At 38.4% G+C, this 72,089-nt stretch overlaps 3 protein-coding genes and 1 long non-coding RNA gene across 5 annotated transcripts; all 4 read left to right on the top strand.

The window, feature by feature from the left end:
* The first annotated feature begins 5,663 nt into the window (after positions 1-5,663).
* LOC118808137 lies at positions 5,664-8,257 on the top strand. Its single transcript, XR_005007264.1, has 3 exons — positions 5,664-6,463; positions 7,750-7,840; positions 7,971-8,257. It is a non-coding gene; the product is annotated as an uncharacterized LOC118808137 (long non-coding RNA).
* Positions 8,258-23,257: 15,000 nt separating this feature from the next.
* On the top strand, positions 23,258-45,474 carry LOC118810820 (nectin-3-like). Its single transcript, XM_036574896.1, is given in 10 exon segments — positions 23,258-23,378; positions 27,147-27,488; positions 29,834-29,983; positions 29,986-30,138; positions 30,441-30,549; positions 32,618-32,694; positions 40,258-40,413; positions 40,722-40,830; positions 43,032-43,183; positions 45,467-45,474. Coding segments are annotated over 10 exon segments (1,377 nt in total).
* Positions 45,475-53,255: 7,781 nt separating this feature from the next.
* Positions 53,256-63,297, top strand: LOC118808123 (nectin-3-like). Its single transcript, XM_036570574.1, has 7 exons — positions 53,256-53,630; positions 54,387-54,728; positions 59,745-60,050; positions 60,436-60,544; positions 61,072-61,214; positions 61,623-61,755; positions 62,007-63,297. The coding sequence occupies exons 1-7, from the start codon at positions 53,561-53,563 to the stop codon at positions 62,098-62,100; spliced, it is 1,197 nt and encodes a 398-aa protein (XP_036426467.1). The 5' UTR covers positions 53,256-53,560; the 3' UTR covers positions 62,101-63,297.
* Positions 63,298-68,944: 5,647 nt separating this feature from the next.
* Positions 68,945-71,668, top strand: LOC118808114 (nectin-3-like). 2 transcript variants are annotated; one of them, XM_036570562.1, is made up of 5 exons: positions 68,945-69,564; positions 69,707-69,815; positions 70,281-70,423; positions 71,161-71,293; positions 71,567-71,668. In XM_036570562.1, the coding sequence occupies exons 1-5, from the start codon at positions 69,288-69,290 to the stop codon at positions 71,571-71,573; spliced, it is 669 nt and encodes a 222-aa protein (XP_036426455.1). In that variant the 5' UTR covers positions 68,945-69,287; the 3' UTR covers positions 71,574-71,668. The 2 variants fall into 2 exon arrangements, with proteins under 2 accessions (XP_036426455.1, XP_036426446.1); XM_036570553.1 differs by having other exon boundaries at positions 71,547-71,647.
* Positions 71,669-72,089: the final 421 nt, after the last annotated feature.

Below are 72,089 nucleotides of genomic sequence, written 5' to 3'. Positions count from 1 at the left end.
AATAAACAATATGCAGTGTATGTGACGCTTGATTATTTAATTCTGTAAATGTGAAATTGTTCCTGGTGCTTATTTTCATGGCTTACCTCTGGAAAAGCACATATAACTGTTTGCCAGAGTACAGCAAGTGGGAAGTATGTATTGTTTGTGAACATTTGTTTTAGGAAGCTGATGGAAGAGACTTTTTTGTCCATTTAGCTCTTCTGGCCTTCTCGCTGAAAAAGTATCATTTTCTGTAGACCTAATGCTGTTTTTCATGAGATCCCCCTTTTGAGGTTTATTTGTACTATTTTGTACTGTTTTCAATGAAATATAGGGTTTAAACGATTTGCACATCATTGCATTTTGTTTCTATTTACATTTTGTACAGCATCGCCACTTTTGTGGAAATGGGGTTATTTTAAAGCAAAAACCAAGATCATTAAGATAATGCTGAGTCCTAGCAGAAGAGCAGCTGTGCAGCTTGTGCTCACAGCACCATTACTTTTTTTCCCCACATTTCAACCGTCAGCAGAAAGATCAGACTTTGACTGACTGCTTTCGATTGCTGTATCCTAAGTCTGCTGTCTTTACGAAAACACAAGCAACAATGATAATGGAGTTCTTTAATGTCTTAGATTTTCTCCTGACTAATGAACGAGTCAGTGTCTGTGCATCCACTGCATTAAAGTGGCGAGACTTCCAGCCAGTCTCTTAATTGGATGTAGGATGCAAATGCTGTTTACTGTTGATGATAACAGTACAAACAAGCAAACGCAAATGATGGTAACTAACAAACTACATGAACAGAATGAGTACAGTAACTGGAGAACTAACTGAAAATTGGAACAGGAACCACCTGCTAGCGCTAAAAAAAATGCAAAAACTAGGCTGCACATGCCAACAGCAAAAAGGGGCCAAACCGAATTAAGTAAAATATATCGCTGCAAAATTGCTTCTATATTTGAATGGATTTATCTCATGCTGATAACTCTACTGAGGAAGTGCCTGGTTTATAATTGTGTCATATGTACTTTTCACTGACCTTAATTTGCAGAGTCCCAGAATCCCTTGAAGTATGTTATTCTGTTACATACAGTCTGAAAGCCTTCCAACGTAAAAGACTGAAGACAGAGGAATACCTCAACATACACTATACAGATACGGTCTTTCCTAAACTGGTCCATCACCACTACCACTTCATTATGAGTGCCTTTGCTACACTCCAGTGGGCACAGGAAGCTACTGTCAACATTTGTATATAAAACAAGGAAAAACCTATTTTACTTTCAAGGTAAATCAGTGGAACCAGACTTTTTTTATTATTATTATGTTTTTTAGTATTATTTTTAAGTATCGTCAAGTCTGTTATGACTCCCGGCGATCATATGACTACTGTTTCTCTAGAATATCTTGTTTTCTGTTTGGGTCTTCATGACATCTCTTATTGTGTTTGTCCATCTTGTTGCCAGTCAACCTCTTCCTCTTTTACTTTCAGCTGTCCCAAGCATTATTGTCTTTTCCTATGAATTGGTCTTCTCATATGTCTAAAATAAGATCTTTAGTTATCTGAGCTTTGAGTGAGAGGAGAGGGTTGATTTGATTGAGAATCAGTTTGTTTTCTTTGCTGTCCAAGTTACTCAAACGCCTTTTACCAGCAAAAAAGTTCAAAGACATCAATATTTTTCCTGTTCTTTGTTTATAGTCCAGCTTGCACTTCCATAAACAACCAAAGACAAGACCACAGCCTGGACAATTCTGATCTTTGTATGTAGAGAAACATCACTACTTTTGGCACATTTCTTGGCAACTGGATCCTTTGTTGTCAATAAATGATCCAAGTAGGCAAAGGCTATCACAATTCCACACCTGCTTCAACAATGGTAAAGTACGTGCTCTTTCTCATTGTCAAAACCTTTGTTTTCTTCATTTTAGCTGAAGTCTCATCTTCTTACTCTGTTCTTGAACTTTCCTTGTAAGGGCCTTCAGATCATCCAGATTTTGCACAATGTGTGCTTCATCCATTATCTTTGGAATGAGTTAGAGTGGCATTTGTGATCCAAAACATCAGTACCTGACCTCAGTAATGCTCTTGTGACATTTTATAAACTTTTAATTTTGAATCTGTCCAGTCCAGACCGGCCTCATTGGCTCAGTAATGGGGCTTAAGTGTTCCACATCACTGGAGTATGCAGAAATACATTTTTGTGTAGATCTTCTTTTGCATGTTTGTCACACTTAGACACACTTTAGATCACTAAACAAATTTAAATATTAGACAAAGATAAAACAAGTAAACAGAAAATGCAGTTTATAAATGAAGGTGTTTATTATTAAGGCAAAAAGAAATTCGAACCTACAGGGCCCTGTGTGAAAAAGATTGCCCCCCCCCCTTAAAACATTAATTAGCTGTGGTTTATCACATTTTTGGAAAGCTAAGTTCAATTTCCCTAGCCACGCCCCGGCCTGATTACTGCCACACCTGTTCTCAATCAAGAAATTACTTAAATAGGACCTGCCTGACAAAGTGAAGTAAACCAAAAGATCCTCAAAAGCTAGACATCATGCTGCAATCCAAAGAAATTCAGGAACAAATGAGAAACAAAGTAATTGAGATCTATCAGTCTGGAAAAGGTTATAAAGCCATTTCTAAAGCTTTGGGACTCCAAAACACACTCTACTGTGGCAGAGTTCCAAGACGAAAACCACTGCTGAGCAAAAAGAAGATGATCCCCAAGACTTTTGGGAGAATATTCTGTGGACTGACGAGACAAAAGTTGAAATTTTTGGAAGGTGTATGTCCCATTACATCTGGCGTAGAAGTAACACAGCATTTCAGAAAAGGAACATCATACCAACAGTAAAATATGGTGGTGGTAGTGTGATGGTCTGGGATCCATGGAACCATGAATTCTCCTGTCTACCAAAAAATCCTGAAGGAGAATGTCCGGCCATTTGTTCCTGACCTCAAGCTGAAGCGCACTTGGGTTCTGCAGCAGGACAATGATCCAAAATACACCAGCAAGTCCACCTCTGAATGGCTTAAGAAAAACAAAATTAAGACTTTGGAGTGGCCTAGTCAAAGTCCTGACCTGAATCCGATTGAGATGCTGTGGCATGACCTTAAAAAGGCGGTTCATGCTCGGAAACCCTCCAATGTGGCTGAATTACAGCATTTCTACAAATATGAGTGGGCCAAAATTCCTCCACAGCGCTGTAAAAGACTGCTGCTAAGGGTGGCCCAACCAGTTATTAGGTTTAGGGGGCAATCACTTTTTCACACAGGGCCCTGTAGGTTTGGATTTCTTTTTCCCTTAATAAAAAAGATCTTCATTTATAAACTGCATTTTGTGTTTACTTGTGTTATCTTTGTCTAATATTTAAATTTGTTTGGTGATCTGAAACATTTAAGTGTGACAAACATGCAAAAGAAGAATAAATCAGGAAGGGGCAAACACTTTTTCACACCACTGTATATCATTATACTATGTCAACTGACATTAACCACAATGCTGGATTAACATTAACCCGACCAACATTTTCCTTCACTAACCAACAGCACCCTTTAGTATAAAGCATGAGCTCACCACAGGCACAGCTATTGCTCAAGGAAGACTACACAAGTTAAAATCAGCCAGCTGAGAAAAAAACACAGCACACTTAAAAATCTGATCATTCTAGACTAAAGCATACTGCCATGGCAGGCGTGATAAATGTTTATGGAGCGTTTATGTCTTTTTTATTTATTTTTGGTTAAATTTTACTCGTGAAAATTAAATTCTAATTGGAAAAATAACATTTTTACTACTGAAAATAAAATCTTCACATGTGTAAACTGATTTCCAGATATCAAGAAAAATAGGAATAAAAGCTAAAATGGCTTGCCATAATGATTAGAGAAAAGCATACATTTAAAGTATGTTACAATATGTTATAATAGGCTGTCTCTCCCAAACCCAGCTAACAGGAAGCAGTAGGCTACTCATACAGTTAACGAAAACCTAACGAAACCTAAAGTATCTGCTGTATCTTTTCATAATTATGTTACATGATACTTTGCCATCAACATGCTAGTTAACAGTGAACTGTCTCATGCTCAGTGTAGTTTATTACGAGTAGGTAACACAATACAACAGCTTTGAATTACCATTCATTTCTCATTTAATTGCTTGTTTAGCCAGCTTGTCACATCAGCCTAAACCGAGCAGCTACTGAACTAAAGAATGCTGACTTAGCTAGCAACATTACAAGTGATCCAAATAAAAAACAAATTAAGGTTTGCTTTTTACAAATATAATCTATCAAAAACCCCCATAAACTCTCACATTTCTATCATAGCTATGTTATATGTTAGCCCACAGTATGTATGCTGCATACCTGAACTGATCTCAAGAAGTCAAAGTTACTCCAGGTAGTGTTAGCAGCTTTACATTGTGGGATAAAAAAACTATATGATTTATAAAAATAAAACATCTCCATCAGAACCACTTGTTTCATATAACATATGCTTTTGAAACATCTATGAATGAGCGATTGTGCCAGAGCTGAAAAGCACAATTTTTTTTCATGCCAATTGCAAATATTCTAAACAGTCACAAATAATCAAACTACTGCAAACTGATTGGCAAAACTGTACTTTTAAGAGTGTCTGTCTATATTTTGTGAATTTGGGCTGCACAACGAAGCATCAAATGAGTATATTTAACTGCTAGTAAGCTAGCTTAAGATGCTGTAGGCTAAAACACAACTAAAGCAAACCTTATCTAACGAAATAGTTCTTACATGGCTGACCTGTCTCTACTTTGCTGAACAAATCAGTAATTTTTAACACCTAGCAGCTTCTTCTTTGAGTGTTTCTCTTTTTTTTATCCTTTCCCTCTCCGCACCACCTTTTCTCTTCTTCTCTATTTCTCGGTCAAATGCAATAAGCACAAACTCGCTAGCTTTATTGTATGCGTGAGAGCAGGTAATGAGTGTTTTTTACATGCTGCATCACAGCAGAAAGACGTTCGCGAAACAGGACTGCAGAGACAGTTTGTGTTCACAAGCTGTACTGTGTTGTTAAGTTCATTATACGATGTAACGTCATCTAACCAGGCCGTCCAGGCCAGCTGACAGGCCAGGCCGCCGGGGAATCTCCCTTTTCTCCCGAAGGCCAGTCTGGGCCTGCCAGCAGTGCCCATTAGTCACCACTCTCACAAACTACCTGCTGCGGGAATATTTGATATTTGTTTATGGCTGCTTGCCTTGCAAACTAGCTCGTCATACAGAGTCAGCTTCACCTCAAGATGGAAATTGGACAAGAGATAATGCTGTGCAGTGGAAAGGTTCGGACAATACGTATGCAAAATTTATCTTACATGTACGGCATTTGGCAGATGCTCTTAACCAGAGCAACTTACAATTTAATCATTTTACAAAGGAAAAGGTAGTGTTAGGAGTCTTGCCCAAGGACTCTTATTGGTATAGTGTAGGGTGCTTGCCCAGGTGGGGGATTGAAACTTAGTCTACAGCATAGAGGTCAGCGGTGTCACCCACTACACTATACCAATGTGTTGAAAAGACAGTGAGATGCTGATCTAGATTACTTACAGTGTGATCAGCTCCTGTCTAGAATAAAGTTACTTTAATATAAAAAAAAAACCTTTTCCTGACTTTTCATTTATTATTTTTAATTATTTACTTATTCATGTTTTATGTATTTGTTTTATTTGTTTTTTTTATTGTAATTATGTTTATACATTTTGGTTATACATTTGAGTACATAAGTGTTCATACATGTAAATAGGTTTGAGCTGCACTCAAGTACAAAAAATAAAAAATGTATTTGTATAGCATTTTTACTGACTTTGACAGCTTTACTGAAATTCGGTTTCACACCCCAAGTGAGGAAACCAAGGGCGACAGCAGGAAGAAAACTGCCTGAGAGCAAGAGGAACACACCTTAAGTTCCCACATTTTGACAAATATACTTTTTTAATAGCAAAACATTTTAAATTCTTATTGATCTGGAATTTTATACAGGGAGACAGCACTGTGGAACGGCTCCTCTTGGTTTAAATGATATTGTACTTTCATTGGCTAGAAATACAGCTTTATCCTGTTACCCTGCATCTATATATTTTTATTTTAGTTTAGTTTTTACTTTTATTGCTAGCAGGGCCCTGTTAGAGATGAGAAACTGAATGAAAAGCACTTTAAGGGTAGAAGTCACAAAGCCAACAGACTCACAGGTGTTTGCTTATATTTTCATTTTCTGCTTATATTTTCATTTCCTCTCATTTTCATTTTTCTTTTCACACTAGATGTTCTTCCATTTGACCTATTTTGCTTTCGCAAACAGTACAGTGCAGTCATCCTTACACATGAGTTCTCTCTCTCTCCTTTAACAAACAGTTGTCTGTGTGCAGTCTCCAGGGCAGCACAGATCATTAATCATTGTTGCTGAACTTACAGCGGTTAAACCGGCATTCCCACCACACTGGTAAGACTGGACATGTGTTTCCTGCGGAAATGTGCAACTCATTGTTAAAAGCGTAGAGTGCCTTTTTTTAGGAATTCAAGATTGGTATGATGTAACATTGCTTTTCTGTAAATGCATGAATTTCTACCTTGAAAATTAGTCATTTATTAAAGTTTACTCAAACCTCTTAATTTGTAATATTTTACTTTTTTTTTTTTAGATTTCTTAGCAGTATGTTTACCCCCACTTTTATCTGTTCTTATGCTTTAAATATGTATATATATATAATGTGTGTGTGTGTGTACAAAAAAATGAACGTTAACACTGTGAATGTTAACACTGTGAAAGTTTCAGAATGCTCCATTTATGGAAACTAAGCAAAAATACAGCAGTAGATTGACTGAATGTCTGTCTTCATAAAGGCACAATGTATCAAAGAAGGTACACCATCCACTTCTTGTCTGCAAAGTTAATTATTGCCTAAGCAGTTAAATAGATACTGGATACATTAGTGTCTCAGGAATTTGTGACACTTCAATTCACCAGTGTTCACTGCTGCTCACTATACATTATAGTGAATATCCAGAAATAGGACTTGTATAAGCGTCTCTTATATAGCTTAATCTTCATATTGTGAATGTGAATGTACCAGTAGAGCAGGGTGTAACATGCTGTGTGTGTGGTACATCATGTCTAATCAATAATTAAGGACAGACCCTGTAATGAGAGTTAATTAGGTTACTGAGGCAACAATGCATCAGTGTGAGTAATCCGGTTAAACAGTAGACAATCCAGTTGTTTTTCATGGTTGTGAGACGCTTTGTTTTTGAAGCAAAAACTCAATGTATAGAATTTCCAGCTGCACTGTTCTCTAGCCTCTATTGCTCTAATTCTGTTGCCAGTTACAATCAGCTTCATATAAGAACAGCAGAGAGGTCATTTCAGGGAAACAGGAAGTGTTCAAAACCTCTAACCGTTTTAGTCTTTGGTTTGTCACTTAACTTCTCCCATAGTTTGTTCTGTAAATAGTGTGAAAAGAACACACTACATGGATTACATACTATTACTAAAAAATCTAGAATCTGTCTGTTCAAATAAACAGTAACTAACAACATAGACATTCATGAGTTCTACAACACTTATACAGTAACACAGACATCCATACCTGAGTTCTACCGCACTAATACAGTAACACAGACATCCATACCTGAGTTCTACCGCACTAATACAGTAACACAGACATCCATACCTGAGTTCTACCACACTTGTACAGTAACAGACATCCATACCTGAGTTCTACCACACAGGGATTCCAGGCCTGGAGAAGTGCTCACCTCAGGTGGCATGGAGAGGATCCACATCAGCTCCATGCAGACAGTCCACCAGTGTCCCACAAAGGTTAGTGCCTGGTCCTTATCTTGCTTCTCTCTATACTCACTGATTTGGCAATGTAATATCTTCATGGCTTTACTTACCATACACATGCTGATGATGCTCATCCAGTCTTCTACTTCCCACCTTTTACCAGAACCTGTATTCCATCAAGGCAGAGGTGTCAGATCAACCCTTTTTCTCCAGGAAGACGGCCCATCTGCTTGTTAAGTTCTTTGTTGTCTCAGGACTAGACCACTGCAGTTCGTGCTTGATTGGACATCCTGTGCTTGCCATCAGGGCTTTGTGGCTGACTCAGAATGCAGTAGCATGTCTTGACATCAATCTTCTGAAGTTTACCCATGTTACTTTTCTGCTCCTCCCTTCCTGTCTTCCTTCCTGGCCTACAACAGATTCAAAACCTTGACACTTGTCAACAAAGCCAAAAATAAACCAGTGCCTCCCTACCTGACAGTTGTGACAATATTCAAGTCCTGCTGTGTGCAGCAAACAATTAAAACATGTGAATCTAAGAAAAGTAGCAATTATAAGAAAATATAGGTCTGTATACTCTCAAAAAAAAACATATGAAACTGTTACTGGGGCAGTGCCCCTCTTGTCACTGCAGTGGTACCCTCAAGGGAACATCTCAGTACCTTTAGTCAGGGAACATAATTGTAGCATAATCCATTGAAATATGTTCTAAGTTGTATTGACTCCACACATCCCGTCTCGTCTCCAGGCTTTTTATTTTATTGTTCTGTTTTAAAACATTAGGTTATGAAAAAAGATATAAATATGTACTTTTCCACTGGAAAAAAACTTATTTAGGATACCATTAATCACTGATATACCTTTGAGGGAACATTTACTATTTCGTGCATTTTATCTGTTTTGTCACTCAAGCTGGAAAAGGCACTTTTGCATTGCCACTTTTTATACTTTTACACATTTAATCTGGACACATGAATCTTTGAGGGAATTTGCATTTTGAAGAAGAATAAAGGAACACTAGGATCACATTTTGTACTAAACAATTAGATAAAAACAAACATTGCAACACTGAGTGTAGAGCAAATTTTCAAATCAGTTTTGCGCTGCCAATTCATTAAGGAAATATCATACTATTATACTATACTAAATCTATGTATAGTATATTTTTCATTTGGATTTTTTAAGATTTAGATAAATCATAATGAGATAAGAGATTAACAAAATCAGGCATTTTTATATGACAAAAAGTATATAAGAAATCAAAAAAGAAAAACTATGAAAAGCCTGGACTGAGCTACTTTGGCACAACATTAGCACATTTTGCTACTTTTTCACCTGACCAGGGTTCAGTTTTATGTACTAGGTAAGTATTTAGCAGTTTGATATAACTCCTTGAACACCTGTCTCCTGTTTGCAATATTGAAGACAACATCCTATAGTGTTACCACTACATCCATTATTTCCATAAACAATCTGAAAGGTTGGACTTATCAAATCACAAAATGTTTCCACTGTGCATCAGTCCATTTTAGTTTCTGTTTTTATTTTTACCTACTTTCCCAACTTTCTTGTACTTGAATTCACACACAATATTAAACAGCATTCAATGATTTGTGCTCTGGGTTGAAAGAAGAAGAGAAAAGTCCACCACTAAGGATGAAGACAAAGGACTGAAAGACATGGATGAGATTTTCTACAGAGAATCATTTTTCAATTAATTTGAATTCTGGGTGTCACTATAACCCTTTATTAGCCGTCTCCATGTTAAAATAAATTCTATCACTTTTTAATTTAACATTTGCTTAGAATTTTCAGTATTTACCATAGACACTGTATGGAGAGTAAGTATTGGGACACACCTCCTAATAATTGAGTTCAGGTGATTCACCCACACCCATTGATAACACGTGGAAAAAATTAAGCACATAGCCTTGCAGTCTTAAAAGATACACACTGTCAGTAGAATGGGTCGTAATGATGAGCTCAGTGACTTTAAACATGGCACTGTCATAGGATGCCACCTCTGCCACATGTCCGTTTGAGAAATTTCTGTAAAGATGTAAAGATATGGATGGTAGTGGAGAAAATATAATAAATGCTGTAAAATAACTATCCCTAAACTAAGAGGAAAAACATGTTACAATATAAGGTAAACCATAATGGAGCATTTAAGAAATGAAACATTACATTTTATTGCCTGTGACGCTACTCAGCCCCCCATGAATGAAAAGGGTCTCATTCGTTTGTGCTGCATTTGTGCTGGTTTGTGCTGTTTTAATTATCCAGTCAAAAAGCCATAAAGGTTGGATGAGTGACATCACACAGACCCCCATCAACATCCAAATCGCACCAAAAGGGTCTTATTCATTTGTACTGGTTTGTGCCGTTAAAAGAAATGGTTCTGCTGTTGTATTTATCAAGTAACAGGCAAAAATTATTGTTAAATATGTGATGTTACTCCGCCCTCCCCCCCAACGTCCTTTACGTCATTTACCACAGGATTAACACTAGTTGATGATGAAGAGAATGAGTAGAAGTCCAGACCTGAGTAAAAGCGATGATTTGAAATGACTACTTTTCTCTTTAAAAAACATTTTCAAAACGAATCAAGGGTTTTGTGTGATTACACTTAGTTTAAGGAATAAAAACATTCATGTTGGTCTTTCAGTGTATCATGTGTGCTCATGTTAATGTGTCACTTGTTAAAATGCTCATCAAATATCAACGAAAATTTACTGGGACCACCAAGAACACAACAGATCTTAATAGTGACCAATGTGGGCTTTATCACACTCTGGAATTTTTGTGGATATTTCCTCAAACGGGTTTAGTGATGGCATCACTTATTTAATGATAATATTTTGCCTATTACTTAATAAAGTGTGTGTGTGTGTGTGTGTGTGTGTGTGTGTGTGTGTGTGTGTGTATGCCTGTGTAATTATAGTTTTAGCTCTGTACGTGTGTGTGGTTTACATAATAAAATTATAAATAATAATCATTTTCATGTATATACATATATTACTTATAACAGTGAACTTCTATTCATACCATAAAATTGGAATATTCAAGAAAATGATGTTAATTAAGCCCTAAAACTGACCAAAAGTAATGGCAAAAACACAGTCGGTAACAAGTCATTTGCCAAGTCCCGGCCAAGTCTGCTGGCCCAACTTTGGGCCGATGTTCAAAAAGACATTGGCCCTAGTCTGGCTGCCGACTTTGGCCCAGCCTCAGGGAGAGTCGGCAAACGGATTAGGCCCAGCTTTGCGCCAGCACGCATTGGCTGTCTAGGTATATATGGTTATAGATATAGTTAGATAGACTTTATTAACCCACCTGTAGTTCTGTTGCTGAGCTGAATGAATAAAAGCAACCACATATCGATTATGACATGATTTGACAGAATGCTGTCTGTTGTGTCGTCGTGAAAGTATCACACACAACCTCAAAGGAAGAGACGGAGGCAGAGCGGAGTAGTTTTGCAGCTTGCGTTTACTTCTCTGGACTACAATACCCAGGTAGGCACAGACAACAGTATGGTGCGCCAAGCAGCCAAAACACGTTACCAATACATAACATATTCCTCCCCCCTTACTTTGAATGTCCACCAATGCTAACACTTAGCTCTTGACTGGATATTGTCCATGTCTATCAGTTATGCAAGTTCTCGTAACAATATTAACAATATAACTGACACATTTTTTTTTTGCACTAGGGAAAGAGGGTAGACTGCCTCGTTTCCTGGGCTGAACCCTGGGGATTATTCTGCCCCAAAACATGGGCTAGCCTCTAGGCTACATATTCAGCCTTTTAGGGGGTCACCTCATTCTTGGGGCTTGGGTGTTTGCCTTGCCAGCGAACTTGGAGTAGCATGTGGCCCAGAAATGGGTGACGATGGACATGAGCCTGTAACAGTCACCTTGACTTATTATAAGTTTAGGGGTTACATTTATAGTCCGAGGATACACAGCTTATGATTAAGAGCTAATGTAGTACAAACCAACAAAGTCAAGCACACAAAAAACCCAAAATAGACCCTGTTTAACCTGGCACCCAGAAATGCTTTATATATTTAAAGGTATCTGCCAAAACATACACAATTTATAATGCACAAACAGAACCCTCACACCATCAAATTTTAACAACATTCCATGCCCCTCTCCCAGTTTCTCCAAAGTCCAACAAGTCCAAAATGCAAAAAAATCGAAAAATGCTTAATCAAAAATTCAAGTCCTTAGCAATGCATTGCAAAAAACAAACAAAAAACATAAACCAGCTGGATCTCACCGGCAATGGCAGGCCTATCCTCAAGCTTCTTTCAGATCCCTGAGGATTAATCCACTTTTCTTAGAGTCCTTTTTAATCCTTTTTTGAACATGCTTGGTCCACCGGTCTGCCAGTCCATAAGTAGAGGAATAAGAGGAAATGTTGGTGGCTTTTGTTAATCCCTTCAGTACTCACAAAACACACCAAACTTTCCTCTTTCTTACACCGCCATCTTGTCTCTCCTTCCTCCTCCTCTCTCTCTTTTTGACCAGGAAATGCTCCTCCTGTTTCCCCCGGAGCTCCACCCCTAGCATTTCCAGGAAGGCTCTTAAAGGAACAGTGCTATGATGGTTCAGCAAACAATTTTATTCTGGTCCCCTTTTTACCTGACCTCGAATAGCAAAACTCACCAATTTTAAATGTTAGCACACAGGAAGTTTATCCTTGCAAGACATTTAAGTTTTAAACACTTTCTTTGAAGTAATGTGCTACATATATATTTCCTACAAAAGACCTTTCATGTGGCAGTGTCACAGACGCCAAACTGGAGGTATTGAGGGTCTTAGCCCCCAAAATAAGGCTTTAGATTACCCACATTTACAGTATCTAACTTATCTGAGTTGTCTTGCCATTTAAGCCTATAATTAACAGGACCAAGTATTTTCATCACTTTAGCCGGACCTGTCCACTTAGGTGCTAGCTTTGACGAAAATTTGTCAGAGGCTTTGGACTGAGGGTGTGCCCTCACCCAGACAGGATCTCCCACAAGAAATTGCGCAGGTCTCCTATGGGCATTGTCTGTGTTTGGCCACTCCTACTCTCCACCTTACCTACTGTGCCATCAGATGTTGTCGTTCCAGTACTGAATATTGTGGTTGCTGTGGATCCAGCACTGGAGCTTGATGAATAAGCCTCTCTAATGGGCCTTTTAGTTGTCTTCCAAGGGCCATTTCTGCTGGAGTCCGCCCGGTGGTTTCGTGGCGGGAGCTGTTAATTGCGAATTGGAACTCCGTCAACCACTTATCCCATTCTATCCCACAAAAGAGGCTATCATGGTCTTTAGGGTTCGATTAATTCTTTCTGTGAGATTGGTCTGGGGATGATAGCTGGTGGTCATCTTCTGTATGACTGGTATTTGGGAACCCCCCATCTGGTGAAGATCTCGTCCCTTAGCAACTGACAAAGCCGATGGGTTTTACTGTCCCTCAAAGGGAATAGCTCCACCCACTTGGTGTAGTAATCCACCACCACCAACAGGTAACTGTTGCCTCTCTTGCTCCTGGGAAAAGGACCCATGAAGTCTAATCCAAGCATATATGCCGCTTCCTCCACTTCTGTTGCCTGTAACCACCCTGCTGGTTTCTGATTGTCAGGTTTGTACTGTTGACAGATCGTACACTTTTGGACATGTTGCCACACCTCCTTCCGGACCGTAGGCCACCATGCAACTTCTAAAATCCGCAACAGTGTCTTGAGCCTGCCCAAGTGAGCCCCTAGAGGATTGTTGTGGAAGTAGTGGAGGAAAACATTGGTCAGCTCCCTGGGTACTACCAATTGATATTTCAGCCCCACCCCTTTAATTGGCACAGTCCTATAGAGGACATTCTGGAGTACCTCCCATCCAATACGCCCCATCTGTTTGCCCCTGGTAGTTTCCTTTGCTCGGATCTCTCTGACTTCCTGGTCTTGAGCTTGTGCCTGTGCAATTTCAGCCAGCGAGGAGGGCAGATCCGAGGTGCATATGTTTTGGTGAACGGGTACATATGAGGCCATCACTTGGGATTGCTCGTTCTCCACTGCCCGAGACAGTGCATCTGGTACAATGTTCATGCAACCTTTGCGGTAATAAACTTCAAAGTTAAACTACTGCAACCTTAGGGTCCAGCGGGTCAGCCGGGAGCTAGTCTTGGGACAACTGAATGCCCAAGATAAAGCACTATGGTCAGTATAGACTTCAAACTTGGCCCCTTCCAGGTAATGGTACCATTTCTCCACGGCCCAGACGACTGCCAGGCCCTCTTTTTCTGATGTGGAGTAATTGTGCTCTGCCCCTCGCAGTACTCTGGAGGCATATGCTATTACCTTCTCACCCTTGGAAGTTTGTTGGGTTAGAACCGCTCCTAACCCTACATCACTGGCGTCAGTATGGACCTGAAATGGCAAAGTTAGGTCTGGCTGAGCCAAGACAGGCGGAGATTTCAAGGCCTGCTTCAGATGGTCAAAACTCTTCTGGCATTCATCTGTCCACTCCCACTTGACCGCTTTCCGCTTTAGGTTGTTTAAGGGAGCAGCGAGGTCGGCAAAGTGAGGTATGAATTTGTGATACCACCCCACGAGGCCCAGGAACCTTTGTAGAGACTTGATATCTTTTGGGATGGGATATTTAGACACTGCTATGGTCTTTTCTGGGTCAAGTTCCACCCCTTTTTCTGAGACAATGTGTCCCAGAAACCTGATCTGTTTCTTGAAGAAGCAGCATTTTCTCAGGTTCAAGGTTAGGTTCGCAGCATGCAGTCTGGAGAACACTGCATGGAGATCTTTTGAGTGCTGCTCATGACTGGAGGAGTAGACAATGATGTCGTCAATGTAGACAAAACAGATGCGTCCTCGTAATTCCCCCAAAACCCTTTCCATCAGACGTTGGAATGTCGCTGCTGCATTTTTTAACCCAAAAGGCATGGCCTTAAATTGGTAAAGTCCCATAGGTGTGATGACCGCGGTCTTGGCCTTACTCTCTGGATCCATAGCCACCTGCCAGTAACCAGACTGGAGATCCAAAGTACTGAAACACACTGCCCCATGTAGTGACTCCAGGATGTCATGAATTATTGGCATTGGGTAAGCATCCTGAGGAGTCTTAGCGTTCAACCTTCTGTAATCAATACAAAAGCGATAGGATCCATCAGGTTTTTTCACCAGCACCACTGGAGAGGCCCAGGCAGACTGAGATGGCTCTATGACTTCATCTTCAAGCATCTGCTTTACCTGATCCTCAATAATGTTCTTCTTCAGTGATGACACCCGATATGCCTTTGAACGAACTGGGATTTGATCACATGTGTGTATGTAATGCTGTATTATGGTGGTCCTCCCTATCTTTGGCGAACACACCGAAGGCCACGCCTGAAACAGTTCCTGCATCTCTGGAGGATGGGTTTGCAAGAGAGCCTCATGGGCCTCAGCTGTACCAGCTGCTTCTGAATACCAGGAAAGCAAAGGAGAAGTCATAGCTACATACAAATTCACATTCCTCCTAGGTTCTTCTGCTGGTGACCAGGCCAGGTTGCCTGGGGTGCGATTCAAAAAAGGAAAAAAGGTCCATCTTCCATGAATTTACACCCTATAAACATGTTCCCCTAGGTTGATTTGAACTCGTGTTTTCCTTAAAAAATCTAGCCCCAAAATAAGTGGAAAGGCTAGGTTATCATCTGCCATGATGTAGGTGTCCAAACTCCAAACACCTCCATGCCAGGTGTAAGCCAGTTGCGCTTTTCCTTCCACCCTGTGCGCCTTGCCATCGGCTAAAACAAAGTTCAAAGGATCTCCAGTACTCAGTTTTTCCCCAACTTTGACTATCTTCTGCCACAGACTCTTTTGTATCAAAGTAAAGGTGCAGCCTCTATCCAGTACCGCTTCCCCTTGAAGTCCCCGTGTTTCAATTGGAACCACCAACAGGGCTGGAATCTCTGCTTTGGTTAAAACCACATGTTGATTCCCCCTGGTTTCTGGACCGTAGCCACTGGAGCTTTTGCTGGCTGGTTTCTTTTTGGCTTTTTCCTGGGAGGCTTGGCTGTTCACTCTGGCCCAGTAATCTTTCTTGGCTGCCCAGTCCTGCTCCACCATGGACCCAACTTTAACCAGTTGTTCCACAGAGTGAACTGTCCCCCTTAAACTGCTAACTAGAGCCGGATTGCAGTTGTTCATTATACGTCTGACCAGTTCACTTTCCTGCATTTCCGGTTTCCATTTCAGACACAATGCCCTATATTCATAAACAAAGTCTCTTAGACATTGGTCAGGGGCCTGGACTCTTATGTGCAATTGTTCTTCCACCTCAGTCAGGTAGTCTGTGGGTAAAAACGCTGTCAAAAAGGCATTCTTAAATTCAGTCCAATTATGAACCTTTGACTTTTCGGCCATCCACCAACTCCTAGCAGGGCCTCTCAACACAGTTGACAAAGTGGCTGTTAGTTCACCATCAGTCATTGGCCTCAGTGATAAAAAGTTCTCACAGTGCTCAATGAAACTGAATACATCAGTAGTGTCCCGAGATTCACTAAATGTTGGAAATTCTAAGCGAACAGGAGGCTTAGCATAGAGAGAAGGGGTGCCAGACACATTTCCTGCCATTTGAGCCATGATGTCACTAACATTTGAGGGAGGATAAAAAAAGGAGGTTTGACTGGTAGGGGTGCTGGTGCGTTTTAATTTGCTAAGCTCTCTTTTCCATTGGGCATCCCTACGCAACATATATTCAACCACACCCTGCTCCAACTGTTTCAGGGATGTTTTTAGGAACAGCTCGACATCTGCAAACCTCTGATCTACATAGTCTCTAAGACTTTGCTCTCGATTCACAGCACTCTCCAGAGAAGCTCTAAAGTCTCCCTCTAAGGAGTCTACCCGATCTTGTAAGCCCTTAATAGCGTCCTTGATATTTTGTACCCCACTACTATCCATGATACCTGCTCTTCATCAGTATCAGAGTCTTCCTGTTCCTTTAAATACATCTCACTTAAAAGAGAAGAGATTTCAGCCACAGGTTCCCTGAATGTCACAAAGGGCCTAGAGTTAAAGTTTGGTGTGTCAGCCTGGCCTTCCTCTGTCTGGGGATCCATACTGTCAGCCATAGCTTGTTGTTACCCAAATTAAAGATACTATGTAGCCCTATGTCTCCTGCGCTGTATAGTCCCCGTACGGGCCACCACTCTGTAACAATCACCTTGACTTATTATAAGTTTAGCGGTTACATTTATAGTCCGAGGATACGCAGCTTATGATTAAGAGCTAATGTAGTACAAACCAACAAAGGAAATGTTGGTGGCTTTTGTTTGTTAATCCCTTCAGTACTCACAAAACACACCAAACTTTCCTCTTTCTTACACCGCCATCTTGTCTCTCTCCTTCCTCCTCTCTCTCTTTTTGACCAGGAAATGCTCCTCCTGTCCAGGAGCTCCACCCCTAGCATTTCCAGGAAGGCTCTTAAAGGAACAGTGCTATGATGGTTCAGCAAACAATTTTATTCTGGTCCCCTTTTTACCTGACCTCGAATAGCAAAACTCACCAATTTTAAATGTTAGCACACAGGAAGTTTATCCTTGCAAGACATTTAAGTTTTAAACACTTTCTTTGAAGTAATGTGCTACATATATATTTCCTACAAAAGACCTTTCATGTGGCAGTGTCACAAGCCTGATGTGTTTGGTTGTTCCTGAAGTTCAGGTGGGGAATCTTCTGGAGTTGGTTCCTGACTGCCAATATCTGGAACATCTTGAGTTTCCACCTGGTCTGGCTCATCACTGGTATTTGTTGAGGACAATAACTGGTCAACATGTCTTCTCCAAATCTCATCACTCTTTGTTTGGACAGTGGATGAGACTGGGCCAGTCTGTGCTACTACAATAGCTGGAACCCATTTCTCACCCTTGCTGTAGTTCCGTGCTAGGACAATTTCACCTGTACAGAATTTTCTCTGCTTAGCTTTTGCTAGTCTTTCCATCTGAGCTCTTTGCTGAGATTGTACAGTTTTCTTGGTTCTTGGGGGTTTCAGAAGGTCTAACCTGGTACGAAGTAGTCGCTTCATAATGGTGAAGGCAGGGGTGACATTGGTGGTAGCGTGAGGTGTATTTCTGTACGTCAGCAGAAATGAATTCAGTCGTCGGTTCAGAGATCCATTACCCAGAGACGAATGTAGAGCTTGTTTCATTGTCTGTACAAATCTTTCAGCTAACCCATTTGTTGCTGGGTGATATTTCTCACACCAGTCAGTCCATTTCCAAGGTCTTGACTTGACTAACAACTCATGCAGTGGTCGTAATGTGTTTGCCAAGTTGGGTATGAACTTTGAGTAGTACATCAGCAGTCCTAAAAAGGATCTCAGTTGGCTCACATTTTGTGGCGAAAGTGCGTCCAGTACGGCTTTTACTTTCAACGGTGGCTTGTGGAGACCTGCGCTGTCAATGACATGACCAAGGTTCACATTTCACATTTCACATTTATCCTTCCTGACACAAAGGCCATACTCTTCTAGCCTCTGAAGAGTAGCATCCAGATTTCTAAGGTGGTCGCTGTCATCCTCGCCTGTGATCAACAGGTCATCCAGATAGCACTGTACCCCTGTTAGCCCACTCAGAATTTGATCCATAGCACACTGAAATAAGGCAGGCGCTGAGGAAATCACGAACGGAAGATGCTGGTACGTGTATAATCCCTTATGCGTCACAATCGTTAGCAGTTCTTGTGAGTCTGGGTCAACGTGCATCTGTAAATAGGCCTGACACAGGTCTATCTTGCTGAATTTCTGTCCTGAAGAAAGGCCTGAGAACAGGTCATCAGTCAGTGGCAGTGGATATCTTTCAGTGGCTAAGACTGGATTCACTGTGACTTTAAAATCGCTGCATAGTCTAATCGAGCCATCTTTCTATATGACTGGAACGACTAGTGTAGCCCAATCACTCACACTTACTGGTCGTAGTACCCCAGCTTCAACAAGGCAGTTCAACTCTGCTTCAACCTTGGGTTTGATGGCATATGATCTAGCCTTTAAAAATTTTGTTTCTTGTTTCATCATGTAAAATTACATAATAAACAGATTTTCATTTAAATGTCCAACTTCATACTTTGACTTTAATTTATTAAGACATGGCCTCCAGTGATGTTTGGTAAAATAATGCTGTACAGCTGTCTCATGTATTTCAAGGGTTTCAAACAAACAAACAAAAACAAAACAGCACAGTTCATTCAGTAGAGCAGAGCGGCGCGAACCAGAAAAACAAAAGATCTATGAGAGGACAAACAAAAGACTGGCGGGAGTTTCAGACCAATTAGAGCGCAAGACTCCGCCTCTTTGACGGTTCTGAAGCGCGAGCACTCTCCGCCGGTCCTCCTTTTAAAACTAAACGCGACCGTTACAAGCCGTTCACAGTGAGTGACTGTAAACGTGCCGCCCAGCTTCAGCTCTGTACAGCTGTCTCACCCAGCAGCGCACTGTAAACATACCGCCCAGCTTCAGCTCTGTACAGCTGTCTCACCCAGCAGCGCACTGTAAACATACCGCCCAGCTTCAGCTCTGTACAGCTGTCTCACCCAGCAGCGCACTGTAAACATACCGCCCAGCTTCAGCTCTGTACAGCTGTCTCATCCAGCAGCGCACTGTAAACATACCGCCCAGCTTCAGCTCTGTACAGCTGTCTCATCCAGCAGTGCACTGTAAACATACCGCCCAGCTTCAGCTCTGTACAGCTGTCTCACCCAGCAGCGCACTGTAAACATACCGCCCAGCTTCAGCTCTGTACAGCTGTCTCACCCAGCAGCGCACTGTAAACATAAAGCCCAGCTTCAGCTCTGTACAGCTGTTTCACCCAGCAGCGCCCTGTGAACATACCGCTCAGCTTCACATCTGTACAGCTGTCTCATCCCAGCAGTGCAGCCATGGAAGCTAGTGTGCAGCAGAATCAGTCAGCTGAAGCATTTAGGTAGCTGGAACAAATGAAAGGCTGCCTCAGAATGAAATCTAAGATTGATCACAGTGCAACGAGGTTAGCACACTGAACAATACAACAATGAAACTGAACACAGTCCGTCAGTCTGTGTAGTTCAGAAAGGGTAGCAATAATCTTAATTTGCTCAGTTACATTTACTCTAGTAACGTCTTGGTGGATTTGTACTTTCCAGAATATTTTTAAAATATATTATTTGTGCATTAGATTAATAGTGTACATTTTACTCGGCTACATTTTAGTCAGTAATATATAATGACCAGTTTGTTTTTGTGTTTAAGTTCATTGTTATGCTTTGCTGTTATTGTTTTGCTGCATTTACCTAATGCATCTGTTTTGTTTTAGATGTTTCTCATCAGAAATCATCTGAAGCTGAGCAACTGGTGAGACTCAAGTTGCAAGACTTTTTAAGATTCAAGATTTACAGAGTAGAGATTTACAGTATGAAAAATAACGTGTTTCTGGAACACTGAACCATGTAAATATATTATAGTAGACCCCAAAAATAAATTTATGAACAATGGAAATTAGCATAATAAGTCCCCTTTAAATTCAGCCTGCTTGTGTATGCAGATCCAAAAGTAATTTCAAATTTATTGTCTTAAAATAGATTTTTTAACAGATGCATTTTATATTTCAAATTTCTATACAAAGTCAGTTAACATGTTTTTCCTTGTCTGTAGAACACATCAAGTGTGATGACGCTATTGTACTATGCATATACACAGTTGTAAAACCAATAACTGTAATCTATATTTTTGAAAGCTATGTGGGTGCTTTTTCATGGGCTATGCTTTGGATTGCAGAGTAAATTATTTGAATGTAGAAGTGTTCTGAATTTTTAACAGATTAACAAGGAAATACAAAACTGTAAAAGTGATTTTCCATACCCCTTTAAATTACTTTACTGTAATTTATGTGTACTTATCAATGTTCTTGTTCTCCTTCTTCTTATTATTTTAAAAGTTGATAAAATTATACCTTCATTAAAAAATGAAGCAACTGTAAAATAGTAATTGTAAAAAAAGATATTTTTACCACATTTTTAAATCATTAAGGGTTAATTACTATAAAAAGGTATTTAAAAGAACTGAATTAGATGTTTAAATTTTGCAGTAACGCTGTATTACAAAATAGTTGCATAAGAGTTTTCCCTCATACTACCACCATGTTGAAGGCATGGTATGAACTCACAAATAAATTTTCACTGATTCCATAAGCTTTTCTAATGCAACAGAAACATTTAAAGGGGAATTCCACATTTTTCTAAACTTGGGATAATTCTGTCATTGCGATGTAAACAAAGTCATTTAGTGGTTTCATATAAAATGGCTTATTGTAGAGAAAGTTACAGACTGGGAACCATGTGCCTATTATTATTATTATTATTATTACTTTTGTTGTTTAATTTGTTCTGAAATGTATAAATGTAGTATGTACTAATGTATGTAATGTTTGTACGTTTATAAAATAATATACGATATATATATTAAAATGAATGATACCATTATGCAGCCTACATAGAACAAAAAAAAATTAAAAATTAAAAATTTAATTACTAGAATTTTTGCTATAAACAATGTTACGTTTTAAAATTCCCTCAAAAATATTTAAAAGTGAAAGATTTACATCCTACATCTTGAGACATCTTGGGATGTTATTATAGCCAAGACATCTTAAGATCCGTGTCTATAGACATGTCTTAAAGACATGTCTTCATTTCTTAAGACATGCCTCAAGATGTCTTAAGACGTCTTCATAATGTGTCTTTAGACATGTCTTAAGACATCTCAAGATATGGTAATGGCTGGGTATGACCCAGGTGGGCACAGACAACAGTATGGTGCGCCAAGCGGCCAAAACACGTTACCAATACATAACACAGCGCAGATGTAAACATGGCGAAGAGAAAGATGAGAGCTGCTGTTGCGACCACGAGTGAAACAGATGTCTAGTATGGTGCTGCGGTAGAAATAAATAAATACGAAAGACTTACATTAAATACAAAACAGAACACAGGCAGTACAGTTCACTGTTTGTGAAATGTACCCAGTAAGGTTAAAAGTTTCATAACCATAGTTATAGTTTATGAACAAGACCTTCATATCATTCATAGAAATAAATGTGTGTAGGACGTGAATGTCTGCAGGCTCTGTACTGTTCACTGGCGGCACCGCTACGCAGCACCATCATTTAGCCATCAGGCGGCGCCCTAAAAAAGACAGTTGCGTATGCTGGGCGTCAGTACTCTTTGCTGATGACAGAGAGTTTTTCTGTTTGAACTACCAGCAGTGATGCCTTTTTCCTGTTTCACTCGTGGTCTTCGTTATGACTTTTTTATTTAATAATCAGATTCATTTATTTCTTTTATCCGATGTGCCATCCAACGTTTTCTTCTGATATCGACTCAGTGTCGTCTCTGTTGACCTGTGACCGGGACATCTGCGTTTGGAGGCTAAACTGGATTATTTCACAGTTTTATGCGATGATTTTATTACAACACCATCTTTTTCTGAGTGTTATTTTCTTCATTTTGCTCTGCAGCAGAACTACAGGTAAGTCTGGAATTATTAACGCTTCTATCCATCTATTCTGCATAAAGTTACCAGTACAGTACTGCTGGCCAGGGTTTGGGACTGTCTACAAAGACCTCTACAAAGTATTTTGTAGTTTATGTGTAATATGTAATTTATTATTAAATTACTAGCAACTAAAAATTCATATGGTAAAAGTGTATGACTTTGACATGTTCACAAAATGTTGTTGGGTGGGCTGATCAGAAGTTTTTTTTGTTTGTTTTTTTAACTAAAGTCATACAGTACATTGAAGAACGAGAATGATATCACAAACACAGAAGAAAAAGCACATTAAGCACACACTAAGCACATTAATTCAACATTATAGATGCGAACTACATACCAAAAAAGGGGAGTGTCGTGGCAATATATAGTTCAGGTCATATTTCCTGATAAGTGAAAGAAGCTTAGAACTACAGTTCTGTAAAAAAGTATTTGGCCCTTCACATTTTTTTCCATTTCTACATATTTGTCACAACTGAATGTTTCTGATCATCAAACTACCTTTAATATTAGACAAAGAAACCTATGTAAACACAAAGGCTGTTTTTAAATGATGATTTCATTTATTAAAGGAAAAATGCTGTTCAGCCTTACTTGGTTTTATGTGCAAAAGTAATTGTCCCCTTACCTACTAAATCAACTAGTTACCAAATTTAATTGAATATTGGGTCAATTTCACACCCAGGCATGATTACTGCCAGACTTGTTGAATCTAAACTTCACTTAAATAGAACCTGTCTGGCAAAGTGATTCACCAGGAGCAAATCAACGACTCATCCAGGAGGTCACAAAAGAACCAAGACGAACATCTAGAAAACTGCAGGCCTCACTTGCCTCAGTTAAGATCAATGTACATGATTCCACAATAAGAAAGACAGTGGGCGAAAATGGCATCCATGGGAGAGTTACAAGCCTATCAGAGAATCCTGAAGGAGAATGTCCACTCAGTTCATGACATAAAGTTGAAGCGTAAATGGGTTATGCAGCAAGACAGTGATCTGAAGCACAGTAACACGACCACCTTTGAATGACTTAGAAGAAACAAAATGAAGGTTTTGCAGTGGCCAAGTCAAAGTCCTGACTTAAATCCTCCACAGGATTGTAAAGGACTCATTGCAGGTTATCGCAAATGTGTAATTGCAGTTGTTACTGCCAAGGATAGAAAGGACCAGATCTGCCAAAATGAAAAATAAGTAAAATTAAAAATAAATGACTTAGTAAATTAATATATGAATTAGAATTGCAAAGAATGCTGATGATAAGTCTAAAAAAAAATAAATATACATAGTATATTATACATTTGTCCATAGTGTAGTTGTTATGTAAATCTTAACACTATATAGTTGCCAGAAGTTAACCAAATAAGGGGAAGAGCTTACACTGTACAATTATACACATATTCTGCTCTAAAACCTAAAGGCTTTGACCAGTTGTTATGAAACTTCACAGGCATGTTCCTTTCAGGGGTCAAAAGCAAATTTCAGGTTTTGGTGCAACTGCATCACTAAGGGGTGCGACAACAATGTTACACAACAAACGATTGCCCAATTGAAATTACATTTTTCATGTTGCTACTGTGGGCGGCACGGTGGCGCAGTGGGTAGCGCTGTCACCTCACAGCAAGAATGGCCTGGGTTCGATTCCCGGCCGGGTGACCAGGGTCATTTCTGTGTGGAGTTTGCATGTTCTCCCCGTGTCTGCGTAGGTTTCCTCCGGGTACTCCGGTTTCCTCCCACAGTCCAAAAACATGCAGTCAGGCTGGTTGGACATGCTAAATTGCCCCTAGGTGTGAGTGTGTGAATGTGCATGTCTGTCTGTCTGCCTGCGATGGACTGGCGACCTGTCCAGGGTGTATCCTGCCTTCTGCCCAATGACAGCTGGGATAGGCTCCAGCACCCCACCGCGACCCAGAAGGATAAGCGGTTTAGATGATGGATGGATGGATGTTCCTACTGTTTGCTATCCTGACTCTATGACAATATCAAATCCAAATCATATCCAAAAATATACTGCAGCCATTAGCCAATCAGATTTCAGCAGGTGTTTGATGAATTGGCCTTAGAATTGGCTAATGCTTCTATTTTGCATTCTTTTCTAATTTAATAGTTTTTAATTGTAATGGTTTTTAAGTTGATTCATTATATTATCATCATTACGATTTGATCTGATTTTTAAAGTCGTCTCAGACTTTTGGAACCCACAGTATCATAAGCATGTAGCCTATAGGGGGTTGAGCTGTACTAGCAGTGTAGGGTGTTCTAGTGAATTACAGTTTGGAACCCGCAGTTTGCTGCTTGCGGCTTAAGAAATTTTCTGTCTTGTCTAAGATGAAGTTACCAATAATTAACATTAATTATTTAGCTAGCTTTCTAATCGGCACAAAAGTTTAATGCGGGATCATTTTTTTAAGAAATAACTCATATTGTCCAAACCAGTGATTCCCAAACGTTTCATGGTTTTGTACCCCTTCAGACATGAAACCTCCTGCTGCGTACCCCCTCTCGCTCCCTGTACATACACATGCACATATTCCCACAATGCCTATGTAAGACGTTTAGCCTTATAAAATCAGAGTGCCAGAATGCTACCTGGAAACCTGTCACTGGCTTTTGATTAAATATAGTATTCAAAGTTCTGCAGTTTCAGTGAGGATACAAAACTGCTTTATTTTTATTTGATTGCATTAATAACAAAACAATATTGATTCAAACTTATTATATCTATTTACATAATCAGTGTAATTGTATATTCCTATATTCCTATTTCTATTTACATCTCAATTTTAAGCTATTTTAAAAGCTAAACATCTGACACTGGACCAACTAACAATCATAAATTAAATTGTCTTTTTTAATACTTGGTTGCCAATCTTTTGCAGTCAATATTGAAATCTGGGATCCATAGACATCACCAGAGACAGGGTGTCTTCCCTGGTGATGCTCTATCAGATTTTTTTTTTACTGCAGCTGTCTCCAGTTCCAGCTTATGGGGCATTTTACCTTCAGTTTTACCTTTAAATTAAATGCATGTTCATTTGGAATGAGCTCAGGTGATGGACTTTTGTCAGCAGTCACATCATTAATAATACCAGAGAACCAGTTCCACTGGCAGCCATGCATGCCCAATCCATAACACTACCTCTGCCATGCTTGGCAGATGAGGTGGCATGGTTTGGTTCAAGAGCAGTGCCTTCCCTTCTCCATACTCTTCTCATCCCATTTGGTATTTCCCAAGTTGATCTTTGTCTCATCTGTCCATAAGATGTTGTTTTAGAACTGTACAAGCTTTTTGGATGTTTTTTTTGGCAGAAACACATTTGATCCTCCAGTTTTTGAGGCTTACCAGTGGTTTGCCTCCTGTGGTAAATCTTCTGTATTTACTCTGGTGAAGTCTTCTCTTGATTTGGCCACAATTAGTATTTTTTCTGTCTCTCTGATGGGTTTGATTTAATTTTTTAGCCTAATGATAGCTTGCTCTTGAAGCATCTACCTCTAAAAGCTGCCTCATAGAAAGCTATTACACAAAAGTGTTACAAATATTTCACCTGATGACTGAGAAATTGTTTTATGAAAGTTTTGAGACAAGGCATTGAGCAGGTGATGACAAAATATTATAGCGACCCACTGCTGGCTAGCACTGGCCTCTAGACGCTCGTGAGAGAGTGGTGCACCTTCTGTTTTGTGTTGGGGGTTGGTCTAATTTAAGTAATTGTTTTATCCACTGTTAAGATAATGTGATTCTGCCCATATCATCACCGATGGTGAAGCCAAAAGGCCAGGCCTGTCATCAAGGGTTTACTTTGCTCAACACATTTGCATGATATTACTTTTTTGACAGGAAGGTCTTTTAAATTCTGGTTCAGAACTGTACAAGTTAAATGCACCCCCCTGAAGTCACAAAATTAAAACACACACAAGAAAATCTATATTGAATAATGAATTGCTCAATAATTATCTATAATTGTTCTGTTCAAGAAGCCACTAAAATAGGAGCATCCCTACACCTCAAACTAATTAAGAATGCAAAGATCTATGAATATGCACAATTATACAAATTATAAATGCCCCCTTGCTGCCCCAGAAACCCACCGATTTTCCCCCAATATCCTATACCCTGTCTCTATGTATAAACAGATGAAACAGAGAAGAAAACAATTCACACTGTAGCTATAATAATCACAAAGATTCTGTCTTTCTGTCACTCATGTTCACTCTCTCAGTTTAGGTGCTAATACTGCCCTTAACACTTAAGGAGAGCCAGTTGATGCTGGCCTGGCACATCCTCTCATTAACACATTTTAGTATACTGGATCATGATAGGTTCAAGCTCATTCATGCTGTACAAAGCTAAGCTGCTACTTAGCTCCCCACCAATCATTTTTGAGTGCCCTTCCACACAGCTATAGAACATGCTCAGTTAGCAGTCAAGTAAATTGAGACATTATAATAATAGTAATGAATCATCATATGTGTTATTAAGGACCTAGTATCTTCCCTCCTTGATTCAGTTTTCACATCATCTTCCTCTGTTAATGATGAAATATAATTTGTCACCTCCAGAAGAGGCATTGATGTGGTAGAAGGATAAAGAAAAATCTAGACCTTCCTTCTGCCATTCTAACACTGGCAAAGTGATGAGTGTTAATGTAAACAGAATGTTGTTTTGTTGGTGGTTGTTTGTTTGCACCCTTTTATATTGACAGATAATTTAACTTTGTTGTATTGCCATTTTTATTTAATTAATTAAATTATTTATTCATTTATTTATTTTTTACAGCTATAAGGGTCATTGGTCGGAGTGCAACTGCTAAAGCAGGAGATGGCGCCAGCCTGTTTTGTCAGCTGGTTGAGACAAATGAGACACTAACACGGATTACTTGGAAAAAAAGGACTCGAGAAACGCTCACAAATAAGAACTTTTTTGTCATTAACTCAGATGGCAAAACGGCAACTATAAATGGATTAGGAGACAGAACTGAATTTATTGGAAAAATCTCAGAAATGATTGGCACAATTCTTCTGAAGAATGTAATGCTACAAGATGAAGGAATTTACACTTGCATCTTCAATATATTTCCAGATGGACCATTTGAGACAGGACTTTACCTCAGAGTACTAGGTACGATTTATAGTTCACATTAGTTCACTCTAAAGCTAAAGGAACAATACATTTCTTTTTCTTGAAATTTTATTATACATCATTGGCTTGCATTGATAAAGAAAAGCACTATTTAGTATTTAGAAGCTTTTGAAAAATAAAAACACCATAAGAATGCTCTAAACCAAGTCGAAGAACATGTTAGAGCTACATAACAAAAAAATTAAGCTGAATGTACATTCATTTAGTTTTAGCTTACATGCTCTTCTTTTATTCTAAAGTAAGGTGTGTATCTGCATACAACTGGAAAATAGTACATCAGTGTACCATACGTATTGTCACTTTCGTATTTCCTCTCAAAACCGCATTCTCAACTGACATCAATGCGTGCAAGCTAACGTGCTTTTGTAGTTACTAGCCTGTAGTTACAACCGTTCAACACGGCTAACACCTATGTTGTACCCAATTCAGTTTCTCCTCAAATTAACGTTCCCTTTGACAAATCACGCGTACATTAGTTGAACAGAAATAATGGCAAGCAACACGAACTATAGAAAGTACAAAAAGTATTTTTAAAGAATGTTCACTTTTACTCAAATTGAAAATATTAATAATCACAATAATGCCGTGTTTTCTTGAGTGAATGTATTTTGGGGATTAAGTGAAAACACCTTTTTTAACCTTTTCACTTTCCGTAGTTCCAGTTGCTTGCCGTTGTTTTCTGTACAGCGCGCACCCGAAGACCTGATTTGTCAAAGGGACCGTGAGTTTGAAGGAGAACTGAATCAGATACAACATTTTAGTTTATATTTAGTTTTCTTACCTATTTTTGAAAGAAGGGTGTGTGGAGGACATTGATAAGGTCAGTTTCCAAAATGTCATAGAGCCATATCGATTTGAACCAGAACAAAAAAGGCATGCAGGGCAGAGAGGTACATGCAGGCCATTGTAAGGGAAAAAATAGTACCCAAAAAATGTGTTTTTTTTTTTTTCAAATTTAGCACTATTTTACCATTATCAGCGTGACATTTAAAAACTTATAAGACACACGTAAGTTCACTGGTCATTTTGTGTAGCAGATAAAATGGTGATATTTGTAGTGTAGACATATGGACATCTGGTTCCTAGTACTACAATGGTGAACAATTTTTACTCAGTAAATTTCTCTAGAAAGGTGCATTTCACACCAAACCACTCTGAATGATTTTGTTTACATGTTAATGGTTATGAGAATATGTTGAACATGAACATTGTCAATACCAGTGGACCATTTGCTTGAGAAAATGACCTTTTATCTAGTGCATACTTGGACTGTGTGTTCCTTTAATCCAACCTCTTTTAGTTCTCAAAAATACCATGGAGGAATGCAATGATAAGCGGCCAGTAGGTGCCACATATGTAATCTGTAGGACCTGAGGGGAGCTTGGGCCACTAGAGGTTACAACAGGGTAATCTAGCAGATTATATAGTGTCTGGAGTCTGGTTGAAATATTCTTAGTAGGAGCTGTACAGAGCAGAATACTATTGTGATGCAAAATGTACAGGTGCATCTCTCTTACCTGTTTCAAACACCTAAGGTGGTACAAATCTCATGCAACCACTTGAAAACGTACGATAGATGCTGGTAAACCAAACACTGTTGCAGTGGCAGTTTTTTGTGGGTTTTCCAACCAAGTAATGCTGCATATAATCTTTATTTAATAAAATGAGTATCCTTGATGTATTCTTAGTTGAGCTTTTGAATTTAATTCTGTAGTTCTCCTTAACTCTGGGCTTAGACATTGTCTGCAGGCAGGCCAGTCCAGCACCTGCACTCTCTGATTATGCAGCCATGCTGTTGTAACATGTGCAGAATGTGAGTTGGTGATGTCACCGAAAAAGACATCGTCTAGAAAGCAGCATATGTTGCTCCAAAATGCATTAAGCTATAATGCTATTACAGATGGGCAAGTTTCCCACTAATACCCTGCCCCCCATACCAGTGATCTAGACAGTCTAGATGGTCATTTTCTTCTTTAGCCCAGAGAACACTACATCCATTATTTCCATAAACAATCTGAAAGGTTGGACTTATCAAATCACAAAACATGTTTCCACTGTGCATCAGTCCATTTTAGTTTCTGTGTTTATTTGCATTTTACCTACCGTCCCAACTTTTTTGGAGTTCATAAGTACAATATTAAATATCATTCGATGATTTGTGCTCTGAGATAAAACTGAAGCTGAAGAAGAAAGTCCACCACTAAGGATGAAGACAAAAACAAACACATGGATGAGGTTTTCTACAGAGAATCACTTTTTTCAATCTAGGTCATTTGTTGGTTGGTTATATTCTTTCATGTACTAATGTTTGTCTTCAATTTTAGTTCCTCCTGCTGCTTTTGTGACCACTGATGTGATTCCTGTTGCTGGTGAGTCTGAAGTGACCTTAGCAACCTGCACTGCTGCTAAAGCACGGCCTAAGGCAGATGTGTCCTGGAGGCTGGGTGCTCTGAACGACTCTGTGAAAGTACAGACCCACACTCTGCAGACTCTGATGGAACTTACACAGTCAAAAGCTTCCTGATTGGTGTAGCATCCAAAGATCTAAACCAACAGAAGTTTCAGTGTTTAGTGAACCACACCAGCCTGAATGAGGAGCTGATACTGGACTATGCTCTAATTATCCATTGTAAGTCACTGTCAGCAACCTGACTATCACACACACTCTAGAGATATAGACAGTGTGAAACACTATAAATGAGAGCAACAAACAACTGAACATCTGTTTATATGAACACAATCAGATTAAACTAGGCTGTTTCATGAGTATGTATGCAAAATGAGCTCATGTACTGCATGGAACGGAAGAAAAAATGTAGTCCCGCAAAATCAGCTAACACAGGTCACAATTCTGTTTTTATTTATAATGGCTTTTGTAAAGCTTTCAGACAGTCTCTTAGTTACTGTGTACATTTTACTCTTTTCTCTCAGATCCTCCTCAAAGCGTAGAGATTATTTCCGTCGCAGTCACAAAGACAGCTGAGGAATTTCAGTGTGTAGTTGATGCCAATCCACAGCCAACGACATTCACCTGGAACAGGTAATCAAGCTGAGTCAGAAAGATGGATAGGTGCATCTGCAGCACTCACAGTAAACATCTATTATAGCAGGTTTTCCAGCCTGTGGTCCACAGACCTCAAGTGGGCCACAAAGCACTCTAGTGGGCCACGAAGCACTCTAGTGTTCTGCGGGCCATGAAATCAGGGGAGGCAGTAGTTCATAGTGGGCCAGTAACATCACTTTAACATCAGAAAAACATAAGTGGAAAAAGATTAACTTAATAATTAAGAACTGAGAAGCGAATATTTTTAAATTATAACTAATATACATACAAATAAAAACATTGCAGCCACAGACGCGCGATGCAGTTAGTCAGTGAGTCAGAGATGGAGACGTTTACTCTCATTTCTACATCACAAGCTGCTGTAAAATAAAATACTAGCAAAGATATATGTTTGCTTTTGGCTCATGGATCGGAACGTATTTTGGGCCTAGCATCAGCAACGTGAGTGGTTTAAGTCAAATTGATAAACCAATGACAAAAAAGCAAGTATAAAGGTTTATTATTATTGTTGATTGTGACTACGCTAATCCAAAAGCCTAGTGAGTGTACTGAGGTTTGTCTATTTCAAATGAATCACAAATGCCCTCAAAACTAAAGAGAAATCTCAAGACAAAGGCAGTGGAGTATTTTCAGTGAAAACTGCAGCTCCAACATAACTGCAAATTTTGGGACCTGCGATTGAGCCAAAATGGACAATCTGATCTGATTCTCAGGTTTTCAGTTTCAGCACTTGAGAAGAGAAAATCGTATTTAAGAAGATGATTTTAGTTTTCCTGTGGGCCGCTATTCTTTGTATTTATAAACAGGTGGGCCTTGGGGTAGAAAAGGTTGAGAACCTGTGTATTATAGAATATCAGCTTATCTAGAAAGGCAAAAGGTGCATCTGGTTACAGCTCAGCATACACACACATTTTCTGTTTATAATCTGTTTATCCTTCTGGGTTATTTAGTGGAAGGCAGGAAACGGGTCGCCAGTCCACTGCAGGGAGACAGATACATTCTCTCAGACACACACAGAGATACATTCTCTCAGACACACACACACACGCCCACCTAGGGGCAATTTATCATGTCCAATCAGCCTGACTGCATGTCTTTGGGCTGTGGGAGGAAACTCATGCAGACACAGGGAGAACATGCAACTCCACACAGAAAGTACCCAGGTCGCCCCGGCCAGGAATCAAACCCAGGTCCTTCTTGCTGCTTTATAGTTTCTTGTTCCTGAGACTGCCATTATTGTCATTTAGTGCCAACAACTGCTTCATAACTGTTTTACTTAAGGTTTAATGTTTTTGTTGGACATTTCTTCTTGCTGATTTTTTTAAAGAATTCACAAATTAGTTTTGTGAGCGATATGATAATTAGTATCGTTATCATTCTGATCACTGTCATTGTAAAAATCACTGGATTGGATATCAGAAGAAAAAAATAAAGTATAATGTGATATGATCCATTAGCCTAACCTATCATGTGAATACTTTTTGCACAAAGTTGCACTTTAAATTTAATTTTGAATATTTGAAAGGTGCTGAACAATTCAAAATACTGCTAAAAGTTGTGTTTGTGAATTTTTTTTAAATTAAAAGAAACAGCAGTATTGCTTAATGGAGTCGTGTTGTGGGCTATGTATTTCTTGCTTTAGGGTAGTAGAATATTTGTTTCAAAGTTTGATTATTTAGATGCTATGTTAAGCAAAGTGCATCCAGATAAATGTATCATTCACAGCTTAGCTGTTTAAGAAAGGGATTGGTATGCTGTGGTATCAGTATCGTAATCACACATCGAAAAGTGGTACCGAGCCAGCCCTAGTTTAAAGTAAGATCTGCACGGGTGATATCTGAGAGGTTAATTCCTGTAGCTGTTTAGATTAAATCTGCTAATATGCACAGGTAAAGGCAGCTTTCCACAGGTAGGCCTACTAAGCATTTGTAACATGAATATACTCCTCCACATTAACACTGCATTTTAATACAAGTTAGCACATTTCTGCTTCTTGTACTAACAGGGTGAACAAGACTCTTTTAAGCCGTGTTGATGCTGACAGGCTGATAATCCCACTGACCTCTGACAACAATGGCCTATATATGTGTAATGTTTCAAACCAGTATGGAAATGGCACAGGTACCCTTTCACATGCATGTTTCCAGAGGTGAGTCTCATTTGTACATATGTTAACTATTGCACATAACTAAAGTATCCAACCTGTATTACAATAACTCCTCTGTAACAATGCTATTTGCACAACTGTTAAATTTCTGCAAAAATTCATATAATTCTGTAATATTCTGTATATGATAATTTAATATTATGTCATCAGATCTTCATATGTCTAGGTAGTCTCATCTGCATATGTACAGATATTTACACTTCTCTTTAGCTCCTCCATGTCTCCTCATTATCATTATTCTTTATTCTATTTATTGTGTTTTTATTTTAATTTTGTCTTAGCTAAATCGTTTGTAACAGTTTGTTTGCTTGTCTGGTCTGTTTAGTATGTTACATACATGAGTGCACTCAGCAAGACAAATTCCGTGGATGTGTAACATACTAGGCAAAATAAAGTGATCCTGATACAGATGTGCAATATGATCTATCAGTCATCACAAAACAAAGTTGAGAGATATTCTAACAGTCAGGCAAATTACCCAACATAACAGTAGATTAAAAATGAATGGCAAGCTTCTGAAATTTTTGTGACTAGGCCAACTGGACAAACTAGTGCACCACTCATTAGACTCAGAACCTGTTGCATACTGACATATTGGTTTGCACATGTGGGCAAACCTGATTAGGATATATGAGGATGCAGATCTCAGGGACTTGATTGTGGATGCTTAAAAAGACAACCTACACTAATTATACTATCATCTTTTAATAAAAAGGTTAAAATTTAAACTTTTTCTCTCTCACTCTCCTTTCTCTTCTTCCTCTCTACATGTAGAATCCACCACTGTCTGTTGGAGTTTGTTCACCATTCTCCTGCTTGTCATTACTGCTGTTTATTTAATATGGAGATATAATTTAATCAGGAGATTGATCTATTTTACTTCACAGCTGAGAGAAAGAAATTGGTGAGTTTGTTCATTTTGAACATAAAGCACAAAGTACATTTTTTTATTAGACAAATATTTTTAAGTTATTTTGGTCTTTGGAATAGTAATAGCATTGATTTTTCACTATTATTTTCAGTCCTTCTAACCTAAAATAAGCATCACAGTCCTTTTGATAATATTAATAAAACACCGCCCAAAATGATTATTGCATTTTCATTTGAATGCTTTCACTCCAGGCGTTCTGAGCATGTTCCTGTGGCCACTTATTCAGCCTCGTCTACATGTAATGGAAGCCAAAACCTTGAGGACAGCAGTGAGGTCAATCTTTGAAACTTCATTCACCAGGCACAGTGTCACCAACACTGGGACAAGGACTAAATATGTCATATATGCCATGCAGTGCCAAGAAGGAGACACAGTCAAAGCGGAGAAGCTCTGATCAACAAAGACTGGGAAAAGTTGTCCATAGACCAGGCAGAAGAGCTGTGTTAACATTGGTAAGGCGTTTCAATGATGGAGAGACCTCACCTCAGAGAGCTGACAAGGCTGACATTGGCTTCTTGTTTCACCAGCTTTTACAAATTCAAAGACACCAGAATGTAGCTACTGAACCATTTAAGGTGGTACAGGAAAATCTGAACAAGAAGCTGGCGAATAAGAAGCTGACTTCAGCTTCATCGAGAGTTGAAAGGCATGAAAATAGATCTGTTTCTGATTTACAGGTGGGTAACATTAACTTATTTACACTCATTGTCTGGAGAGGCCTAAAAGACATCAATTTTAACCAACGCAGCTCTATTCCAGCAGAGGGATAAGCACGAACGGGTGAATGAGTTAAACCAGTTCTTTGTGCAGTTTGACAATGGCTCCTCTCCTGCTCCATTGTGTCCATCTCCTACACAGATTAACACACCTACCTACACAACAACGCCATGGGCCATCCACAGCCTCACCCTCATCCACCACAGCCATTCACACCTGTGACTATCACTATTCACTGCTAATCAGGTGAAGAAGGAACTGAAAAAAACTTAGGCAGAGCAAAGCAGCGGGACCTGATGGCCTAGATGAACCTAGGGTGCTGAAACTGTGTGCGGAGCAGCCGTGTGGAATTCTACAGCACATCTTCAATCTGAGCTGCAGCCTGAAGAGAGTCCCAGTTATGTGGAAAACATCTTGTGTGGTTCCTGTCCACAAGAAAAGACATCTGATAGCACTGAATGATTATCGACCAGTTGCACTGACAAATCACCATGCGCCACACTAGCAGAAAACGTAGGGTCAATTACTCAGTCAATGGTGGAAAAAAGGACTTTGGTATTATCTTTGTGTTTATTATTTACTCTACAGAGGTATAGGGTGATTAAAAAGATTCATCCGATTTCAAAAGCGCTACATTTTTACAACCGTGAGGTGTCTAGGAACCAGTCACATACCAATTGAAAGAGGAGTCATAGAGTTTCTGACTGTCAGTGGAAGATGGTTCTCCTTTTAGTTTGTAAGGAGATGAAGACCCCTGAGCAGAAAGCGTTGTGCGTTCTCCACTTCAGTAAGAGTGAATCCATCATAACTGTGCAACATGATTTTCAGCAGCAGTAAAACTCCAACAGCTCAGAGCATTCGGCGTTGGTTTCACAACACTGGATGATCTCCGAAATCGCACTGAAAGTGCTGTAATTACAGTGACACCCGACATGCTCAATCGAGTATGGGATGAATTTGACTATGGCATTGATGTTGTCCGTACAGCTGGAGTAGGTTCATATTGAGCACTTGTAAAATTACATAAACTTAATGCTCACTTAAACCATTTACAATATGCTGCATTGTTCTGTAATGATTTACAAGTGAAATAAATAATTTTGAAATCGAATGAATCTTTTCGTCACCCTGTATGACTGGATATTTTCATATCTTTATTGTAGGTGAAGATCTGCTTTTTGAGAATGTCTGGTAAACGCTTCTACTCTCCATGCTTAAGCTAATATTTAAATCTGCTCCACTAATTTTGACCCAGGCGCTTAGAAAAGAGACAGCAGCATTACCTGAAATCTAAGTATGTATATCTATGCTTCAGAGCCAGTCACTGCAGTTGCTTCTCACAAGCTGCACGAGCTACAAGATGGCTTGATGACAGATCTTAGTCCTCATTGGCTAGAAGTTCCACTGACACGTATGACGTTTGTTTTTCATTCTGAAATGTAACTCTCCGCTATAGCTCTTAATGACCCTGTATTTACGCTAATACTATAATGCTCTCTAGTAGCATCACACTTTATTTTCGTGCAATATTCAACATTTGTCATAATTATCATTTCATGTCATGAAAAGACTCGAGTGGCTGATATTTCTTTAATCTAACATATGTCTTTTTATCTTGATATTTTTCTAGAACTTCTAAAGTTCTGTCTTATTTTATTTTTATGAAGCACTCTGAATTGCTTTTATGATATATATATATATATATATATATATATATATATATATATATATATATATATATAGCAACTTTTTTTAAATATACTACATTACTATTGCACTTTATTTTTCATTCTACTCTGTAAACTTTGTAAATGTTTTAAGTAAAGAATAAAGCTGTGTGAATGAACATAGTGTTATGTTTCTTTACAAGAACCAACACCAGGAGGTAAGCTGTACTGGAATATAATAATAATAAAAAATTGTTGTTCAGAAGACAATTGTGTTTAGAGATTCATCTTCAATGCCTCAATAATTGCTTTGTCTGTGCCTCAAGAAGCACAGATGATTCTACACAATCGTACAATGTACAAATTAGCCCCATTATTCATTAGTGACTCATATCGGGCACATCTTTCAGTGGTGTGCTTACTGAAGTGCTGTTACACAATACATCCATAAAATAACATGCAATACTGGATGTTATGTGATTAGGTTAGATTAATTTTATCTCCCAACAGTTTAATCACACTCATCACTGATGCTGATAATTTATAAATATATGCACTTACAAACTGCAGTTTTATACAGACCACTTAGGAATAGTATAATTAACCTAAATGGCACACACAATGGCATCCACTGTGCAATGTTTACAGTCCTGTTTTTATGGGTCAGTCATTCACGTGTAAGTTTTTATCATCATGAAGTGAAACATAGGGCTATCTGAGTTTGGAATTTTATCCACTATCGAACAACCTTGTGAATTCACTCGTTTTAGGCATTAACTGATTAACGAACACTTTCACAAGTTTGTGAACAAGAGTTTGTCATATTGAATTGTTCTATACTGCTCTATCATATGTTAAAACATGGTATTCTGTTTTGTTGGCCAAACATTGGTACAGTAATACACATGTAATGAGGTGAGATCAGGCTCAAATTAACTCACTTGATTTATGAAAATTTTCACAACTATATGTCTGTCATTCCTTTACTTATTAGCTTTTGCACCATGAGGCTGACTTATGTCAGATGATTAGCCTTTTCTTGTCTGTTTCTCTTAAAGACTTTCGATTGACTGCCTTGTGTAAATTTCAGAGACATGCAATTTAATATGGATTTTATAGAGATTAGTGTTGTATATCAAAGCTATGGTGTGATTTGCTAACTAGCCAGGCAAGCAGTGTTTGCTGAAAAGGCTACCTATTCCAATTAAATAAAACATCGCCTGACTCCTCACTGGTTAAATATTCCAGTGGAATAAACATCAAATCTGCCAGTAACTGAGTGAAATACAGCAATAGCTGAGTGGAACATGTCAGTACGTTAACTGAGTTAAATCTGCCAGTGGCTGAGGGCAGAAACCTTCTGTAAACTACATGTCGTAGTTCATCTTAAGTTGATAATTCTGACAAAATGAGATTTCAGAAAGTTACAGGCTTTTTTGTAGATGTTTTTTTACACTAATTTGGTCTTTCTGTTTTTGAGGCTTACCAAAGGTTTGTCTTGTAGTAAACCCTCTGTATTTACTATGGTGAAGTGTCCTCTTGATTTTTGACTTTGACACAGATACCAGTCTACCTCCTGGAGATTTTCTTGATCTTGTGAAGTGCTGTGAAGGGGTGGGGTTTTTCTTCACCACGGAAAGATTACATGTGTCAGGCTCCAGTCCTCCAGACTTCAACACACCGCCTCATTAAACACACCTGGGCCAGGATTCACAAAAGCTTTCTTAAGAAAAAAAACTTGCAAAGGTTCTTAGGACTAACACTAAGAAGTTCAAAAGAATGTTCTCAAATGCAATTCTTGAAAAAAAACATAAGAAGTTCTCAAAAATCCTCTTAAGATATGATGAATTTAGATGCCCACCTCGTCAACTCTTACATCTTAAGCAAGTGTGAGGCTGTCGTAAGGTTAAGAAAACATTTAAGAACATAATATTTTCAAGAATACCACTTGCTCTTAGAATTATACTTAAGAAAATAGTAAAGAAAAGAAAATAAGAGAATTCTTAAGAAGTTATTTGAAGAATAACAGTTTCTCACAACTTTTTTCTTAAGAATGAAGTCAAGAAAAACACACATTTACGAAGATTTTCTTTCGTAAGATATTTTTGTTAATCCGGCCCCTGATTCAGCTCTTCAGCTAATTAGCAAGGCCTTAATGAACTGAATTCAAAGCATTAGATGAAGGTAAACGCTAATCTCCACAGCACTTTGGCCTGCAAATTCCCCTGTTTCACATGCCTGGTGTGGGCATGCCCTCTAGACGTGACAACAGGATAATCTAGTCGATGATAGGATGGCTGAGGTCTTATTGAAGTGTTCCTAGTAGGGAGCTGTACCAAGCACACTCTTAAGTTAAAATGTACAGGTGCATCTCTCTTACCTTTTTGAACCCTCTAAAATGGTACAAATCTACTCACAGAACTGCTTGTAAACATTGTTAGGATACCTGCTGGTGAACGAAACATAACTATTGCAGTGGTGAATCAGGCTGAGTTTTTATGATTTTTCTAAGTGATGACATGTGATGGATATAATCTGTATTAAATAAAATATATGTCCTTGATCTATTCCTATATGTGTTTCTGGATTTCATCCTAGAGTTCTCCTTAACTCTGGGCTTTGACCTTGGGGGTATATTTTAAGATCTCAGGGCTACCACACCAGGTGTAAAGCAATTTTGAGACTAGTAAATGGTTTTTAAGCTGTGCATTTGGGGCAGTGTGATGTTCACTATATCTTTTCAAGAATAATCTTTGTGCTAACATAATTTTGGGAAATCAGCCCAGAATAGCAGACAGGATGGCGGACGAGTCTATATTTATTTACATTTCCTGCTACGTATTGCACTACTGAAAGCACAAATGCAACAATCTGATGCAGAGATAATGTTTTGACAAGAGATAACAGTTTTGAAAAGTAGTGATTTATTTTGCCAGAGATTTATAAAGTTGCATGCTTGTATTTGTGTTTAAAATTAAAACTCATGTAAACATCTGTGGGAAAATGGAAATAAGAGTCTAAATAAAAAAAAAGTATTTTATTATGATGCAGATATTAGTGCTAATTTCCACTGAAAATACTCATATTTAGTTGAATTAGACATATAGTCAACTATGCTTGATATCAATGTGGATATTAGTTTTTCACAACTTTGTATGTTTTATTATTTTATTCTGTACTACCGTAAACCGTGGATATTTTGACATTACTATTAAAGGAATTTTCTTCATCATTTTGCTTTCTGAATATTTTTGTATTTTTAATGTGAATTGTGTATTTTTAAAGAAGAATACTGCAAAAAATCACCCTCTTTAACTGAAAAAGAAACAACAGCTCTTACAATGAAAGTGAATTGTCGCACACTATTACTTTCCAATCTAAAGTCAAATTTATCTGCCAAATTTATAAAGTTTGTTAACAGGTTTCTGTCTTGCAAATATAAAAAAAATAAGTGGGCCCACCAGTCCAGAATTCTTCCTCACTCCTTTTAAAAAAATGTGTAAAATATGTACATCTAAAGTAAGATATGGCAGAAAAATATGATTCCATAAGCCATAGAACAAGACAGCAAAATACATTGTTAAATTAGCTACTACAATGAATGCTAGCATTTTTCTGAAGTCATTACAGAAATCAGCCTTAGTTGCTTCAAATGAAACTTCGGTAATCAAAGTTTAATTTAGATCACACTAGAGTGAGATGTGTTATGATAATATGAATAACTGTATGCAGACTGCATGGTTTTGGACAAAAAAGCTAATGACAAGCACCACCATGGTGTATAAATACACATAATATAACAAGTTACAAGTTAATAACATGTTTCAATGCATTGTGCTCTGGGCTGAAGCTGAGGGAGTCTAAAAGTTGAGGACCAAAAACCAAAGGATACAGAGAAATATTCTACAGAGAATCACAGACATTTTTAAATTAATTTACACTGAAGAGGCCAAAGTAACCTGTGTTAGAACACATCATCTCCATTTTAAATTAATGTCATTTACAAGCTGTTTTCATTCATGCCATGTACGTACTGTTTGTCTTCACTTTTAGTTCCTCCTGTTGTTGGTGTGACCACTGATGTGATTCCTGTTACTGGTGAGTCTGAAGTGACCTTAGCCACATGCACCGCTGCTAACGCATGGCCTGAGGCAGTTGTGTCCTGGCATCTGGGTGCCCTGAGCGACTCTATAAAATTGCAGACCCACACTCTGCAGACTCTGATGGAACTTACACTGTCAAAAGCTTCCTGATTGGTGTAGCATCCAAAGATCTAAACCAGCAGAAGGTTCAGTGTTTAGTGAACCACACCAGCCTGAATGAGGAGCTGATACTGGACTACACTCTAATTATCCATTGTAAGTCACTGTCAGCAACCAGACTATCACACACACTATAAATGAGAACACTGTACATGAACAAAAGAACTCAAATGTATGGAACTGAATAAAATTTCATTTAGTCATATGAAATCTGCTAAAAACACAAGCAAAAGCTCTCTAATACATTTAGTTCTTGTAACTAACTCAGTACAAAATTCCATTTACTGCCTGACTGGCAACTCTAAACAGTGGTCACAATTCTGTTTTTATATATAATGGCTTTTGTAAAGCTTTCAGATTTTCAGATGCTTAGTTACTGTGTGCATTTTGCTCGTTTCTCTCAGATCCTCCTCAGAGTGTGGAGATTATTTCTGTTACCGTCTCAAAGACAGCTGGAGAATTTCAGTGTGTAGTTGATGCCAATCCACAACCAACGACATTCACCTGGAGCAGGTAATCAAGCTGAGTCAGAAAGATGGATAAGTGCATCTGCAGCACTCACAGTAAACATCTATTATAGAATAGCAGTTTATTAAGAAAGGCAAAAGCTGCACCTGGTTACAGTTCAGCATACATAAACAGCTTTCTGGTTCATGAGTAGAAGAACCATTTTCACATTTCATTTTTCTATGCTATGTAATGTTATGACCCCACGTTTTGTCTAGGGCATTGTGGGATCAGTAACGTGGCATTAAAACATTGATTATTAAGGTATAAAAGCATAAATTAATAGTCAATGCTGAGACCAACTTTATTAGGTTACTGTATTAGTCACCTTATGAACTTTGAACACATTTCTTTCATTTTGCTGCCATTAATGTATGGAAAGGCTGAAAGCAGGGCTATCAACCACTGAAGTCGTCGTCATTCTGTACTGTGCACCATGCTCTTATTCCCACATAAAGAACTCCGGATCTAAAAGGAATTGCTCTATAAGACAAATGAATGAGGTTTTCGAAAATTGCATCCGTAGCATCCTGTTCCAAATGTTATAAAGGTGATACATTTTGTCCTGTGAATGTTTTTCTCCAAATATCACTGGATCCTCTGACTTTTGAGGTTGTTAAATAGTCAAAATATGAATATTGCTACATGTAGGCTTAAGATACTACATGCTGAATTGACATCATTAGACTGGCAGTAAAGTTACAATGCAGAAACATGACAAATCTTTCTTTTCTGTTCATAGCTTACTTTGGCAAGCTCTACAAACTTACCTGAACTATGGCTGATTCAGTACACATGCACACGCGCACACACACACACATTATCTAAGCCGCTTATCCTCTTGGGTTGAGGGGGGTGCTGGAGCCTATCCCATTGGGCAGAAGGTCATTGGGCAGATGGGAGGGCATGTGTCCATGATGTATTGATCTGTGGAATTATGAGAAATGGAGTTCTGAGAGGCGTTAGGAACGGTGGATGAATCCGGAGGTGAGACAACTGCATAGCCCCAATACGCTGATACGCAGTTTTTCTCATGCCGGCCGTGGACAGGCACGGTGCCTGATCATTGTAATTTAAGTAAAGCTACTCATAAAGCATCTAAATCTTTGTGTAAATGAAATGTCAATAGTAGACTACCAAATGGCAAATTGAAATCACAGAATTTGAATTCTCATTTGAGCTCAAACTTGCATATATAAGTGGGAAATTTAAATGCAAACATACAAATACATTGACATTTTATACATTACATTTTCATTTTCATTTTGACACTAATTAATTCCATAATCTGCAAGTCAACTGAAATTAATTTAAAGCCACACAGCACAGGTTAAATAACCAAAAGCATTGTTGCAGAAAAAAACTTTAAATTAAAAAAAAAAAATTGTGCTCAAGTTATTTACTGGATGTTCTACAGCTTCATGTGTTTTGCTGTTTGTGATTATTAACGTTTTCTGTGCAGTACACTTGCAGTTCATTTGTTGTCTGCTTGTTCACCTCTACAAGCAACCAATAATTGTCTAAGTCTGCCCAACCCAGCCAGGCATAATACCCACCCATACAAGCCTGCACACTGGTTTACACACAATGACTGTGGCGCCTGAAAATGAAACCCACCCCCAAATTATTTAGCAGATCACGTGGGACCCACAGTTGAACCTGCCTTGTGCAGACCTCTACCCAGAGTAGTGCAACACTACTTGAATGTAGACTTTAAACATTAGGCTCCTTATCCCTAATTACACCAGCCAGAATTCTGATTGGTTACAGGCCCTTCACATGGCTGATGACAAAAACAGGTACACCTGGGAGAGAGCGAGAGAGAAACAGCCACAAAAAATACTTACACGTATCAATAGATTACTATCATTGTAAATCAGTGCCTATAACCACAACATACCACAGTTTTACTTAAGGTTTTATGCTTTTATTGGACATTTATTCTTGCTGAGTTTTTGAAAGATTTCACAAATTATCCAAACAGGATGTTTAAAGTAAGATTAGCAAAGGTGATGTTTGACAGGCTAATTCCTGTAGCTGTTAAGAGTAAATCTACTAATATTTGCATAGGTGAAGGCAGCTTTCCACAGTTAGGCCTACTGATTGGGTGTAAAAACCTTTGTAATGTGAAGATACTTCTCCACATTAACACTGCTTATATAGTATTTGAACACATGTTAACACGTTACTACTCCTTATAATAACAGGGTGAACAAGACTCTTTCCAGCCATGTTGATGTTGACACAATTGACAGGCTGACAATCCCACTGACCTCTGATAATACTGGGTTGTATGTCTGCAAAGCAGCAAACCAGTATGGACATGACACAGCTACCCTTAAAGTCCATATTTCCACAGGTGAGTCTCATTTGAACATATACAGGTGTGCAGTATGATCTATCAGTCATTCCAAAAGAAAGATAAGATATATTCTTACAGTCAGGCAAAGTACCCAGCTAACAGTAGATCAGTAATGCACAGCAAGCATCTTAAGTTTTAGTGGCTGGGCCAACCAGACAAACTAGTGTACCACTTACTGGACATGCTGCATATCAATATATCAGTTTATCTTATTCATATATCAGTCAGAAACCTGAAATTATGTTAAGTGAATTCAAATTAGGAAATATGAGGATGCAAGTTTTTGTGACATTTACGCTTATAAAGTGTTCAAAATGAAAATTTTCTCTTTCTCACACTCCTATTGAAGCTTCTTCCCACAAGCGATCTCTCTCTTCAACTGTTAATTATTACACATGCACAAAAATCCAACTTCTGAACTGCACTTCTTAAATATATTGGTATATATTATCACACTCAACATTTCATCCTCTGTAACTACTGTCTCAGGCCAGTGTTTCTTCTAGCACCTCACTTATATGCCTCACTTATCTGACTGTTACCTCACTTATCCCTCTCTTTGTCACAAATTCCTTCTATGTGTAAGCATACCTGGCCAATAAAGCTTGATTCTGATTCCGATTCTTTCCTTTCTTCCTCTCTCCATGTAGAATGCACTACTGTCTGTTGGACGTTGTTCATCATTCTCCTTCTCCTCCTTGGTGTTACTGCAGTTTATTTAATATGGAAATTAAATTTAATTAGGATATTGATCAAATTTACTTCAGACCTGACAGAAAGAATTAGGTGAGTTTGTCCATTTTGAATATAAAGCACAGAGTATTTATTTTAGTAAAATTTATTTTAGTAGTTTAAAATATTTTAAAGTTATTTTGGTCTCTAGAATGATGATTGCATTTATTTTGTTACTCATGTTTTGAGTCATGCTAACCCTAAAATGAGCATCATAGTACTTTTGGTAACATATAATATAAAATAAAATGATAAATAAAATATACTAAATACACCCAAAATTATTTTTGCAGTTAATAAATGTTTATTTGAATACTTCCACTCCAGGCATTTTGAGCACAATCCTGTGGCCACTGATTCAGCCAGACCTACAAGTAATGGAAGCCAAAACCTCTAGGACAGCAGTGAGCTGAAGCGTCAAACCCTTATTCACCAGGCGCAGCGTCACTAAGCTGTCAGCAAGCTGGCCTCAGACGGACTAAAGGAGTGGGGTTAGAAAGAGCCAGGGACCAGAGAAATTATGGCCAGCTTTTTTTGTCAGTTTTCTTAAAAAGTATACTTTTTATATTATGTAAGCGCATTTGTATAAGCACAGGCACAGGAGACTGTAATAGTTAATTATCAGTTATTGGAGTGCCAGTTTGGGAAATATAATGGTGTTTAATCTTAATTTTTTTTTTAGTACATATTTTAAAAAATTAAAATATGTACTAAAGAACCTAATGGTGTGCATTAATTCTTGTACGTTCTCATAGAAAGAAAGGTTTTCTCACTTTTAATAGAAGTTACACTTGTCAATTACCAGTAAAATTAAGCACACATCCTCTACAGAGATCACACTTCTGCACATTGTAATGGATAATTACTGTTTAAACTTTTGCATCTGTATGTGGATATCGGAATATAGTAGTTCTGTATTTACAACAGTCTGTTTAAAAGCTATTAGCACCAAAAAGCAAAACAAATATCAAAAATAAAATTAACTGCATCACAACAGCTTACTATGCTTAATATGTGGCCATAATGAAAAGGAAGAATGCTGCTGCCAGAGTACTAACAAAGACAAATGGATATGAACACATCACTCCAGTTCTCAGAGCACTGCACTGGCTCCCGGTCAGTTTCGGCATAGATTTCAAAATACCGCTTCCTGTTTATAAATCATTACATGAACAAGGTCCCACTTACTGATATGCTGCTAAAATATAGGCCTAAACGAAACCTCAGATCAGTGGAGTCTGACCACTTGACAGTGCCTAGAACCAGAACTAAAGATGATGAGGCAGCATTCAGCGGTTCAGCTCAGCTCAGTTTAGAACAGTGTTCATTTCTAGACCTTCTCCTCTGTAACGGCACTTTGTTATCCTAAATTAATTTAATAATAAAAAAAAAGAAATTATAAATTAGGTTTTTAATTATCTTAATATAATTTCTAATGTGATTTTTGACTGATTTTCTCATTCAAATATATCATTTTAATCATGTTTTAATGATGTTCTTAATTTCTGTTCTCTTTTTAAATGACTCTGTATTTTCTCATTTATATAGCTTTTTGAAAGACAGCAGTGTATGAAAGGTATGAATGAATAAACTTGCCTTGACTTGTCTTGCCTTGCCTTGGCTTACTGTCAGTAATATCTAGGTTAGAAAAAAAGGATCTGTAAATTCTAAGTACACTCTAAGCATTGGGTCACCAACTAAATCTGGGGGGCTTTTCATAAAGCTGGTTACCATGATGACACACATGCTCCAAAAGCAGCTGTTTACGAATTTTAAGTTTCCTTTAAATTAATTTAATGAAAATGATTCAATGAGTGTCATATGTTAGCTTGATTAAAAGATCTTTATAAATAATTGTCTAAAATGAAAGTAAAATGAAAGTAGCTTAATGCTGAAACCTACAACAGTGTGTATGATGCATGATAACCTAGAATTCTGGCATTTTATTATAAAATCTGGTTTTATTATAAATTTATTATAAATTATAATATCAGATCTCACCAATCTGTCTGCGATGACACACAAAAGACCATTTTGCTATATTTTCTGATTTGGTGGATTGCAGGCAAATTTCAAAACGACATCATCCACAAAGTACAAGACATTTCTGCACCTCTCCCTTTGGATGTTTATGACCTAAGCAGTAAAAAGGTCCTCTGTTGGCTAGACTTCCATGAGCTTTCTCAAACATGTTAAAGATTTTACTGCAACCACTCTGACCAACCACTTTAAGCACTTACACAGCTCCTTTTTCTCATCCAGGAAATAAAACTTCTGCGCCACAATTTCTGTGACGTCTCCTTCGCTGTGTAACACTGTCCTCTATTGGTTCAACAGAGTTACTGAACACAAATATAAATAAAAAGGAATAAAAACATTTAACAATAAGATATTTATAAAACAGGTTTATTTGTGTAATTATTACTACTAAATTGTAGATAAAAACATCAACAGCACAGTCTTGTTGATAATCATACATGGTTAGTTGCCCTTATTTGATTCCTTTATTTTAATACAGAGCAGCATTTTCAGGACTGGCACTTGCCAGACAAACATTATTTATTCTTTATTCTTCACTATTCCATCTGCTGCTCCAGCAGTGCTGGACTCTGGTCAGGCCTAGCCACCTCTGACAAACAACACACAAATAGAGAGCTTCGGTCAGGAAGTGTGCAGTAGTGCTGGGTGATGGGGTGATGAAACCATATATGAGCAAGAACTAACAAATAACACAACACTGAACTTTAACATGCAATAAATGTTCAGATTGGAAAAGAAAATTTATAGAACTAGATAGTACTTACATATTTTAAACAGCTTTTAAAAAAAATGTACAGTACTCTACAAAAACAGAGACCACCCAAGTCCAAGTTATTCATTTTTCAGCATCAGAGAAACAATAAAGCAGAAAGCATGTATTTAAGAGAAAGTTAAAAGAAAAAAAGCCTCAAAAACTGAATATAATTGTTTCAGTAATTAGTTCGTCCACTCTTTGCCTTTATTACAGCTTCTGTTCTTTTTTCAGAAGATTTTCAAAGAAATCTGCAGTTCATTCTTAGAAGTTGGTTGCATTTTCTGTTTCTCATGATCCAAGTTATCCCAGACACATCCAGTGGTGTTGAGGTCTGGACTCTGGGGTGGTCAGTCCATCGTTCTGAGAACACCAGCAGCTTATTTGTTTAATTTCCTTTTCTCAGTAATGGCTTCTTGACAGCTACGAAACAGCTGTGGATTTTATCAGATCTGAAGCAAGAGTGCAGTATTACAGTAAGAGAGCCAAAGTACTATTTATCTGATGGTGAGAATTTTGGTGACCTACTAGGTCTTGAATAGTTGTTGGGAGTCCTGTTTTCTTTATATCTCTTAATGATGGTTTGAACTCCATTTCTGGACTTTCCTCTTCCTGATGGATCTTAAATCTAATCTCTTAACCTCTCTAAACTTTTCCCTAATTGCTGTTTTGAATAGAAATGTAATAAATGAAGGGTGGTCTTTTGCACAGAGCTGTTCTAATGTTTTTAATAACAGTAGTAAATATTTACATGTAATGTTTTGTTCTTGTCTTCTGTTATTGACCAAGGATTAGTAAAACAATACATTTTTACGATGAAAAAGCCATTAGGCTAAAACAGAGCAAATTTTCTATACATTGCAATGTCTGAGGATTTTTCTGTACAACTGAAGTATAAATCTTGGAGTAGACTGGTAGAAATTAAAAGGAAGGTAACACAGACAGAAAAGAAGACATGTAAACTTACTGATGCATATGCCCTCACACATACACTCTCTCACAGACAGTTTCTGCAGCCCTGTACACTCTACCCTCATTCCATGCTTCCACTTACCTTTGGCATTGTTGATAGTCCTTTTAATGACATGCTCAAGTCATAAGGTGTAAGCTTTCTAATCCATTTTAGTCTACATTACAGTGTATATACCTTCTGTTCTTGTCACATTTCAATAAATGAAGCCTAGATGACATTGAAATACCATAGAATGAGTCTCTTTTACACATATTCACATTGAATATTAAGCCTTGTGGGACTGGAGCTGATGTTGTAGAGATATTCAGCATTCTTTTCAAAAGTCTTTTATCCCATATTTAACTCCAAGTTTCTCAGAGTTAAATGTTTAAACAGTGTAACTGCAGCACTGTCTAAGGTAGATACTCGACAGGGATGCAGCACAAATTCAATGCTTTTTAACACCATTTTAAGTCTTTTGTAAAGGACGAATAATACCATTTTAGCACAGAACAACACAGCAGACATTTACAGTATATCTGCTTCAAGATTTACGCATGACGTATGTTGCAGTCACTAGCCTTCTTCTTTTTCTTCTTTAGCCTTCTATTTTTCTTGTCTAGCTCCACTAACTGCTCTCTTTTCTTTGCACATTTTTTTTCTGCGTTCAACTTTATCAGTTCTGCTGTCCTTTAGCCCTTGATAAGTAGCTGGTTTCTGACCACAGCACCACTGTCAGCTGAAAAGTTTTGTGAATTAGTTTAATACACATTAGAGATGTCCAATCTTATATGCAAAGGGCTGGTGTAGTTGCAAGTTTCTGTTCCAACAAAGTTGTTAGAAAGAAAACTTGTAGTCAAACCAGCCCTTTGCAGATAAGATTGGACACACCTGATATACACAATGGCACTTGTCAAAGTGGTCCTTTAGGCATCATCTTAGAATTTCATGGTAAAAAATAAGACATTTTATGAACGTAAATTGTTAAATCTATTTTGAGACTTTTGAAGGAGCCGTGAGGACCCTGCCTGACAAATAAAGGTTGCACACTTTGAAGATAAAAGGTTTGGTTTCAGGAAACTCAAACAAAAACAAGGAAGTAGTACTTTTGATAGAAATCTGACCTTGAATAAGCTTCTACTCTTAAAATACTAAATGTAAACCACCATAATGTCTTACCAATCACAACATGACAAAACTACCTCTTGTTTAACTCTCTATGCTTTCCTTCACCATCATACCTTGAGGTTGTTTGGGTGGTGGTGAGTCCAGTCCAGCAGCATCGCAGCAAACAGGTCACCTGTGCCCACAAACACAGCATCCACCCTGGGGATGTCTATTCTGATCCGCTGCTTTTTCTTAGTGCCATCTGCCTTCACTGAAACACAAGCAGAGATAAGCAAACAGAGTTACTGACAAACTACAAACCAGTGAAGGAGAAAGTCTAAATACAGAGCATGTCTTAGTAATTATTTTAGTGTTGGGCGATATATCAAAAACATAACAACACAATACTTTAAGACATTTTCACAATAAACAATATGCAGCATCATATTTCATTTATCCTGATGTTTCATGATTTGGATACAAAAGCAAGTAAAAAATACTATCAACAACTGTGAGCACAATGATTTTTACTCAAACTTTCACACGCTGTGCTGCACTAAATCTAATAAATCCCGACTGTGGTCTCTTCGTAATGAAACCTGCAGTTGGTCAGTGCTCTTAAGTACTGACAATACCAACAATATGCTCAGAAAAGGTTAAGACATAGTATGACATAATTTATCAGGATGATGCTAAATATTATCAGACTGCCATAAATAGTGTTATTAGTGCTAGTGGTACTGCTAGCACTAATAACCTTAATACCAGTATTAATAGTCCTCTACTAAATTTGAGAGTAAGCATTCAGTCAGTTTCATGTTTCATTGGCCAGTCACAATATATGAATGTTTCTAGAGTATAAACAAGAAGCATGCGCACACACTGTAGATAACCTATGCTAATGTATTATAATTAGTAGTAATAAGCAGTAGTAGTTTATGACGTAGCTGATTTCTTTGCTCAAAGTAATGGAGCACTCACAGTCACAGTCAATTTGGCACAAAGTGCCTCACTCAAAAAGCCTGTTATCATTTGAGCCTGTACCTTTTTCTGTCCATATCCTCACTGTCTGAACAAAATCGTGTATATATTGTGTATATATAATGGTAACTTTTCAGGAGAAGAAAAATGCATTCCTAACTTAAATTGGAAGTTGATTTAAAAATATTTTAGTCCAAGTAATTTTGGGCCATTTCTATCAGTCCATTTATCGTGAACTTTTCACAAAGTGTAAAAGGCTGGTACTGTTTACGAATTACGTAAAAGAAATATTAAAGAAGTAGATAGGAAGTTTTGTCCCAACAGTGACAATATGAATACGAATGTGAGTAAGAATCTGAGCAGGCCAGTGCCAGAGCCACCAGGTACTGATCCCCCAGAGAAGAGAGCAGGTCAGAGCTGGTGATGACCACAGTGCCAGGACCCATCCCATTCAGCAGGTTCATCACCTGAGCAGATGTGACACAACCATACACGCACTTTCAGACAGCATATTATAACAGTACAATAATGTACGCTACAACAGTGCGATATGGCTGAAGATCCCTATTTAGGTATTTGGATAAAAACTGAAATAATCAACATACTCATTAAGAAATTCTCTTATTTTCAGTTACACAGCAAACTTACTGTACACTGTAGTTTGTTCCTCACTAAATGTTAATTATACTGCCATTCAATGTCCATCAGGCATACACATTCAAGACTGGTCAATACTGGAATCAGCAGATTTTTGATCCATGTAAACATGTAAATCGTCAATCAACACTGAAAGATCCGATTTGCAATATTATAATGTAAGTAATGTGAAGCAGGTAAGTGCACTCGCTCTTTATTAGAATGCTGCTGTTAAACCTCATATCAACGTCATAACATCACATAATTATGCATGACTCATTGTGTTAAATAACAAGTAACCTCTTACTTTTAATGGAGCATTTCATCTGATTCATGTTACTGAAACAGACCAGTTTGGCATTAAGGAGAAAATGATTATTGCAAGCTTGACTAATAAAAAGAACTGGAAATGTGTTTATTTAACCTGCAGTGTGTAAGCTTTAAAAATAGTTTAAAAAATTTGTAATAAAAATCAGCCCAATTTGGCTCCAAAGAAGTCAGAATCCCTCATTAGTATGAGTGCATCTCTAATGTCCACCATAAAACTAGTTACTGCTTCACAATATTACACAATCATGGGCAGTTTGCATTTCTACCTGAAGGCCTGCTGGACTGGTATTTGTTATCTTTGTAGTTTAAATGCAGTTTGGAAGGTTCTCCAAAATACTGCACAGCATGAACATTCACCTCATCTTTCTCCATGCTGATCTTTCTGTCTGTCAGCATTCTTTTAAACACAAACAGTTTATCGAAAAGACACTATTCAATTCAGAAAACATCAGAAAACATCATTGGAGACTTTACTTCTGGGTGGCAATGTTTCACACTTTTTCATGACTATTTTCAATCTAGACTGCAATGATTACAGTTTTATTTATAAATACTGACATCTAAAATGTTAGTTCAGCTACAGCAGAGACCAATATACTATACATTACAGCCCATAAACACATCTACGCAGTATTTGGCTTGTTAAATAATTGGTTTAAGCCAAAGAACTGGACTGAGATCCTGCATTATACACTGATCAGGCATAACAGTATGACCACCTCCTTGTTTCTACACTCATTGTCCATTTTATCAGCTCCACTTACTATATAGGTGCACTTTGTAGTTCTACAATTGCAGACTGTAGTCCATCTGTTTCTCTGCATACTTTGTTAGCCCCCTTTTACCCTGTTCTTCAGTGGTCAGGACCCCCATGGACCCTCATAGAGCAGGTACTATTTGGGTGGTGGATCATTCTCAGCACTGCAGTAACACTGACGTGGTGGTGGTGTGTTAGTGTGTGTTGCGCTGGTCTGAGTGGATCAGACTATTTCTTTTGATGATCAAGACACTGTTGACAGGCTCACCATCTGTGTCTAATATTTCTCAGTGATGTCATAACTGAGTGCATGTACCCGTGTGTCGTAACTATGACCAATGTGGATATGTGAGTAAATGCCACCAGGGCCGTAACTAGGGTCAACGTTTTAGTGAGGTCTATTTTGCAGAAATGTGACCTACATCTCATAGTGAATAAACTAACTGCCAAATATGAGTAATAGACCAAACGTGAGCTTCTTCAGGGTTTTTTTTACCAAATCATTGCTCTTTTTTTCACCTATCCAGAACTATTTTTATGCACCTTTTCCTTTCATTTGTTCCTTCCCCATCCCTCCATTCTTCCATAAACTGCTTTTACTCTTCCATAAACTGATTTGACTCCAGTTACCCTGTTTAGGTTTATTTAATTAATCATTTAACAAATAATTATTTATTTAGATGTTTATTTTCAGCTGAAAATACGTGTTGATTTCTTAATAAAGTTAGCTACATGATGCTATACCACCAATATGCTGGTTAACAGTGAACTTTCTCATGCTGGTTGTGTTACGTGTAGGTAACAAAATACAGCTTCAATTTCTCATCTAATCACTAATATAGCCTACTGTGGAGCCTGTAGCCTAAACTGAGCAGCTACTGGAGCTGGACTAAAACATGCTGATTTAGCCAGCAACATTACAAGCAGTCCAAACAAAATTTAAACATAGGGTTTGAATTTTACAACATTAATGTGTTGATTGCGCTCATAAACTCTTAGCTAGCTACATCTTTGTCATAGTGATGGTATATGTTAGCTTACAGCATGTGTGCTGCACACCTGAACATCTCAAGAAGTCAAAGTTAGCGTTACTCTGGTTCTCCGGGTAGCGCAGCCCAGTACGCCCAGAGATAAACAGAGCGGCCAGTTAAACCAGAGCTGGTTTATAAGGAGCCTGGCCTCTTCCTATTCCCCCCCGTTATATCAAAAACAGGACTGCTAAACAGCAGAGGGCACCCGCGAGTGAGTCCTCAATGAATGGGAGTAAATCGAACTCAACGGCTAAAAACTAAAAGTTAAAATAGTTTCTAATCACTCGCCCAGAACGTTTCTTTAATTTTAGAAAGTAGAAGGACGTATTTCACTAAAAAAAAAGAAATCTTACCTATATATTTCCTTTTTTCTACAGCAAACGTGTTTTGGGCAGCAGAAGGCGGGCTTTACTGCTAGAGCGTGATGATTGATTGGCGAGCGGAGCAGCTCATTGGCTGTTCGCGCTCACTGACGTCATGGACATACATGAGGAACCATTTTAAACTCCTATAGCTCGAGTTTAAAAGCTCTTAAAAATATAACAGCGGTGTTAAAATGTTTTATGCTGTTCTGTGTTCAGGAAATGATTGTATTCTTTTACACTAAACATGTTTAAGCATTTATAAACTATGATTTTGCTCATATCCTCCATATCAACCCATTCATTTTGGACTCGCTCGGGAGTGCCCTCTAGCGTTTGAGAAACCATTGCAGAGTGGGAATTCTCCTCTCTACAAGTTATCTGGCTGAAGTGAGTGAAGCGAGCGCGGAGCTGCGAAAAGCGAGCACACTAAACTCCCGGTGTGCTGCGTCGGAAGCGCGCAGTCTTTGTTTCTCTGCTCTCGGTGTCGCTCTTTTCGCTCGTTTTTCTGACTTACTCGATTTAACCTTGTCTTTGCGCTCTCACATTACAGACAGTAATCTCACTCCATAATTAACCCATTAGCAATATATGAATATATAACCACGTTTACCGCAGTGTTGGGTGGGTGCAAGTGTGGCTGATGGCTGTCTGGGACTTATTTGTCTGGATGAAAGACCCTTTAGATAAACGCGATGTGTTTCTTAACGCATCGTCTTCTAATGTGGGTGGTCTTATTCATTCAGCTCTGCGACACAAATACGGGTAGGTATGTGTTTAAAAACCTTTAAAATAATATTTAGTAATAGTAATAAGTATACAGTGTAGTAAGCAGTATTATTTAAGTATTTTCCACCCCTGGTTGGTTACGGCTGGTATTTAAAGCAAGCAACCTGTGTAAATACACACATAATCTTATTTACATTTAGTCTAGCTTTCACCTGGCTGCTTTTTCATGGGCAAAGTGGAGGCTTCATAATAGAACTCAGTCTAAGTCCTTGATATGGGCTCAAACCATGGAAACCAATGACAGGATTTTTACTTCTTAAGCAGCCACCTTGGAAGCATCCAACGCCATTGATATTGCTGTAATATTGTTTTACATAATTTATAATTTTTTTCTTTAATTAGATTTGTTATTTATCCATTTTTATATATTGTTTATTAAATTACTATATTGTCATAGTTTTAGTGGTTTATTGATAATTTTTTTATTTACTACTCTGATCATTATTATTTTTTAGCATTTGTTATGTTTTTACTACTGAACTTTTCAATGCCTGGTCTCTGTATTGGCTCAGCTACACTGTAAATGAGGGTCTCCCTCAGTGTACTCAGAGTTTAAATAACGGTTGGTTGGTTGATTGATAACTCTTCAAAGTGTTCACCACAGAGAAAATGAGCAGTATTGATTGGCTCTGCTTACGAGCTTTTAAACAGCAAGCCCCTAATCTTTTTATATTAATTTAATTTGGTGGGTTTTGTTTTCTTACTCTTTGTTTGTTTGTTTGTTTTTGACAGCTGTAAGGGTCATTGGTCGGAGTGCAACTGTTAAAGCAGGAGACGAAGCCACCTTGTTCTGTCAGCTGGTTGAGACAAATGAGAGACTAACACGGATTACTTGGCAAAAAAGGACTCGGAAAACACTCACAAATAAGAACTTTTTTGTCATTACACCAGAGGGGAAAACAGAAAATATAAATGGATTAGGAGTCAGAACTGAATTTATTGGGAACATTCAAGAAACGACTGGCACAATTCTTCTAAAGAATGTTACATTATTAGATGAAGGAGTTTACACCTGCATCTTCAACATATTTCCAAGTGGACCATTTGAGACAGAGATTCATCTCAGTGTTCTAGGTAAGATTGGTTATTCTTGTTTTTCTAAACCCAAATAAGCAATTAATTACAATTTTTATGTAACCTGGTTAGTTTTAACTCTTGGATATTATCATCTTGCTGTAGGAGGACTATTTACACGCCAAGTTTTTAAAAGTTCCAGAGACTTATGCTCTAAAAGTTCTGGGTTGTTTTTATTGCAGTAGATCCCATGATTGGAAATGAGAAACATTATTGCAAATGAATGTGTTGACTAATAAATACATTTTTGCTAAAGAATTTTTTGCTAAATAATATTATAAAAATCTTACTTTGTTTATCAGATTGATTGTACTGTGGCGTCAGAGCATGCCTAGGTTCTGTTTAGTTCACAAAGATAGTAGGTAGTGTGCTTAGGAAACTGTGCTTTTTTGTAATCGTTTCAGCCAGCTAACAGTTAGAGCCATGAGCTAACCTGAGTACACTGAAAATATGAAATATGTATTTTCAGTGAAAGGTGAGGTAAATTATTTGGAGAAAAACAAATTCATGTTTTTCTATATGAAGATGTAAATATTTAAAAACAAAGTCACAATTATCGGCATCCTCTCTTTCTCAGTGTAACAGCTATGGGTCTTTTCTTATATACTGGATGTGTAGAGCACTGGAGCCCACATAGTTAGAGAAGCATTGCAAGTTTGTGAGTTTGGACCATTTATCTTCCTAGAAGATCAAATCATGAAGTACTTTAAGTGACAGATGTGCTGAGTATGAACTGGGTTATAGCTGATTCCAGTTTCTTTAGTTCAGCCAATTGCTGATTTTGGGTCCAGTTTCTATGAATGGGAGATGGGGATCTAGAATGGGATTAATTTAACAGCCAGCTCAACAGAGCTTCTCCACAAGCATTCAGATAAAGGCTCTAAGTTAAAAAAATTGATGTATATGAAGAACTGTAAAACTGCAACATAGGAAGTATAGAATATTGTAGCTTCCCACTACTGGATTATGCTGCCTTTGTCAGACTTTGGAGGCGTGGCCAGGCAAAGAGGTTCATGGAAGGCGCACACTCCCCTCTCTTAAGGCACGTTTAATGTTCTTAATATTGTTGTCCGTTAGTTTAAGTTGTGTATAGGTGTTATTTGTGTTATTCTGTGTCAGGGGTTGTGCATGTTTTGTGTTGGTGGTTTGTCACTACAGGAGGTGGACACCTGGTGGCTGGTGGTCACCTCCCCAATGAGTTCAGTGCTGTGTGTGTGGCTTTCTGTTGGAGTTTAATAAGATGTTTCACTGCAGAATCATGGCTTCTCCTGTGTCTTACTCTGTGCCGACACCACAATATATTACATGTGTGTCTTACCAGCTTAATGTCAGATCTTCCATTAGTATTATTAAACCCAGTTTGGGTACATCGCCATTAATGTGGCATTAACAAAACAGAAAATTCCATTGAATGCAGACAAATAACTTAGCATTATGCTAGCAAAAAAGCCACTTACAAAGTTAATGTTTCTACGTTTAAAACTGTTGTTTACTGAAAGGTTTGCATTTACATTGGCATGCGAAAGTTTGAGCACCCCTGGTTAAAACTTCTGTTACTGTGAGCAGCTAAGCGAGTAAACGATAATCTGATTTTCAAAAGACATGAAGATGACAGATTTCTTTAACGTTTTAAGCAAGATTTCTTTTTTAATTTTCATCTTTTACAGTTTCAACATAACAAAATAGGAAAAGTGCCTGAAGCAAAGGTTCGGGCACCTTGCGTTGTCAGTACTTATTAATGCCCCCTTGCCTTTTGGCAAATGTCACAGCTTGTAAATACTTTTTCTTGCCAGCTAAAAGTATTTTAATTCTTGTGTGGTTGATTTTTTTCACCCATTCTTCCTTGCAAAAGGCTTCTAGTTCTATGAGATTTATGGGCCGTCTGGCATGCCCTGCTCTTTTGAGGTCTATCCACATCATTTTGGTGACTTTAGGTTGGGGGCCTGTGAAAGCCATAGCAAAACCTTTAGCTTGCAACTCTTGAGGTAATCCATTGTGGATTCTAGGTGTGTTTAAGATTGCTACTATTCTGTTGTGGAAGCCATCCTCTTCAGCTTTTCTGCAGACAGTGTGATGTTTGCTTCCAGAATTAGCTGGTATTGAATTGAATCCATTCTTCCTCTTTACGAGTTAAATGTTTCCCATGCCCAAAGCATGATCGGTCCACGCCTGTACTTAACAGCTGGCAAGATGTTCTTTTCGTGAAATTCTGCACCTTTTACAGTTGACAGGTCTTTTTTTTCCAGAATATATCAGGCTTGTTGAGATGTTCCTTTACAAACGTCTGATGCTCAATTTTGTGGTGAGGATGCAGGAAAGATTTTCTTCTGATGACGCTTGCATGAAGGTCATATTTGTGCTGGTGTCGCTACACACAAATCTTCCTGAAGGTCTTTTACAGTCAAAAAGACCACGTCATGCCATCCTCAAACTGACGGAATAGAACATTTCAATAAGATCCTACAAAGCATGCTACCGAAGTATGTGGCAAAAAATGGGAGCAGACTGGGACACATGGCTTCTGCATCTGCTGTTCCCATACAGGGAGGTCCCACAAGCCTCAACAGGATTCTCTCCATTTGGACTCTTGTATGCAAGGCCAAGTGATGTGGAACAGCTATAGTTGCCGGTTCAATCCTCTGAAGTGCCCTTGAACAAGAACCCTTGAGCCTAACCCCCAACTGCTCCCCAAGCGCCGTGGATGGGACTGCCAAAAGCTCCGGGCAAGTGTGCTCACTGCCCTTACTGTGCCCTTGAGCAAGGCATCCAAATCCCAACTGTTCCCTGGGCGCTGTGAATGGGGTTGCCCACTGCTCCGGGCAAGTGTGATCACTGCCCCTAATGTATGTGTTCACTAGTGTGCATGTATATGGGTGTTTCACCGCATGGATGGGTAAAATGTGGAGGTGTAATTCCTGTATGTGCATGAATTCTAGAATTCTAGAAGAGGAGGAGGAAATTAAGCAGTAACGGTCAAACTGGCAACTGGCAGTTCAGGGAGGAACCAGGGCCGACAGACATCATGTAGCACATTCATTTGACTAAAACAGAGCTGATTAGACAAATAAGCTGCAGTGTACCAGTGGTTAATCAGAGCTGAAGAAAGAAGTAGAGAATAGTTGAACCATTAAAAATCAAATGGTGCTGCCCTGTAGTTCTGGTCCCTAAAATGGACGGGGGATTAAGATTCTGTGTTAAATTTTCGAAGCTGAGTGCAGTATCTGCATTTGATCCATATCCAATTCCTAGAGCAGATTAATTGATTGAAAGGCTTAGGAAGGCGAAATTCCTAACAGCTATATATGTGTAAAGGTCATTGGCAAGTCCCACTGAACTCAACAGTGAAATAACTGACAGCTTTTTGGCTGAGTTCCCTGCAGCATACACTGATGATGTGGTCATTTATAGCACATCATGGGTGGAGCACAAGCAAAATCTGAAAGTGGGTCTTCAAAAAATTACTGAGGTTGGTAAAGGGTGAAGTCCTATTTGGATTACATCTTGGGCAGTGGAGCGATACAACCAAAAGTTGACAAGTTAGAGGCTGTTTGTGCCCGGCACCCACAACCAAAAGGAGGGTGTGATTCTTAGGTCTGGTCAGTTGATACTGCAGATTCATACCCAACTTTCCCAGCAGGGCAGCGGTACTGACAGACCTCACCAAAAAGAATAAACCACAGAGAGAAATCGACTGATGAATGTGAAACTACATTTCAGGACCTAAAGACTTGTCTGTGTTCTAAACCAGTCCTATGTAGCCTGGACTTTGATGGACCATTTATGGTCCAGACGGAGGCATCAGGTAATGGACTGGTGCTGCACTGTTGCAAGGAGAACAGGAGGACTTAAAACCCATCTTGTACATCAGCACAAAGTTGTTTTGAAGAGAAACAAGGTATTCTACTGTAGAGAAAAAGGTCCTAGCAGTGAAATGACTAGACCATAGAGCACTGCAGTGGATGCCAAAAATGCAAAAGTATAAAGCCAGACCATGGGGGTTGCTGGAGTTAGTCAAGGAGTAGGCTGAAAAGAGCCATTGTGTGTAGTCAGTTTGGCTTTGTGGCCTCCAGACATATTTATGCGCATCAGACTGATGTTTAGGCTGTGAGCATGAGAGACTGCCAGATATTAGCTGAGGAGTCACCATAGGAACCAATTTCGTTTTAAACTTCCAACACTGTTGTAAATATGTAAATATGTCCTTTACTGGGTGATCGACACTTAATAAATGACTGAGAGCACCTGAACTTACCTGGACGTGTGTGTGACATTACTTGAAGGGGAACCCAAAGCTCTTTCCTGCTCATAGCATCACATTACTGGTGACACTGTGTCTCATTACACATGGTGACGACGGGGCACCACAACACATAACCAAGCAGGGTGAAGCCATAACTTTAATGATGGGGTAGCCTGGTTAGTAGCCTGGTTAGTGATTTTACTGTCACTGCACTATAGCTGTGCTAAGTATGACATTTTCATTGATTATGTGAATTTATCCAGAAACCTGTTTGACCCCTGAAGGGTGCAGTGTATAAAAAAGACTGATTTCTGTATTTCTCCTAATGTGGATTAAAGATGCATACAATCTGCATCTTGACCGCATATTAGTTTTTCAATTTTAAATCAAGTCAAAAAAACAAAAATGGTCACTGCACTGTAGCTGATATGTGAAATTCAGGGCTATGACCATTGGTTTTGGTTGTAGGTTGTAGGTTGTATGTGGTCAAAGTTGCCAAATTTAAGGCTCTTACTGTTTATTTTCTGTTGGTTATGGTTTTTGACATTGTTTAACATTTAGTTAAAACATTAGTTTTGTTATTAAAATACGTATAGTTATTGGAATTTTTTTTTTTGTTATTAAGCTGTACTAAACAACTGAAAGGTATATTTTGTATTGTCTGTTGAAAATGGCTGATGCAGATAAAGTTAGACTTCGCATAGACTGATCTATATTCTATTTGCTTTGCATTTTTTTATACTGCCATGCACTGACATGTTTGTCTTCACTTATAGTTCCTCCTGTTGTTGGTGTGAAGACTGATGCGATTCCTGTTGTTGGTGAGTCTGAAGTGACCTTGGCCACATGCACTGCTGCTAAAGCACGGCCTGCTGCAGTTGTGTCCTGGAGTCTGGGTGCTCTGAGCGACTCTGTAAAAGTAAAGACCAACATTTCTGCAGACCCTGATGGATCCTTCACTGTCAGAAGCTTCCTGATTGGTGAAGCATCCAAAGATCTAAACCAGCAGAAGGTTCAGTGTTTGGTGAACCACACCACCCTGAATGAGCAGCTGATACTGGACTACGCTCTAATTATCCATTGTAAGTCACTGTCAGCATTTTTTTTCCTTTTGTCAGCATTTCAGAAGCTAAGAGGAGCAAAAGTATACAGAGGCAGGTCAAACTAAGATGATTTTTAACTATGTGTGTACCAAGAAACTCATGAAAGGCATTTATTAAATTTTATTAATTAAAAACTTTATTTGCTCATGTAAACTCTTCAAGACTTAAGAGCACAGAAGGCACAGAAACGCTCCATTGCATTTCTTGTAAACTGGCTATACAGCTTAGCATTCTTTCTTATTGTTAGCTCCCTATAATGTTTAATTTAGGAATAACCTTATGTATGTTTTCAGATGTGACCATCTTTTTGCTTGCTATTTTTTGGATAGTTATTGTTTGCCTTTTTTTGCTCTTCTTCTCTCAGATCCTCCTCAGATTGTGTCTATTATTTCAGTCAATATTCCAGCAGCATCGCAAGAATTTCAGTGTGTAGTTGATGCCAATCCACAACCTGCGAAGTTCATCTGGAGCAGGTAATCTGATCCTATTTAACACCCTGATGGTTGGGCAGCTGCAGCACTCACAGTGGACATGTGTTATAGATTAGATGATAGATGAAAGGCAAAAGCAGCACCTGATGCAGCTCAGCCTCCAGAAATAGTGTTCTGGTTTCTCCTTCATGAATTGAATAGTCTTTTTCATTTTTTGCGTTTCATGTTTTACTGACTATTGCTATTATGGGTCTTTTATGCTATTATGGTTTTATTTCATCTCAATATGACAAGGTAATTTAACATTATATTCAGAGCAAGATGAGCCAGTATGATGTTTGCTAGCCACTGTTCCACGACTGCTAAAGTACACAATGCTGAAGGCAGATTTCAGTAGATATCTAATCAGCTGATGAATAATCAACTGCAGAAGAGTGAAATTCAGAGCATCTGTTTGCTTATTTTTACTGATTCGATTTGTTGACTTTTTTATCTGTCACATTAGCTCTGCACATGCAGTACTTTTGTGCATAGGAATATTAACACATTATTACTTTTTGTACTAACAGGATAAACAGGAGTCTTTCCAGCCGTGTTAATGCTGACAGGCTGACAATCCCACTGACCTCTGATAATAATGGCTTGTATATGTGTAATGTTTCAAACCAGTATGGAAATGGCACAGGTACCCTTTATGTGAATGTTTCCAGAGGTGAGTCTCATTTGTATTGATGTAAAAATAGACTATATATGATTTATCAGTCTTTTCTATAGAAAACTGAGAGATGTACTTTGCAACGTACTCTATGTGATGGCAGTTCAGTCCAATGGTTCACCGTCATAAGTTTAAGCTCAGTCAAGCCATGCAACATTTATTGGCATCAGAAACTGCTTTAAAAAAGTCAGTATCTGTATTTAAGCCTGGGGATACGTAACCTTTGCTAACAAACATGTGGATGCAGGTCGCAGTAACTTTATATCCGTGGGTGCTTATAAGCCACAAATACTAATTAGAGCTGAAAATACTGTCATCTGTTTATAAAGTGTTAAAAGAAACACAAGCTTTTTCTCTTTCTCAGTCTTTTTTCCTCTTCCCCCCTTTCTTCCTCTCTCCATGTAGAATCCACCACTGTCTGTTGGGTTTTGTTCACCTTTCTCCTCCTTGGCTTTATTGCTGCTTGTTTAATGGAATGGAAATTTAACATATTTGAGAGATTGAGAACATTACTTTCAGAACTGAGAAACAGAATTGGGTGAGTTTGTTCATTTTTCAATATAAAGCACAAAAAGTAGAGCCTAAAATGTTCAATTGTTAAGTTATTTTGGTCTCTGGAATAGTAATGGCATTTGTTTCTCACTCACACTAATCTAAAATGAGCATTACAGTTCTTTTGTTAATAAATCATCCCACAAAATGATTTTTAATTCAAGACCCTGCAAATAATAATAAACAATAAACAAATAATAAATGAATGTGCCACTAATTTAAATGCATCCACTCTAGGCGTCCTAGGCATGATCCTGTGTCTACAGGTGGTTCCACATCACCCTCAAGCAATAGAAGCCGAAACCACCGAGACAGGAGTGGAAGCCAATAAGACTGTGAGAGCTGCCTCTCCAACGGGACCATACCTTGTCGCGGTGGAGAGGCTTTTACACTACCAGTCAAAAGTTTGTGTGTGTTAACTGGTAGTGTCCTCTAGCTTCTACTTACAAGAACTGCTCTCCTAACATTAGAAGAAGCTGCGAGGTAACGAAACGGTCCCATATATTTTGCTGTGTTTTTTACGGTAGTGTTTCACTTTTGAACTCTCCACTGATTCATACTTCTGTTACCTGTGTTTGCATCAAATTGTTGATTGTCAGTCTTCATTCTTGGGAGATTTGAATCCTGTCATAAAAACCTTACTGACGTAAGACGACCACAGTTGTTGTCGTAAACCAACTGTGAGTGCTTTGCTCCTGTCCCCAGGAAGTGTCATAAAATGCTGTTATTGTTCAAACCACAAGAACAATATGGAGGTGGCTTCTTAAACCCTTCAGCATTAACAGTTAAAACAAAGGGTAATAAACAGCAAAGTAGAAAATAAATCAAAGTAAAACAATTGTCAAAACAACTTAGGCTCAGAAGTATCTTGGTTAGAAAAAAATAAGCTTTGAGTCATTTGAGGTAGATATTTTGAGGCTGTTCTGTGCGGGTGACAGAGCACTGCTTCACATTAGCCAGCTGATAAAAACAGTTAGCCTGGGAAGCTAGCATTGTTCCACTCTCCCATGCTATACATACAGCATCCTCAGTTTACTTTTCCTAAAATCAGTGCTGTAACAAGCATGAACCCACTTTCTTTCACTTTTGTTGCTTGGGAATGCACTAATACTAAAATATAACCGTTTGAGGGCTGTAACACACAGACCACTTCAGCTGTAGTTGTGAGGAGCAGACATGATTTAATGCTGCCAAAGCTTGTTAGGATGTTAAAAGTCAGTTTGCTCTAGGCCAGTACACTTATCTTGTCACTCACTCTTGGTCACAGGAGAACAGATCACTGATTGCTCCCTTCAGACAGGGAAGGTATAACCCCATGATGACATTATCCCATGTTTTTGAGTAGTCTGTCTGCCTCTGCAAAATGCTGGCTACCCATGTAGGTACTGCCTCTTAAAACCATAAAACAATGGCCATTAATTTACTCACATAGACTAAATATATACATGTATATACGCTATATGGACAAAAGTATTGGGAGACCTACACTTTACACCTACAGGAGCTTTTATGACAATCCATTCTAAATCCATAGGCATTAATATGGAGTTGGTCCCCCCTTTGCAGCTATGATAGCTTCCACTCTTCTGGGAAGATCTTGGAGTGTGTCTGTGGGAATTTTTGCCCATTCATCCAGAAGAGCATTTGTGAGGTCAGACACAATATCCATTCTAGTTCATCCCAAAGGTGTTCGATGGGGTTGAGGTCAGGGCTCTGTGCAGGCCAGTCAAGTTCTTCCACACCAAACTCACCCAGCCATGAGTTTATGGACCTTGCTTTGTGCACTGGGGCTCAGTCAAGCTGGAACAGAAAAGGTTCTTCTCCAAACTGCTCCCACAAAGTTGGAAGCATAGAATTGTCCAAAATCAGTTGGTATGCCGAAGCTTTAAGATTTCTCATCACTGGAACGAAGGGGCCTAGACCAACCCCTGAAAAACAACCCCATATCATTATCCTCCTCCACCAAACTTTACAGTTGGCACAATGCAGTCAGGCAGGTAATGTTCTCCTGGCATTCGCCAAACCCAGACTCGTCCATCAGACTGACAGATAGAGAAGCGTGATTCGTCACTCCACAGAATACGTTTCCACTGAGTCCAGTAGCGGCATACTTTACACCACTCCATCCAACGCTTGGCATTGTGCTTGGTGATTGGGCATGGTGCAGCTGCTTGGGCATGGAAACTCATGCCATGAAGCTCTTGGCACACAGTTTTTGTGCTGATGTTGATACCAGAGGAGGTTTGGAACTCTGCAGTTATAGAGTCAGCGGAGCGTTGGTGACTTTTACACACTATGTGGCTACAGCACTTTGTGACAACTTTATGTGGTCTGTCACCTCAGTTGCTGTGGGTCCTAAACCCACTTTTCAATAATAATAATAATAATATCACTCACAGTTGATTGTGGAAAATCAAGGAGGGAAAAAATGTCACAAACTGACTTGTTGCAATGGTGAAATCATATTACAGTATCACACTTGAATTCAGAGAGCTCTTTAGAACGAACCATTCTTACACAAATGTTTTTAAAGGCAGACTGCATGGCTAGCTGCATAGGACTGAATGAAACACCTGAATTCAATGATTAAGAGGTGTGTCCCAATACTTTTGTCCATATAGTGTGTGTATATATGTCGCATTTCATAAAGTACACTATAAAAAGTGGCTCATCAGATTTACGTTAAAAAAATTACTTCATGTAGTAACACGTAAATTACCAAATTTTATTCAACCTAAATAAATACTTTGAATGAACGATTCTTTCAATCAAAGTAGGTCTTTAAGTTGAATAAAACTAGTTCAATTGCTTGTTACCACATTAAGTAATTTTTTTAAGTAGATCTGATGAGCCACTTTTTACAGTGTAGAAAATGCCACCAGGGCTGTCTCTAGAACATGGAAGTGTGAGAATGGTCTATTATATTGAACATTTATCAAACATTTCTTATAGGAAAGCTAAATTGCGATAATTATTGTTATCGTTTTATCGCCCAGCCCTGGATATGCCCGAATGAGGGCTATATTTCTAAGCAGACTGCCTAATTTTGTTAACAGGCTAATTAAATGATGATGTTATGTTATATCCATAATTGCACCTGGAGATTTTTTTACATGGGCAGAAGAAGCAACACTTTATCAACAGACAAAATAACATAGTAAGCAGACTCAACAGTGGACTTAGGGCCAATTATTTATTTTCACAAAACTTTGTACACTCTTACTCTTTCAGCAAGTGAATGTCATACAAAGGTCAAACTTCATGATGCACCTGTGTAACTATGCAAACAATAGCAGCTTTATATCCTCAAAACATGGCTGATACCAGCCTGTCAACATTCAGTAGGCAAAAGACAGGATTAAAATTAGGGAAAGTGGTGAAACTTTGCTGGAATGTGTAGCTATGCACTGTATAAAAATGTATGTAAATAACAAGGCATGCACACGGCTTTGACTAGCTATGAGAACACCGAGGTCCGAACCTCAGTAGTTTCAGAGAGTTTGTTTCATGTATTTCATTTATTAGTTTTAATGTAGAAACAGCGCCATTCGGATAAAGTGGTAGCCTACTCAGGACTTATCTGCACCCATCATGTTTGTAATTAACACGAGGACACCTTGGTAGTTTCAAAAAGGTTTATGAGATTCAATGAAGAAACAGCAAGGATACCCATTCAGTAGTGATCGGTTCTCAGGTGGCCTCAGAACGAGACAGTTAGTTACAGATTTGATGTTGATATATTTTTACTTGTCTGTAAGTCACTCAGTGGCTTATGACTGAAATATATCTCTGAGCTATTTGAAAAATACAAACCTAACAGTTATGCCCTAGATTTGGCCAACTTAAAATCCAGACTAAAGACACCTACTTTTTAAATGTTAGAACTGTTATTCTAAGGACTGATTATTATCTCAGAGGTTTTCTTCTACTTTCAAGTATAACTTATTGATGATCCTCCTCACTTAGGGTGCTGGAAAAGACAATTATTCATTGATTATCCTAGATTTAAATCAACTCTCCTGGAAAGTAAACGTTATACCATGAATGGACACCTTACAGGTGGTGATCTTTGCTTAGTTGGTTGGAAAAGACTTGAGTTTGTCTTTATTTTCTTCTGCTGTTTATGCTTTATTTACATAAAGCACTTTGAATGGCCTTTGTAAATAAATGTATAAAATGCAAATAAATAAACTTGCCCTGCCTTGCTTTGCCTTATGTGTCTTTCTGCTCTGTTTCATTCTGCCTGCCATTTGTCTTCGATGTCTGACTTTTATTGTTAACAACAAAAACAACCCACCCATGCATCCAGCCTGTCCCCCTGCTCAGACGCTACAAATTCAAAGTGGGACACTTAAGCTTAATCCTCTATTCCTTAATGCATTTATACTTCATCAATCAGAAATCATTACAGAGTTCATCTTTTGGAATTTTTGTGGTTCTATGTTTGAGATGTCACTTTTGTGAGTGGAACATCCATCCATCCATCCATCATCTAAACCGCTTATCCTGGGTCGCGGTGGGGTGCTGGAGCCTATCCCAGCTGTCATTGGGCGGAAGGCAGGATACACCCTGGACAGGTCGCCAGTCCATCGCAGGGCAGACAGACAGACATACACATTCACACCTAGGGGCAATTTAGCATGTCCAAATGGCCTGACTGCATGTTTTTGGACTGTGGGAGGAAACCGGAGTACCCGGAGGAAACCCACGCAGACACGGGGAGAACAGGCAAACTCCACACAGAAACGACCCTGGTCACCCAGCCGGGAATCGAACCCAGGCCCTTCTTGCTGTGAGGCGACAGCGCTACCCACTGCGCCACCGTGCTGCCGTGAGTGGAACACTCAATTTTAAAACCAGCATCATGAAAATTCATCATAAGTAAAATAACAGTCAAATTATGTTAAGGTTATAAAGAAGTAAAGCTGGATTTAGGGTTTGTTAAATGTTACCTATATGGAAGTGGAACGTAAGAGTACAGCAGAAAAAATCCACAAGACCCTAAAGTTCAATAATTATTAAAACCATTGACTTTCATCTGTAATACGGCTGCCATATGGTAATTAACCCCTCTGAATTATTGCAAATTTGGCTAAATATACTGTAACTCATGTCATGTCAATTCTGGCACATTTACATAATTAAAGGGTGCTGCAAAATGCTAAATAACTTTTTCTCAGCATCTATACATCTGATCAAGCTGAAATTTGCATACTGCATATTTGAGACATATTGTGTGTTTCTAAGAATGATAACTTAAAATTGATGGCCATCATCAGCCAATCAGCTTTCAACAAGCATTTTGCAGGCTTAAGATTGACCAATAAGCATGAAACTTGATTGGCGTGTCTACCTGGGCGCTGTCTAATAACCAATGAAGTTTCCAATGATTTGGCCACTGGAAAATGAAGTATCTGTTGTGCACATTTTTACTTATGGTCAGATAACTGGTTTCACATAATGCATTACGCTGTCCCAAAAAAATGGAATTACAAGTGTATTTTTAAAAAAATTATGTATGTGTATTTTATTTTGTAATTTTTGCAATTTTCTTCCCTAGGTTTTGATTACAATTTTTTTAAATTGGTCTTGAAAAGTAAATAATTATTAAAAAAATATTTTTTATTGAACCTTGTCTCCCTCTGTCAACCAGTCATTCCAGCCTTATATAATTGCTTTAACTAAAAAAACCTGGTCTGATCATCTCAAAATTTAAAACACTATGTACAATGAGACTTTGATGAGGTGTGCAGATTGGCCCATTTTGGGGGATTATGGCACTCAAAAACACTTCAAATCTTTAGCTGTCCTATTGCAATTATAGTATGTAGTCTACAGACAAACAATCAGTGCCATGTGTGACTGTCCTGAATAACTTTGCAATTACATGTTATGTCAGAAATTAGTCTTTTTGTCCAGTTTTTTGACTTATTCTATCAAAGACTACAGCTTATTATAGCAACTCAAAAGGTCATGAAGAATCAAACCATTTGTAAGAACGCAGTTGATAGACAGAACAAGCTGCCCCGATGAGACCTAGGAAGAGTTGTGTTTACCTCAGAGTTGTGGACCTTTACGCATACCCACCTGGTATGCCTTTTGCCAATTAAGCAAATGGTGCAACAGATGCTTTTAGTCTATACATAGGGCTAGACAGGAATTATTGTCCAGAATGTTCTGGGTACAGCTTTAGGTTTCAGCAAACACCAACACAGATCACTTACATGTTATAACACACAATGCTGAATAGAATATTATATGAAGCATATAATACCGCAGATCAGTCTTACCAACAAACGGCCCAAACTGCATTAGGCCTTTCTAGACCTTACTGGCCCAAAATGTACTGTAGTTTTGAAAGTGGAATGTTTTCCCATTCTTGCTAGGTATAGGACCAGTTTAGATACAGCCCAGTTTAGCACCCAAACTCTTTTACTACGGAGCCAGCTGTTGTAATACATGCAGAATGTGGTTTGGCATTGTCTTGCTGAAGTAAATAAAGCCTTCCCTGAAAGAGATGTCATTCGGATTGCAGCATATGTGGCTGCAAAAGCTAAATATATCATACAGCATTATTGGTGCTTTCACAGATGTACAAGTCACCCATACCATGTGCACTAATGGACCCCCATTTCCTTTATGGATGCTGGCTTTTCAACTATGCACTAATAACAATCCTCTCCTCTTGATGCAGCATCCATGATTTCCAAAAAGAATTTCAAGTTTTGATTCTGCGAACCACAGTACACTTTTCCACTTCGCTTCAGTCCATTTTAAATGAGCTCGGGCCCAGAGGAGGTGGCATTGTTTCTGGATCCTGTATAGGATGGTTTCTTCTTTGCATAATATCGTTTTTACTTGCATTTGTGGATGCAGCAATGAACCGTGTTCACAGACAGTGGTTCTCAGAAGTGTTCCTGAGCTCATGCAGTGATTTCCACTACAGAAACATGCCTGCTTTTAATACAGTGCTGCCTGAGGGCCCGAACATCATGGCCAGCCAGTATTAGTTTTCAGCCTTGTCCCTTGCACACAGAGATTTCTCCAGATTCTCTGATCTTTTAATGATATTATGTACTCTAGATGATACTATTTTACATTGAGAAATGATATTCTTGAATTGTTGCACTATTTGCCTGTGCAGTCTTTCACAGAGTGGTGAAGCCCTCCTCAACTTTTCTCTGGGATGTTCTTTTTGTTTTTATTTTAAACATGGCTTTTGTTATTGATTTTGACTAGAAAGTATCTTTCATACCCTCTCCTGAAAATTGGCAATCAGCTTATATTTCCTTCATATTTAAGTTTTTCCTGCTTTAACCCACCCACTTTTAGTTAGTAAAGGCTTGTTAATTAGCTGATGAATTGAACCAAATGTCCTAGACCAGAGATAACACTAACATTGTCAGTGCAGGGGACTCCAGGATTAGGTGTAAGAACCACTTTGTGTTTTCATTCTACAATATACTGACATGTTTATCTTCACTTTTAGTTCCTCCTGTTGTTGGTGTGACCACTGATATGATTCCTGTTGTTGGTAAGTCTGAAGTGATCTTGGCCATGTGCACAGCGGCTAAAGCACAGCCTGCAGCAGATGTGTCCTGGAGTCTGGGTGCTCTGAGCGACTCTGTAAAAGTACAGACTAACGTTTCTACAGACCCTGATGGATCCTACACTGTCACAAGCTATCTGATCAGTGTAGCATCCAAAGATCTAAACCAGCAGAAGGTTCAGTGTTTGGTGAACCACACCAGCCTGAATGAGGTGCTGAGACTGGACTACACTTTAATCATCCATTGTAAGTCACAGTCAGCAGCCTGACTGTCACACACTCTAGAGCTATAGACAGTGTGAATGTGTAAATGTGTAAAGCTTTCAAAGTATCTCTTACATTTATATTTTAATAGTTATTGTTCATCTTGTTGCTCCTTTTTTCTCAGATCCTCCTCAGGTTGTGTATATTATTTCAGTTAATGTTCCAACAGCATCTCAAGAATTTCAGTGTGTAGTTGATGCAAATCCACAACCAGCAAATTTCACCTGGAGCAGGTAATCAAGCCAAGTCTTTTTAACACCTTGAAGAATTAATAGGTACAGCTGCATTAGACATCTATTACAGTTGATCAGTTAAGGCAAATGCAGCAGCTGCTTACAGCTTAGCATCAAAAAACATTTTGGAGTATTTTCATGTTTTACTTTTTTATATAATACAGAGTGCCATTATTGTCGTTCAGTGCCTACAACCACAACTACTGCTTACTACTTATACTTACATACTTTGTTCTAAGGTTGTACTGGACATTTCAAAAGATCAATGATAATAAGATTAAAGTGATCAGTGATAATAAGATTAAATCTACTTCTATATGCATAGGTGGAGACAGCTTTTCACATTGATTTGGGGTTGGGGTGGAGGGGGGCGGGGGGGTTTACAATGTGAAGATCCTCTACCACATTAACACTGACTACATAGTATTTGAACATATATAAACATATTACTTCTTGTAATAACAGGGTAAACAAGACTCTTTCCAGCCATGTTGATGCTGACAGGCTGATAATCCCACTGACTTCTGATAATAATGGCGTCTATATCTGTAATGTTTCAAACCAGTATGGAAATGGCGCAGGTACCCTTTACGTGCAAGTTTCCAGAGGTGAGTTCCATTTGTACATATATAGATATGCAATATAATCTATGAGTCATCGCATGAGATGAGATGAGACATATTCTTACAGTCAGGCAAAGTACCCAACATAACAGCAGATTAGTAATGCATGGCAAGCTTCTAAAGTTTCAGTGGCTAGGCCAACCAGGCAAACTGGTGCACCTCTGCATATCAGTACATTAGTCTGTAAATGTTGGAAACCTGAAATTATACTAGATTAATTTAAGTTGGAAAATATGAGAATGTGAGTCTGACTTTTAATTGTGGGTGCCTATAAGCCATGCCTTGCTAATTATACCGTCGTGACCTGCTACCTGCTGGCACTGGCCTCTGAAAGCTCATGAGGCATGCTGAGGGCCAAGCCAGGAGGATCATGGGTGACGCAAACCCTCCTAAAAAGGGGCTTATTGTGTTGTTTATGTTATTTGTTGTTCAGTTAAAAGAATATGTATGTATTTTGTGTTATTTAGTGTCAGGGCTCTGGGTTATTGGTGTGTTTTGTGTGTGACAGCAGGTCGCTGTCAGGGTGAAGTATGTGGCTAGTGGTGACCTCTCCCTATGGGTTCAGTGATTGGCATGTGCCTTTTGTGCTGTTGTTTCGTAAAAGAGCATTTCTCACAGCAGAATCATGGTTATGTCATCTACCTATGTCTTACTTTATGCTGATGCTACAATAGAAGTTTTCTCTTTCTCAGTCTCACTCTTTTCTTCCTCTCTCCTTGTAGAATCCACCACTGTCTGTTGGGGTTTGTTCACCTTTCTCCTCCTTGGTTTTATTGCTGCTTGTTTAATGGGATGGAAATTTAACTTAATGGAAAGATTAAGAACATTTATGTCAGGACTAAGAAACAGGATTAGGTAAATTTGTTCATTTTGAATATAAAGCACAAAGAACAGATTTCTTGAAATGGTCTAAAATATTTTGGTTTATAATAATATAATATTTTGGTCTAAGTTATTTTGGTCTCTGGAATAGTAATGTCATTCATTTCTCATTCATGTTTTGAGTCCTGATGAAATAAAATGAGCATCACAGTACTTTTGAAACACCCAACAAAATGTTTGATTCAAGATCCAGCATGTCATGCTAATTTGAATGCATCTACTCAAGGTGTTCTAAACATTCTGCAGTCACTGATTCACCTACAAGTGATGAAAGCCAAAACCAAGTGACAGCACTTATCTGACTTGACTGGAGTCAAGAGCAAGAGGTCCTGTGAGACTGTCTTACTCTATTACAACTTACTCTAATACAACTCCAATAACCTGGAGGTGGGACAGGCACTATAGCAGAAGAGGAAAGCAAGCAGAACTGGTCACAACACTGAACCCTCATTCACCAGGCAGTCTCACTAACACTGGGGCATGTACTGGAGAAAGAAAAACTATTGAGCTACTTTACTGATAACAGCCACCATCACAACAACACCCACACACTAAATATGTTATATTACACATTATGTTGCAATGTTTTCTAATACCACTGTGGGAGAGACAAGCTGTGGATGGCTTTAAAGAAAAAAATATGCTACCCTACTCTCTAAAGCAAATGCATTTGGCTACAGTAATAATTGAAACAAAAACTACTCTATGCCTCCCTAGTCAACAATTGAAATTACATGGGGCGGTGTCTGCTATCCTAGTGGGAAGCTAT

Source organism: Colossoma macropomum, unplaced genomic scaffold (assembly GCF_904425465.1).
Source record: "Colossoma macropomum unplaced genomic scaffold, Colossoma_macropomum, whole genome shotgun sequence".
NCBI classification, from domain to species: Eukaryota; Metazoa; Chordata; class Actinopteri; order Characiformes; family Serrasalmidae; genus Colossoma; species Colossoma macropomum.
The sequence above is the reverse complement of the archived record's forward strand: the minus strand, read 5'-3'. Positions and strand labels throughout refer to the sequence as shown.

Excerpts from the sequence above, each read along its gene's own strand:
- LOC118808114 (XM_036570553.1), top strand. The coding sequence starts at position 69,288 with ATGATTCCTGTTGTTGGTAAGTCTGAAGTGATCTTGGCCATGTGCACA. Across the intron at positions 69,816-70,280 it reads GCAAATTTCACCTGGAGCAG|GGTAAACAAGACTCTTTCCA; the intron begins GTAATCAAGCCA and ends TTGTAATAACAG. Across the intron at positions 71,294-71,546 it reads GGACTAAGAAACAGGATTAG|GTGTTCTAAACATTCTGCAG; the intron begins GTAAATTTGTTC and ends CATCTACTCAAG.
- LOC118808123 (XM_036570574.1), top strand. The coding sequence starts at position 53,561 with ATGTGTTTCTTAACGCATCGTCTTCTAATGTGGGTGGTCTTATTCATT. Across the intron at positions 60,051-60,435 it reads CTACGCTCTAATTATCCATT|ATCCTCCTCAGATTGTGTCT; the intron begins GTAAGTCACTGT and ends TTCTTCTCTCAG. Across the intron at positions 61,756-62,006 it reads GAACTGAGAAACAGAATTGG|GCGTCCTAGGCATGATCCTG; the intron begins GTGAGTTTGTTC and ends CATCCACTCTAG.